At 47.6% G+C, this 71,403-nt stretch overlaps 2 protein-coding genes across 2 annotated transcripts; one reads left to right on the plus strand and one right to left on the minus strand.

The window, feature by feature from the left end:
* The first annotated feature begins 15,802 nt into the window (after positions 1–15,802).
* JSRP1 (junctional sarcoplasmic reticulum protein 1) lies at positions 15,803–31,975 on the plus strand. Its single transcript, XM_033136872.1, has 7 exons — positions 15,803–15,881; positions 21,106–21,229; positions 21,711–21,757; positions 24,647–25,019; positions 26,628–26,780; positions 30,040–30,119; positions 30,924–31,975. Exons 2-7 carry the CDS (start codon positions 21,127–21,129, stop codon positions 31,533–31,535), a joined length of 1,368 nt encoding a protein of 455 aa, XP_032992763.1. The 5' UTR covers positions 15,803–15,881; positions 21,106–21,126; the 3' UTR covers positions 31,536–31,975.
* A 3,592-nt stretch (positions 31,976–35,567) lies between these two features.
* On the minus strand, positions 35,568–43,935 carry AMH (anti-Mullerian hormone). Its single transcript, XM_033136873.1, is given in 8 exon segments — positions 35,568–36,123; positions 36,125–36,506; positions 36,886–37,031; positions 37,033–37,076; positions 38,830–38,953; positions 41,220–41,398; positions 42,606–42,634; positions 43,532–43,935. Coding segments are annotated over 8 exon segments (1,860 nt in total). The 3' UTR covers positions 35,568–35,571.
* Positions 43,936–71,403: the final 27,468 nt, after the last annotated feature.

Genomic DNA, 71,403 nt, shown 5'->3' on the forward strand with positions numbered 1-71,403 from the left:
ACAGCAGCAAAGGTGAACCGGCTTATACTTGAGTCAATAAACTTCCCCAAGTTTTTGTGAGAAAATTAGGTGCCTCGGCTTATATTCGGGTCGGCTTATACTCAAGTATATACGGTGTGTGTGTGTGTGTGTGTATATATATGTGTATGTATATATATATATGTGTGTGTGTGTGTGTGTGTGTGTGTAATGTATGTATGTGTGGTTGCTTTTGGTTCAGTATTTATTTGTAAGTTGTCTGTTTGCATGTGTTTCCAGGTGGACAGGAAGATTTCCCCTCCTGCAGATGGGAAGGGACCCCACAGCTGCCCTCCGCCGCCGCCACCAGTGGCCAGCGTGAGCAAGAAGCATACCCAGAGCACCAAGGATGCCCAGAGAAGGAGGAGGAGCTGTAGTACCAGCGCTCTCTGCTGCCCAGCCCAGTGGAGGAGGGAGCCCTCAATGTGTGTTGCGATATTAAGGAAGCCGCTGGAGAGGGGAAGCAGCTAGGGTGCGATGTGAATTTGGATTCTGGAAGGTGCCCAGCAGGGCTCATAGCACAATGGTAGTGGCTTTGAAGGGCAGGAGGTAAGCACAAATACAGTCTAGTGGTGATACAACTGAATGAGTGTTTGTTTGTTTTTTAAAAGGTATTTTTCTTAGATTGCTTTTGGTTCAGTATCTTGTAAGTTACCTGTTTGCATGTGTTTCCAGGTGAACAGGAGGAGTACCCCTCCTGAGGGCCGGGGACCCCACAGCAGCCCTCCCTCGCCTCTGCCAGTCTGGAAATGCAAAAAGATGAAGAAACATCTTCGATGCTCAGACCCCACGGCAGCCCTCCGCCACCACCAGTAGCGGCCAAGGTGAGCAAGAAGGGTACCCAGAAAAGGAAGCACCAAGGGTGCTCAGAGGAGGAGTAGCAGCAGGCCACAGCAGTGGAGCTGTAGTACCAGTGTGCCACCCAGCCCAGAGGAGGTGGTAGCCGCCCTCAATGTGTGCTGCAATATCAAGGAGGCCCTGCAGCAGGGAAGCAGGTAGGGTGTGATGTGAGTTCGGATTCTGGGAGGTGCCCAGCAGGGCTTGATGCGCAATGGCTTTGAAGCTCAGGAGGTCCCACGTTGGATCCCCGGGATCTCTAGTTAAAGGGATCAGGAAAGGACTCTCTTAACTTCAGACCCTGGGGAGCCACGGCCAATTAGAGTAGGAATAGCTGGTCTATGTGGACAATAGGTGTTGACCTAGAACAAGGCACCTATGTATGTACATATGTGTTGTAGCAGAGTGCTGGTCAGTAATCACACAGTTCAAAGACGGAATTAACTATTTATTAGCAAAAATACAATCTTCACAGGCCTAATGAGTAGAGCGGCTTATTCCTCCATCTTACTCCATGAAAATCAGCTTCCGAGGCTGAAAGTCCGCTGCCCCCCCAGGGCTTTTTCTCAAGCAATCGGAGACCGCACCTGCGTGCAGTCAACCTCTGCTCTGTGCTTTTCATGCCTCTTCTTATTCTGGGAGACAGGAGGGAGGCAACCTTGTAGCAGCATGAGGGGGGAGACAATCGAGACTCCTCTCCAGCTGGACTCATCTCTGCCTCTTTGGCCTCCCTCCTCCCACTCTCCTGCTGCAGCTTCTGCCTCTGATTGTGGATTTCTCTCTGCCACAGACTCTCCCAGTTCACTAAGCCCTGTTACCTCTCCAGCTTAAGACACCTCTTCTTCCCAGTCTTCTCCCTCTGACCACTGACTGTCGTCCCGCCCGCACTCCTGTGGGCTCTGATCTTTCTTCTCTTGGGCATTCCCCGGTTGGTTCCTCATCATGGCAGTTTCTCAGAATCTGGATGTGACTTGTTTGCTTTTCTTGCAGGTCAGGCTAGAGACGAAAAATGGAAAAAAGAGTCCCCAGTGGGGGTCATCTGCTTGGAGCTGCACCTCAGTCAAGGAGACTCCTGGCACCCCATCAGAGCCCCACACGACCCCATCTGAGAACTAATACAAGGTTGTTACTTATAAGGTCAAAAAAAGTGAATGATTCCACTTCTTGCTTCACAATTATGGTTTCCACCCATCCACAAATAAATGCAGAGATGCGGGTGTGCATTCCCCAATCTCCCAGGGTTCTTGATGTTTACACAGGTTCACTTTCCTTGGAATGAAGGTCAGTGGAGACTGTGGTGTCTTCAGGAGGCAGGAATTGATTTGCACAAGTACAACCTGAGCAGAGGATGGAGGGGCTCACAGCATCCATGCCCCAACAGATCTTGCTTCCCCATTAGTTGCAGCTATGGGTTTCATAGAATCAGAATTGTACAGTTGGAAAGGACCCCAAGGGTCATCCATAATATGGTGGTAAATTGTTTCATTTTCTCACAGGTCTGCCTAGAAACAGAAAAAAGAGTCCCCAGCAGGGGTCATCTGCTTGGAGCCGCACCTCAGTCGCACTCCCAGACCCACACGACCCCCTCATGCTTCGGTCTCTGTTTCCTCGTCTCCTGGGTCCGGCAGGACTTCAGGAAAGTGCTGCCAGCAGCACAACCCAGCACCAGTAGCGGGACGCAAGTGGGGAGCAGGCCCCTGGCCAGGTGGCTGAGACGATGGATTGGCCAGCACCACGATCACGTCCACCAACAGCCAATGTGTCTCCGGCATGTCGTGCTTCCAGGAGGAACTGGCTGGCCTGTATATCAAAAAAGGAGATATAAGCAGCAGCAGCATCACCACCCAGGAACCTGCAGAAAGAGGTTGTGACGCACGATCGGTCACACATGGGTTTTCATTGTTTAATGTTGAAATTATCATATTGGCCCAAATACAAGCCACACTTTCCCCAAAAATTCTGTCTGGGAAAAGTTGAAAGTGTGGCTTATATTTGCGACCTTACAGAAATTGGCCTTGCCTTCCAAGCCCAGAATGAAGAACGTCCTCCCATCCTGCCCAGGATGCCACCACAAGGGTCATCGGGGGTGCGGGACAATGGCGCCCCTCCCAACCGTGGCTCTCAAGCTGCCGAAAAGAAGCGGTAAGGATGCTGGCAAAGCGGCACAGCTCCCCCCCCCCCCCAGGAAGCAGTGCGGCGCAACAGTGCCCGTCCCATCCATGGCTCCCCAACAGCCAAAAAGACTATCCAATATACAATCAAATAATCTCCAAAATTATTTTGCTGACCAGAGGCACCCGCGGGGAGTGGCATCCCGACGAGCTGGGCAGAGGAGTAAATCCACACCCCATGATTTTTTCTTATCAATTGTTTAATATAGAAATTTCAGTTTTGATAACAAACGCCTTTTAAAAAAACAGTGGAGGAGCTGCATGCTTCGAAGACGGTGGGAATGTGCCCAGTTTAGGGTCCCACACTTTAAAGGAGGATAGGGACAAACTGGAAGGGGTGGGGAACAGTCTAGGTTGGAAGGGAGTGGACATATTTAGCCTGGCCGAGGTAAAGGATGCCCCGCTTGCGGGCATAAGTCCTCCGCCCAACCCACCCAAGGTTAACATAAGGCTGCCAGGGTGCCCAGTTCGTGGTGCTCCTTGGTGGCAGCTTCCTGTTTGTGAGCCACCCTCACTCACGAGGTGCATCCGTCTCCCTCACTATTAGTTTCCAGGAAAAAATTAAAAGCATCCTTGTTTAAACCCGGCATTTGGTAGTGCAAAGCCCTGTCCCTGGCACGACCCCCTCGCGCCTGGCCTGCTCCTGCTTCTTCTTCTGGAGACAGTTCCTGCTTACGTTGGCCACTGGTGCCATGGGGTCCCTGCCCATCTGCGGGAGGAATACTCTTCCTGTCCACCTGGAAACACATGCAAACAGATACCAGTAACTTACAAGATAAATACTGAACCAAAACCAACCTAAGAGAAATATCTTTTTGTTTTTAATGACCGGATAAACCACTCATTCAATTGTATCACCACTTGACTGTATTTGTGCTTCCCTCCTGCCTTTCAAGGCCGTTACCATTGCGCTATGAGCCCTGCTGGGCACCTCCCCAAATCCGAACTCTTTGTCCTGAAGGCACCCAGAGGGTTAGTGGCAGAGGAACTAGAGTCTCCAGCTAGAGCAAGTCGAGCCAGAAGAACTCTCCTGTACATCAAAGCTCATTGGATTTCATGCCTCGCGTTCTTTCCTGCCCCGTGAATGGCCTGTGCTCACCTGCCAGCTCCTTGACAGGTGTCTTGGCCTGGTCCAGAGGAGGAACCCCCAAGGAAAAGCAGACCAGAGACTGCAGCGCCACAAATTGCTCCAAGGGAGCAACTTGCTCCTGGAAGGACTGAGGCCCTTTCAGATTCTGCTTCTGGTCCACCCCACCTGGGCTCCACCCCTGCCTTTGTCGAACAGCTGGAGACTTGTAAGGAGTGGCCTTTGGAGATTTTTGTACACAACTCACAAGCCAAAAAGCTGATTGCTTTTAGGAAAGGAGAGGTTGGAACGTAATCTGGTTCTGAAACGGGCCTCCCAGTTCCTCCTGGAAACGGGACATGCCAGAGTCACGTTGGTGGCCGTCTTGGGTCACCACCAACTGGACACCCTGGCAGCCTTGTGTTAACCTTGTAGATGGGGGGTGGGGTGGAGGACTTCTGCCTGCAAGCAGGGCATCTTTTACCCCGGCCAAGCTAAACATGTCCTCTCCCTTCCAATGTTTCCTCATCGGACTGTTCCCCACCCCTTCCAGTTTGTCCCTATCCTTCTTTAAAGTGTGGGACCCTAAACTGGGCACATTCCCTCCGATGTTCAAGGAAATTACACCTGGCCTAACAGGCCTCTCATTCCAGGCACCGTCTTCCAAGGAAGCAGCACTTTCTCTTGTGTTTTTTAAAGGGCGCTTGTTACCAAAACTGAAATTTCTATATTAAACAATTGATAAGGAAAAATCCTGGGGTGTGGATTTACCCCTCTGCCCAGCTCGTCGGGGTGCCACTCCCCGCGGGTGCCTCTGGTCAGCAAAATAATTTTGGAGATATTTGATTCTATATTGGATAGTCAGAGGAATCAATACGGTACAAGGCATCCGCTTATTGCTACAATTTTATAGACTGCTTTTCTGAACCTCTTTGCTGTTGTGTAGGTATGGTGCCTGTGTCAATGGTCATTGTCCTGGCCTTAGTTTGAGGCTGTGGTGGGGACTTGGGATTTTGGGGGTGTTGTTTAACTCCCCCCCCCCCCATTCTTGGTTTTAACACCATGAAAACAAATGTGTGACAGATTGTTGTCCTGGGTGGTGATGCTGCTGCTGCTTATATCTAACCCTAACCCTAATTGCTTTTAGGAGTTGTTAACTGCTTTTAGAATAATTTAAATTTGGTGGCTTTTGTTTTGTTTTGAAGTTTCAATTATATTGTATATAGTGTTGTTGTTGTTGTTTTCTTCCTTTTCCTTTCCCCCTTTTTCCACATCATATTTTACCCTGTACACTTAAAATTATATACACATAGCTTTTTATCTTCAATAAAGAATATCTTGTAATGTTTATACACTCTGTTTCCGGTGGGTTTTTTCTTTTGGTATTGTATTTGGATGTTATTTTTTTCTTTTCTTGCCCCCTTTTTCACATCTTTTTTTTACTGTGTGCACTTACAATTACATACACATGATTTTCATCTTTCAATAAAGTATATAAAAGAAAAAAGAAATAAATTGATAAGAAATAAATAATGGCTTGTATCTCAACAGAGCCAGTTGCTCTCTCCAGGGAGAGGAGAGATCCAGCAATTTTTGCAAACTGATAAATCCAGCCATCTAAAACTATCCAAACAAGCCAATTGATCTGGTCAATAAATAACAAAATAGCAACCTGCTGTTTACATATTTATTCATATTTTTTTCGACCTGTAGGGTGGAGTTCATTTCGACATTTCTACTGGCTGCCTGGGTTTTCTTTGGGGGGATTATTATTATTATTTGCCTCGGTTGACAGCAGTTTTCCATTTCACCTCTCGATGTGGAGGCACACTTTGGCTCTACAAAACATCTGTTTAAAAAAACAAGAACGAGCAAACTTTCCTCTGGCCCGTTTTCTTTTTCTTTTGGACCTTTAAAGTTTCAAGACCGGGAGCCACACACAGGCAAGACACATTGCTGGGGGGATCTGCGGCTGGCAAGTTTTGCTGGCAGAGGGTTTCCATGCATCCCTCGCCTAGGGAAGCACAGTGACTGAAAGGCGCCCATCCAGATAATCAGGCATCCAGGAAAAGAAAGCTAACCTCTCCGGTTTCGATTGGAAATGGTGACTTAACATATTGCAAAGCAAAACAAAATAAAATTAAAAAATTCCTTCCAGTAGCACCTTAGAGACCAACTAAGTTTGTTCTTGGTATGAGCTTTCGTGTGCATGCACACACGGGAAACCTGAACCAGCCACCTGGGCGGCTGCTAAATCAGGAGGGCGAAAGCAAGACTTCTTTGTCAACGGAGCAGTAGGGTGGGGAAACTTGGGAGCAGAACGGGAGTGCTCCTGGCCTGAATAGGATGCAACCTTGTCTATGCACAATCCCTTAACCATAGCAGAGCAATGAAAACACTTGCAAAGTTCATCTTGCAGATGGTTAAAGATAACTCAGTTGTTTCCTTATTTATTAATCACAATGTAAATACAGTGCCACTTAATTGGTAAAAAAAACCACTGAGCTTTTTACAGTATACAGTATAAAAATATATAGGAAAAATACCAATGAAATCAAACTTTAAGAACTGGGCGTAAAATTTATCAGAACCTAGCTTGAAATTGACAGTTCCAAAGAGGACCACCAGGCTCCTTTTCTGGGAGCTGTTGCCCTTTTTGCTTTTCTGTGAAGGCCAGAAAAGGGTGGAATGGGAAGAAGCTGCATCTTCCAAATGCCCCATGCATGCTGGGAGTGCTGTGGCTAAGGCCCTCAGTTTCCCATGCTCATGCCTACAGCTCCCATCATGCACTGCTGATGAAAGCACCATGTGATTTCTCAAGTTTCTGCGGCTACTGCTGCTGCACCACACAGAATGCGTAGGTCTTCCGAGACATCCCCCCCCCCCAAAATGAGGAAGAGGCAGGTATAATTGCATACCCTCCAGCAATTCTTGGATGAAAACAGGGACATCCTATTCCATAATCAGTGCTATTTTTCAAGAAAAAGAGGTGCCGGAACTCGCCATGTACACCTCACTTGTCTTACGATGGCAATGGCGTCCACCTGAGAAGTGCAGGAACTGAAGCTGCCCAGGAACAATGGAGCAGCATAGATTTAGAGAATTGGTTTGCAGAGGTACATAGTTCGGCGAACAACAGCTGGGCAGAGCTGAGTGGGGAACAGCTAGGAGAAGCTAAACAGGAAGAGAGAGATAACTGACTCCTCTTCGCTTGATAGTGTCCAGCCTATCTCTCCAAAGTCAAGGAGAGCTGATAAAGTTGCTATGCAGAAGGCTCGGCGGTCAGGTTGCAAGAAGGGGAAGTGACAATGACCGGGGGTGGGGGTGGGGGGGTGGGGGTGGAGAAGGAAAACTTACCGGTAATTGGGAGCATGGCTTGCTGTGTTCTTTTGCTGTGATCATTAAACGCTCTTAAACTGCTAAGGGACTCTAATAATAGTAATAATAATAATAATAATAATAATAATAATAATAATTTTATTTATACCCCGCCCTTCCCAGCCAGAAAACCGGGCTCAGGGCGGCTAACATCAATTAAAATCACAGCAAGAAAACATAAAAACGATCAATTTAAATAACAGATTAAAATACAAATTTAAAAATTCAATTAAAACTGCAGGTCTCAATCTCAAAATATCCCACCAATAAAAGATGAAGCGCAAATATTAAACAGAAACCAACCCAAAGGCCAGGTGGAACAGCTCCGTCTTGCAGGCCCTGCGGAAAGATGCCAAATCCCGCAGGGCCCTGGTCTCTTGTGATAGGCTGTTCCACCAAGTCGGGGCCAATATTGAGAAGGCCCTGGCCCTAGTTGAGGCCAACCTAACGTCTTTGTTGCTCGGGACCTCCAAAAGGTTATTATTTGAGGACCTTAAGGTCCTACATGGGACATACCAGGAGAGGCGGTCCCTTAAATACGAGGGTCCTAAACCGCATAGGGCTTTAAAGGTCAAAACCAGCACCTTAAACCTGATCCTGTACTCCACCGGGAGCCAGTGCAGCTGGTAAAGCACTGGATGAATGTGGTCCCGCGGCAAAGACCCCGTGAGGAGCCTCGCTGCGGCATTCTGCACCCGCTCTTGATTGCTTTGTTCTGCTGATGAAGTGGGTGGGAAGATGGCGTCAGTAGTAGAAGCACGGCCGGAGCTCCGCATCTGTTTGTAGCATTTTCTTCACTGTTTATTACTGTCTCAATCGAAAAGGAAAAGAGATAGTGGAAGAAAACCAGCAGCGAACTTCTAGTGCAACTGAGTGAGTAGAAATAACGAGACCAAGATAAGCTTTTGGGATAAAAGACAAACTCCTGGCCGTCAAGGCCACAGCGGGGACATAGGGGGTTTCCGTCTTCGTCGGGCCCATTCCAAAACCTTAGAAAGTTATTGGAAGCAAGTCAAGTGCCCCCAGAAGTAACATAGATAACATAGGTTGGGCGACAACGATTTATAGCCCTGGGGTTTTTGAAACAAGGCCAAAACATCCCTCGGCAGTGGAAAGCTGACCTCATAAGAGAAACGCTGAGTCACCAAGTGCCTTAAGGTGCAAAGCTATATGTTACTCAGACTATTTCTTTTTCTTTTGTAAATCCGAATTATGGGATACGGGAAACGTCCTAGAGACCCCGAGGAGACACTGCCCCCTTCCCTCCCGAGATCTAAACAAACAAGGGCTGATTCATGCCACTTTAAAGAAGGGAGAAACTTGCTGGAATGTGCTTATGCAGTAGAAACTCGGAACCGCTTCAATCCTTTGATTGACTCCGTGCCAGCACTTAAAGATGAAGAGCAAATTATGTCTCAGATAACAAGCATCGTGACCAACAGTAACAGAGACGGCCCTCCTCAGAAGGAGGAATCGGACCTTGGTACGGCTAATCATATGACATTTGAACAGCTACATCTAATAATCAATACCCTGCACTGTATATTCAACAGAATTGAGGGCCTTTCCTCCCAGTTGCAAAGCTTACAACAAAAGCTAATTACTACTCCACTGTCGTCAACCTGTGTCAAGGTACCAGGTGAGAAAGGGGAGAAAATGTGGACGAGGTGTTTACCCTTAAATAACAAACATACTGACAAATTCAAATACAACCTTAACCTCCAAGTAGACCATCAATCCTTGATTCTCCAAACAAGGAAAGTTGGTCTAACTATTCAAAATGGGGACTCAAGATGGCGAACTTTAGGTGGAGCCAAGGAGCTCCTGAGGGCGCTCTTAAACATTGAGGTATCACAAATAGACCTCTGTGCAGTCCTCCCCCTTGCCCACCATCGCAGATCCCAGAGAGTGCTTCTTGCGTTTCAATCTTCAAAAATTCCCTCCATCATAATACGAAGGAAAATATTTCTATCACGTCATGGGATAACACCAACGAGAGTCTTTATAGACTCTACACTTAAACCTCTATTGTTGAAGGAAATATCTAAAGAGATCTCAAAACCATCCAATCCTGAAACACCAATGGATGACGAACCGGGTGTTCCGATACAGGAGCAGAGCTATGTGGCCTCCACCCCTCAAATAAAGAACAGTGATTCTGTGGAAACTGGCCTGACGCCACCAGAAGAAATTGAACTTATTGCCTCCTTTGCTGATTTACCAGAGACGGAACAAAAAGAGATTATTGACAGGCTGGACTCACTTAAACTCCAGCTTATCAGGAAGCTCAGCAGCAGACCGTCTTTAAAGAGCGAACATTATATCCCAGAGGAACCAGATCATATGGAACTTGAAATAACTAATCCCAGATGTACGTCGGCAATGGAGGATAAGGTACAACTCCAAGAAGTAACCACTGGCCCCTTCCTTCAAGTAGAACAACCCTCCTTACTTCTAATAGATCTACACGATCCGCCCGTGTACAACATATCTGAAGAAGGCGCTCATGACATATTACAGCTGGACAAATCCCCTTCCACCCATTCCTCGATGCCGGACCTGGAACTCTCATATAGCACCGATCAACCAAGAGAAGATAAAATTTTGCCAACTCTCCCAAATAGTCCACTCTCCCAGTCTTATTCTTCATTGCGGAGAAACACGGACTTAATAGCAAGACCAGAGATGGAACTGATTGAAGATCCAACAGGTCATATAAATCAAGTAGTCCAGAAGACTAGCAGCAGACCCCAGAGAGGACAAACATCTGCCATGGTAGTTGGGTTGCACAAGTCGGCCCACCAAACTTCTCTGGAAAAGGCGGCCTTTTACGCCCGAGGATCCACCCCTAACAGAATAAGTGGCCAGGATCAACAGCTAGATAATATTGGCAATCCTCCTACACAGTCTCGGGGGGGTTTTCATCAGAGGAAAATAACTGATTTCTTTGCTGCCCCGTTCCTTCCTGTATCAAATTTGAGCCAACCTTCCAAATGACAGTTAGAAAGAGCTGGGAATTTTCAGCCTTCAATATTAAGTTGGAACATTGCGGGGTGGAAAAGTAAAAAATCAGATCCAGAATTCCAAAAATATATAAATTCTTTTCCCATTATTTTATTGCAAGAAACCTGGGTGGAGGAGGAAGTTGTGATAAATGGTTTTGAGCCTATATCTCTACCTGCTAGCCCTTCATTGAAAGGTGGCCGCCCTAAGGGAGGTCTCATAATTGGCATATCTCTTAAACTACGGGCAAAACTCTCCCTTGTGCATGCCTTACCACCTTATGCCCTTACTGGGCTGATCTCTGGGGGAAAGTTTTCTTTACTGATTACAAATGTCTATCTTCCTCCAGGAGGCTTAATTGCCGAACTCACTTCTAGATGGGAATCCCTAGAAGATTTTTTACTATCTGGTTATCTCAAGTTTCCAAATGTTCCATCTATTATAGGAGGCGATTTCAATGCCCGGATAGCCTCAAATCGGGAGGCTCTTATAAAGTCCAAATGGTGGGTTGACCCCGGTTCTCAAAACTATGATTTAGACCATATCCCCCCCAGAATTTCTAAAGATGTAAAGGCTAATGAAGCAGGAGTGATACTTTATCAGATGGCCACTCGCCTAAATTTAATAATATTAAATGGCAGGTGTCCTCCTGATATACCGGGAGAATTCACCCACCTGGGACCAAAATCAAATAGTGTCCTAGATTATGTTTTGGTTTCTCGAGATCTATTTCTGAAGGTTGCCCTCTTCAAAATTGATAATGCTCAATTCAGTGACCATCTACCTCTGATAGTTAAGTTATGTGTTGACTGGCAGCTGACTGAGCGTTTCCATCCAATCTGGGTGAACGAGGAGCCGACTACCAAAATAAGGGCGACTAAATGGTCTCCCGCCCTTGCCCAAAGATATGCGGATTTTATCCAAAAAGAACTTCCTGAGGTCCAGCCGGACATAGGACTAGCCACATGTGACCCCATCAAGTGTTTGAATTTTTTCTCCTGCCTGACAGGAGTTTTAACTTGTTTTTTTAATTTATCTGTGTATAGTGGTAATAAGGATTTTAAACTTGGCGCCCCTTGGTTCAACTCCTCCTGCAAACAAGCCAGACTCCATCTACGTACTATATATAAGGACTATAAACTTTCTGGTGCTTCTACTTTACCTCCAGCTTACTCCCAGGCTAAAACGGCATACAAACAGGCCCAGAAAATGGCCAAACGGGAGTGGCAATTAAATCGCTGGCAGACGATAGTAGCGGCCTCAAAATCTCAAAATTCCCAGAAATTTTGGTCCTTAATAAATAGAAGAACGAGGAAATACCCCTTGGCGGTTATTCCGGCCCCTACTTGGGAACAGTTCCTGAGAAAGTACTTCTCCGTGGCAGAGACCTCAACCACTCACTTGGGTCCGTCTTTTAGTTCCCTTCCTGTTTGGCCAAATACCGACCCCACTGAAATTCTTGAACTGATAGCACAGCTGAAAATTGGTAAGGCCCCTGGGCCGGATCTGATTCCAGCTGAGGCTATAAAGCTTCATTCTGTATGGTGGGCAGGGATACTGGCTAAAGCTTTCGATGCAATTAATGCCACTGGCTCGATACCAGCAATATGGAAGGAGGCCATTATAATTCCTATCTATAAAAAAGGCCCCCCCGGTGACCCAGGGAACTACAGGAGCATTAGCCTGTTATCGATCATCGGGAAAATATACGCCCGTTTTCTGTTGGTAAGGTTGGCAAAGTGGTCTGACGAGGCTAATTTGATTGGCCACGAACAAGCCGGTTTTAGATTAAACCGATCCACAACAGATCAGGCTATTGTCCTACATCACTTAGCCCAGAAATATTCGACACCCCGACGGGGCCAGCTATGCGCTGCCTTCATAGATCTGAAGGCGGCGTTCGACAGTATCCCGAGAAAAATACTATGGGATAAACTTGCCCGTTGGGGAATTGACAGAAGACTTTTGTGGCTTATTTCCCAACTTCATGATGGGTCTGTGGCCAGGGTGAGACTAACACCTGCTGGCGATCTAACTAACCTTGTGCCAATAAATAGGGGAGTACGCCAGGGTTGCATTTTAGCACCATTTCTTTTTAACTTATTCATCAGTGACATGAGGAAGCCTCTAGCCGACTCACACAAATTCATTCACGCTCCCCGCATAGCAGATTATCGTTGCCCACTACTTCTCTACGCAGATGATGCGGTGTTACTCTCCTACTCTAGGGTGGGTTTAAGGAGGGCACTTAAGATTCTTGTGACCTACTGCCATACAAACCACTTGTCTATTAACCACTCCAAGTCCAAAGTATTGATATTTTCAAGGAGTCGGAAAATCTATTCGTGGAAACTGGAGGGTAGGAAAATTGAACAAGTGTATAGTTGTTGAACGACTGAACAACAACTATGACATGCAAAGCGAGATATGTCAAGCCTTTGCTTGTTATAATTGTGATGATTATGGCGTACAGCTGATGAAAACCCCAAAGTTGAGATTGTTAATTTGGGGTTCTCATCAGCTGTACGCCACAATCATCACAATTATAACAAACAAAGGTTTGACATACCTCGCTTTGCATGTCATGAGTCTATCTCATATGTTAGTTTCACCTTTTAAGTTGAATTACTGAAAGAAATGAACCTTTCCACGATATTCTAATTTTTCGAGTTTCACCTGTATAAGCAGCTCACAAAAAAGCAGACGTTAGATTAACTGTGCTGTGCAAAGAGGTCTTTCCTATTTAGTTTTTGTCTGTCCTGAATATTAATGATTGCTAAGCTTCTGAAGTGGGGGGGATGACCCCAATTCTGGTAATATGCAAATTGGGTAAGGTAAAGGTAAAGGGACCCCTGACCATCAGGTCCAGTCGTGTCCGACTCTGGGGTTGCGGCGCTCATCTCGCTTTATAGGCCAAGGGAGCCGGCGTTTGTCCGCAGACAGCTTCCAGGTCATGTGGCCAGCATGACAAAGCCGCTTCTGGCGAACCAGAGCAGCGCACGGAAACGCCGTTTACCTTCCCGCTGGAGCGGTCCCTATTTATCTACTTGCACTTTGATGTGCTTTCGAACTGCTAGGTGGGCAGGAGCTGGGACCGAGCAACGGGAGCTCACCCCGTGGCAGGGATTCGAACCGCCGACCTTCTGATCAGCAAGCCCTAGACTCTGTGGTTTAACCCACAGCGCCACCTGGGTCCCTATGCAAATTGGGTAGGCGTATGCAAAATAAGCAGATCTATCCGGATAATTTCCCTCCACTTCCATTGTGCATGACAAATGCTGTTCAATTGACAGAGCAGCAGTGATTTACTAAGAACATGAGAGTATCCAGTTCCAACACTAGAGGGTGCTGTCTGCCTATTTAATTGGAATCAAAGAACCACGGAGTTGTTGAGTCAGAAGGGACCATAAGGGTCATCTAGTCCAACCCCCTGCAACGCAGGAATCTTTGCAGAAGGACAGAGTTGTTTTTTTCACTTGATTTGCTTTTTTAATTCCGCCCCTGCCCCATTGCAATCCGAACAGGAACTTTGACATGAACAGAGAACCTTGATTCAGAAACTACCAGATGTATCTCTAATGTATTCAAATTCTGCAGAACTCTCCATCAAGGAAGATACTGCATGACCCAGCGGGTGGTGGAACAAAGGGGTAGGTGGGTAGAAAAATTAGAGTTGATTACTTAACCCTGTGATCAGCCTTTGGGAAGAGCTGCAGCTCATAGCATTGTAGAGTTGCAAAGGACCACAAGGGAATCAGCTGCAGAAAAGCTGCTTTGCACACAGAAGTGCCAATCCCCAACATCTCTAGGCATGACTGGGAACGTTCCCGGCCTGAGAACCTCTGCCTGTCAGTGAGCTAGATAACGGGCAGCTTCTCTTGTCCCTGTTTAAATCAGATCTTCATTCAGGATCATGAGGACTACAGCCTTGCTTTAGCTTTTTGACACCCTGCGGAGAGACTGGAAATTGAATTTTAATATAAGCAGCTGCGTCGACACTGGTTACGTTTTAAAGAACTGCTTTTAAATGTTGCATTTTAAATTGTTGTAACCTGCCCTTGGACCTTAGGGTGAAGGGCATATACCGATAATAAACTAAAACACGTAAGTAAATTTGAAGGCCGTCAATCACTCATGTGAATGTATATCCCATCTCGTGTGTCTCTTGTGTGTGTGAAGAGAGAGGTGTATGTTTTATCTAGTTTTTTCATTTTGCATTGTTAACGGATGGGGGAGAATTTTGTTTGTGTTTTCATGAGAAACTCTCCAGGGGGCACTTCTCAAACCCACCCGCCAACCAGGTTGTTCTCGGAGCAGACCATTGAAACGAATGGTTCACAGCTGCTTGTGCCAATTAAGTTCACTTAGCCTGCTCCGAGTATGACTAATGCTGCGCACAAGCCAAATATCATTTGACATTTGCAGTTCTCTTGATTTTCCTCTGTGGTTTTGCAACCAGGGTGTACAAAAATGTGTTTGTTTGGGGGAAAGTGGGTTGTAATCAATGTTATTCCTACTCAGGGTAGACCCATTGAACCTGGTGGATATTATAATGTGTGATATTTTAATGTATTTGATTTTTGTTGGAAGCTGCCCAGAGTGGCTGGGGAAATCCAGCCAGATGGGCGGGGTACAACAACAACAACAACAACAACAACTATTATTATTATTATTATTATTATTATTATTATTATTATTATTACAACCTTGGGTCCATTCATTTTGATGGATCAGCTCTGAGTACATATAGATATAGCTGCATTAGTGAAAGCTACATGCATTATCCTTGCTTGCAAAACTGTGCGCATCAGTCAAAATCTGTGTACTTCATGAGAAATTTCCACAAAATTTCCACGAGGATGCAGTTATTTTATTCTTATTTTTAAAGTAGGTTCGTACCCAGTGTCAGTCACACCTTGCTGTAGATCCACTTAAATTAATGGATCAAGAGTCTCTTCCAGCTTTTCCTTAGGACCTTCCAATTTTCATTGGAGAAATGTTGGAGGGTAGGAAGTTGAGTTATGTGGCCTCCAAGCCGAGGAGGTATGTAACTAGACAACCTTTAGAAGACATCTGAAGGCAGCCCTGTAGAAGGAAGATTTTTAATGTTTAATGTTTACAATATTATGTTTCAGAATATGCTGGAAGGCGCCCAGAGTGACTTCATCTTCTCCTTCTTCTCCTTCTTCTTCTTCTCTTCCCCCCCCCCCACCAGGGCAAAGCCCCTCGCCTTTCGAAAAACGAAACTGCGGCAAAGTCCCCGTCATTGGCTGGAGTTTTCCTGGGAAGGGAAGGACACCTGTTGCTGTATATTTCAGCTGTGCACACACACACACACACACACACACACGGCAGGATTGATCCAGGCGACAATCTGAAGGCCAGACGGCCGGATTTAAAGGACCTGGGTATGAACTGCATGCCATCTGTCTGTCTGTCTGTCTGCGTCTTTGCGCTCTCAGCTTCTGGTTTCTGAACCACGTCTGTCTGTCCGTGTGTCTGTTTGCAACAATCCCACGAGCTTTCGGCCAGCCTGCCTGGATCTCCCAGCCAGAGATTCATTTCCCCCCTTTCTTCGCTGGCTTGCAGTCAGCCGCTCCGTCCGGCTGGATTCCAGCTGGGCCGCCTTCCACGGGTCGCCCGGGATGGGGAGGAAGAAGGAGACTATTTTTGGGTGGCGCTTTGATGTCGAGTCAGCAGCCGTCGACGCAAAAGCCCCACTCCAGCAGCTCCCTGGGATCTGCGGCGAAGGCTGCTCCGCATCTCAGAAATCAAATGCAGGCATGAAGCTGGCAAGGTATATATATATTGCACGCTATTATTATTATTTCCAATTTTTTTGAAGCAAGACGAACCTCGACGTGTTCCCGGCCCAGTAACCATGGACGTCGGGAAGATCTAGGCAAAGAGGCTGCGTGCGTATTAGCTTCTGCCCGCTTCCGAACCAGTGGTTATTGATGAATGAAATGAATTTTGGTTAATCAACACAATCACCTTTTACCTATATGCCTTGAGGTGATTTGCAGCCGGGACGGTGACACCTGGCACCTTTGTGATACAGCTTTTGGCAAACGTTGAGGAATGCGCACCTCTCTCCAACCTATTTTTAGGACTGGACTCATTTCTGCAATGTTGAATTGTTTCCAATTGCTTTTAATGTTGTGTTCTAATGTTTAAAGTTGCGTTTTAATTGCTGTAACGCTCCTGGCACCTTAGGATGAAGGGTGAATAAATAATAATAATAATAATAATAATAATAATAATAATAATAATGGTCAGTGGAATTCTTCTAGAGAGAGGTGCCAGAACTCGCCCTTGTTCTCTTGTAATGGTAATGGCACCCACCTGAGAGGTGCCGGATTCAAGGTGAGGGAGTCAAGGTGTCTTACAACATTTAAAAGCTAGATCCTAAAAAACCATGTGATAATAGCAAATAGATTAAAAACATAAAGATTTGGAGGCAGTTTTTAGCTTGCGCAGACACCAAGAACATTTAAAGCACATGTGTGTGCGCGCACACTCAAACCCAGACCAAAGAATCTGGAGAACTCTGATTAGTTACCGTATTTTTCTGTGTATAAGACACCACCATGTATAAGACGCCCAAATTAAGGAAACACCCCCTCAGCACTACCTGTGTATAAGGCAAGACACAATTGTAAACATTTTTTTTTTTGTAAAAAGCAAACAAACAAACAACCTAATCTTATACACGGAAAAATACGGTAAGTTTGCTGGGAACCTAAGCACTTCTGTGAAGAATAAGCTACAGTTAACAGGATTATTGATGCAGGTAGGTAGCCGTGTTGGTCTGCCATAGTCAAAACAAAATAAAATAAAAAATTCCTTCCAGTAGCACCTTAGAGACCAACTAAGTTTGTTCTTGGTATGAGCTTTCTGAAGAAGTGTGCATGCACACGAAAGCTCATACCAAGAACAAACTTAGTTGGTCTCTAAGGTGCTACTGGAAGGAATTTCTTAGTATTATTGATGTGTGTGTAGAAATGTGCTTTACATATTCTAGCAAAAGTGTGTTGATGTGAACAGAACATTTCTCCAACGTTTCTCCTACGAAAATAGGGACATAAATTGCTTTGTTCACTGACTTCCCGCCCCCGCCTTCCATGGTTTCCATATTTACCCTTGAATGCTGCATATTTCACATACACTATTCTATACACCCATGCTAGCCAATAATTAATTCTGGTGCTCCTGTTTCAAATCCTGCTTGCGTTTTCGTCTCCACGTGGTACTGTAGTTCTTTAAATGCTCAGTAACAGCTCTCCAGTCCTCAAGGCAGTTGTCCTCATTTTGGTCTCTATTAATCTTGCCAGCTCCGCATAGGCCATCATTTTCAAAAGCCATTCTCCCTTTGTTGGAACATCCTCCTCTTCTTTCCATCTTTGGGCATGCAATATTCTTGCTGCTGTCGTTGTACACATAAATAAGGAAGTTTTTTTGTTTTGTTTTGTTTGATGTCTTGTGGTGTTTTTATGTTTTGCTGGAAGCCACCCAGAGTGGCTGGGGCAACCCAGTCAGATGGGTGTATAATAATAATAATAATAATAATAATAATAATAATAATAATAATAATAAATACAGAGTGGGCTCCACGGGCCATATTGGGCCCACGCAGCGCAGGAGCACAGTGAGATTCTCACCGTCTGCTCCTCAGCCGTGGAATCAACTGCAGCTGAAAGCCTGCCAAAAACCGAGATTGAGCGTATATGGGAATCGTATTCTGTTAAACAGGCATAGGTGATTTGTTCACATTTGGCACAGATCCAATTAAATCAATATTCAGTTTAAATAGGTAGCATAAGAATGTGGTTTGGTTGAGGACTGGAGTCTTGCACTGTTGTTTTTTAGAGGAAAGGCCATAACGTTGGGCACCTGCTTGGCATGCAGAAGGCGGCGGGTTCAGTCCCCGGCACCTCCCGGCAGAGCTGGCGATGGGTGCCCGCCTTGAAATCTCAGAGAGCCCCTGTAGGTGATGCTGAGCTAGACTGGAAGAGCGCTCTGACTTATAGAGTCATGTAATCATAGAGTTGGAAGGGACTCCCAAGGGTCATCCAGTCCAACCCTCTGTAATAATAATTTATTATTTGTACCCCGCCCATTGGGCTGGGTCTCCCCAGCCACTCTGGGCGGCTTCCACCAAACATTAAAATACATTTAAAATATCACAGTTTAAAAACTTCCCTAAACAGGGCTGCCCTAAGCAGGGATCTCTGCTAAAGCATCCAAGGCAGATGGCCATCCAACCTCTGCTTAAAAACTTCCAGGTAAGGAGAGTCCACCACCTTCCATCCCACGGTCGAGCAGCCCTTATTGTCAGAAAGTTTTTTTCCCTGATGTCGAGTCAGAATCTCATTTCTTCTAACTTTAAGACAAAGATTCAAGTCCCACCCTGCAGAACAGGAGAAAGCAAGTTTGCTCCTTCTTCCATGGGACTCTGCATAAGGCAGCTCAAAAATTATGTCCGTCCCACAAACTGAAAGCCTTCCCACCTCCGGTTTTCCTTATCTCTTTATTGCCCTTTTGCCAGGCTGCTCAAAGCAGCATGCAGAATCTTCATCCCCCCGTGTTTCATTCTCACACAACCACCCTGCGGAGTAGGCTAAGCTGGGAGAGACAACAGAGTGTCAGGCTAGGACATGGGAGGCCTGAGTTTGAATCCCCAAGCTTACCTCTGGGAGCCAGTCACTGCCCCATGTGCACCACCTTGAAATTCTTGGAGGAAAAGGTGGCATATAAATGCAATCATTAATAATAATAATAATAATAATAATATATAGATAATAAATCATTTGGATTGTTGGAATGGGTTGCTGGATTGTTTGGGAATTGCCCTTCTCCAAAAGATATCTCATAAACTCAAGGCATTTTTTTTGTAATATATGGCACAATTTTATGCCAGCAGTATATGCAAACATCTGGCTTATTTAAGATATTTATTATAACTGTTATTCTCAATAGCGATGAAGCTTTTGTCTTTCCGTGCTGTGGCACTTTAAGGTTTAAAACTTTAAAAAAATCTTTTGATTGCTAGTCTTTTTTTGCACGTTGTTGTTGTTGTTGTTAGTAAATCGGTTTATTAAAAAAAAGGAACAGCAGACACACCCAGTGAGCTTGTGGCCGAGACAGGGCCGGGATTCGAACCCGGGTCTCCCAGGTGCCTAATCCAACACACTCTTTCCCGCTGCACCTAGGGAGTAGGCTGGCAAGGCTCCTCTTGCGTCTCTGAACACCTGCTTGGGCTGCGAACGGGACGGGGAAATGGGGCTGCTGCTCGTTTTGCAGGTTGGACGGAGTCCAGCGTACTGAGTTTCAGGTCCCTATTCTTAGAAGGCTGCCATGGGGTTTTTGACGATGACTGCACAGCCAAGGCTCTGGTTTGACATATCCGAGTGTGAATGAAGCCTGTGGCATCCTCCAGGAGAGGTGGGGTGGAAACTGGACTGCCGTTTAAGGCCCTGGGGGTATTACTTACAGCACCCCGCCCACCCGCAGCCGCCCACCCCTCCAACAGTATTTTAAAAAAGGGAATCTCCTAGATTTAGAACCCATTCTCTACTTTTGGGACAGGAGTCTTAATAGTACATCATTTATTATTTGCCCCAGCCACTCTGCGTGCAAAACCATAATAAAACATTAAACATTAAAAAAACACCTTCCCTATCTAGGACTGCCTTCAGACATCTCCCGAAGGTTATACAGTTACTTATCTCCTTGGCTCGGGGGGGGGGGGTCGCATAACCCCATACCCTCCAACATTTCTCAGATGAAAATAGGGACCTTTAGGACTGTTGTTCTTTTTTTTTAATTTAAAAAATATCTTTATTTCTTTCAAATTTTACATAAACCACAAATAAACAAAAATTAATCATAACAAAAATACACATCACAAGAATTGCCGACTAATTACAACTTATTACAACTTATTCCAAATTCCATCTCTTCCCCCTCCTAGGACTGTTGTTCTATGGTCTCAGCGGCCGCTCCCAGTCACCAGTCTGGCTACCGCGTTCTGGATTAGTTGTTGTTTCCGAGTCACTTTCAAAGGTAGCCCCACGGAGAGCGCATTGCAGTAGTCCAAGCAGGAGAAAACCAGAGCGTGGACCGCTCTGGCGAGACAGGGAGCAGGACGGCAGGGTCTCGACCAGCATACCAGACAGCCGCCCTGGACACAAACTTGACTTGCGCCTCCGTGGACAGCCATGAGTCCAAAATGACTCCCAGGCTGCACACCTGGTCCTTCAGGGGCACAGCGACCCCATTCAGGACCAGGGAGTCCCCTACACTTGCCCGCCCCCTGCCCCCCAGAAACAGTAACCTCAGTCCATTAGCCACCATCCATCCTCCAACCGCCTCGAGACACTTACACAATAGATCTATAAAGGGCCCCTCTGCACTATGCATTGAAAGCAGCTTTGGACCATTTTAAAGAGCCATGTTTCAGCTCCCAATCCTGCAGTTTAAGGGTGCTGAGAGTCGTTCGGAAACAGCATGAGCAGAAGTTGCAGTCCAGCTGGGATTCGCACGGCTCTGGTCGCTTCTGCTTGTTTCGTGACTTAACCTGGTCCGGATGCTGCCAACAGATCTCTGCCTCGTTCTCCCTGTTGCGTTTAGCAAGGGTCCCTCGGTGACAAGATGGCGACGGGTCCCTGCGAGATCCTGGAGCGGAGCGAGGAGTCACCAGATTCTCTGAAAGAGCCTCCGGTCCAGAAGCCATTGAAGGAGGAGATAGAAGAAGGTATTTTAATTATAGAATTGTAGAGTTGGAAGGGACCCAGAGGGATATGAGCATGGCTTGGGGGACCTAAGCAACTTACGCCCTTTCAGAAGAACACGAGAACAGAAGGCGAGGCGGCTGGGTCAGGCCAAAGGCCCATCTTGTCCAGCATCGTGTTCTCACAGGGGCCAACCAAGTGCCCGTTATGGGAAACCCACAAGCAGTATCTGGGCACGAGAGCCTCTCCCCTCCTGCAGTTTCCAGCAACTGGTGTTTAGGAGCATTTTTGTATACAGGTATTAAAAAGATAAGTCAGCCCCCAGGCTCTTAATCTCATGGACACAAAAGGAAGGACAGAGGAGGAGGGAAGAGGAAAGCCGAAGTCAGGTCAGTCTCCTCACCTGGCCATGATAATCGTCTCCCCCATCATCTCAGCGCTGGTCCGTCTCCACAGCTCCCACCATTAAAAAGTGATGCTAATTGGTGTATGTTTCTTTAACAGATACCGCAATACCGATAGGTAAAGAAGAGATAAACAGCACCCCAAATGTAAGTACGGCCGCATTTGGCAATGCTTTAAGACCCTTGCTTCCTGAGTCCTTTCTTGGTCCACATTTAAAGCAGCATTTCTGCCGCTTTAACAGTTGCGACTTCCCCCCCCCCAAAGGATCCTGGGAACTGTAGTCTGTTAAGGGTGCTGAGAGTTGTTAGGAGGGCCTGCTATTCCCTTCAGAGAGCTACAGTTCCCAGAGAGGTTTAACAATCAATCTCTCTTCCCAGGGAATTCTGGGAATTGTAGCCATTTGTGGGGAATATAGGAGTCTCCTAACAACTGTTAGTTGTCTCCTAACAACTCTCAGCACCCTTATCAAACTACAGTTCCCAGGATTCTTTGGACGACATCACAACTGTTAAAAGCAGCAGAATAATGGCGTGTGTGGTGCAGATACGGCTTTTGGGTCTTGGGCCTGGGGCCTGGTTTCCCTGGGACAGAACTTAGTCCCAACTGAGTTCTACTCAGAGAAGACCCCTTGAAATTAATTTTTAAAAACCTTCAGGGTTTTTTTAAAAAACGTAACCAGGCAGAGGGCCTTCTCGGTAGTGGCACCCGCCCTGTGGAACGCCCTCCCACCAGATGTCAAAGAGAACAACAACTACCAGACTTTTAGAAGGCGTCTGAAGGCAGCCCTGTTTAGGGAAGCTTTTAATGTTTGATGGATTACTGTATTTTAGTATTTTGTTGGAAGCCGCCCAGAGTGGCTGGGGAAGCCCAGCCAGATGGGTGGGGGTATAAATAAATAATAATAATAATAATAATAATAATAATTATGAAATGTTTCTAATATTGAGCAGCAATAGTGAAACATCAGGCAGTGGGGCAGGAAGTCAACTTTTAAATTTGCATTAATTAATTTGGTGTTAATTAATTTGCATTAATTTGCATTAATTTGCATTAATTAATTTGGTGTTAAAAAAATAAACAAACATGATCTCTTCTCCCAGGGGACGGCAGGGATTCTTTTTCTCGTTATCATCATCGTTTCATTTATTAATTGCTTCCTACGAACCCCCTCAAAGAGTTTCCCAGCACCAACTTCATAGGAAGCAATTAATAGATGAAATAATGATGATAATAATGAGAAAAAGAATCCCTCCCGTCCCTTGAGAGGAGAGACTGACGCTTGGCAGCCTGTCCCAACATTGTTCCTGTGTGAGCTCACCAGTCTCTGCCTAAGGACAAGCTGTCCTGCCGAAAAGCTCAGGCAGCCTGTTTGTGGCTGAGCTGATTTTTGAACCTCGTCCTCAACTCCCTCCCTCCCTCCTTGCAGCTGTCCCTGGGATAGAGTAAGATTCTAGTCCTCAAGGAACTTTGTGCCATTCCCAATTAGCTGCAGCCCTTTTTCCCAAACTCCCAATAGCTCAGTTGAGAGAGCATGAAACTCTCAGGGTTGTGGGTTCAAGTCCCATATGAGGCAAAAGATTCCTGCATTGCAGGGGGTTGGGCTAGATGACCCTCAGGGTCCCTTCCAACTCAATGAGTCTGTGGTATCATTAGTCAACCCTGTATAACGCACACAGAAGCCTGCTGGATCAGGCCCCTTGACCCCTCTAGTCTAGTCAGAAGCCCCGATGGGAAGCCCAAAAGCAAGAATCGAACAGAAGACCGTTCTCCCGTGTGTGTGTGTGTGTGTGTTAAGACAACAAAATTACCTTTTCCCAAGTGGCACAACCCACAATGCAGAGCATCTTATCTGAGGCAGCCAAGGACCCTGAAATTCCAGTCACACGGACACAAGCACACAAAGGCTGCTATTGTATAATTTGCTATACAGAGCCGTGAACCATCACAACAGCCTCCTTGAAATTTAAAGGAGCTTCCTCTTGATCTTCTCTCCAATCTCCCTCTGCCTTTTAGCAGCACGAGGCATCGGCAAACACTTCAAAGTGCCAGAAATTGTTGTCCCCGTATTGAGAGGCAGTGTTTGGTTTAGAGATGGGGAGCCCAGGATTCAAATCCCACCACCCCATGCTCATCCATTTGCTTGTGGGCCTTGGGACACTTATCTTAACCTACCTTGCAGGGCCGTTGTGAGGATAAAATGGGGGGGGGGGAGAGAGAACCATGTGGGAGTCAGGAAACAGCAACACCTGGAGGGAGACAGGTTTCCCCATCCCTGATGGAAGAAGATGAATTCCCCTCTCTGGAGAGAAGGCCTCTTTAGAATAGAGGCATCGTTCTGTTTCTTCCACGCAGCAGAGAAATGCTACTTCCTAGATCAGGAATGGGGGGCTCCTGTGTCCCCCCCCAGTTGTCTAACATGGGATGCAACTATTGAAACTAATGAACAGTTATACACATTGATTTCTGGGGAAGAAATCAGCTTACTACTGTGTCCAGTTCTGGGCACCACAATTTAAAGAAGATGTTGACGAAGCCGAAAGGTGTGCAGAGGAGGGCAACCAAGATGATTAAGGAAACCAAAGCTTGTGAGGAACGGTTGAAGGAGCTGGGTGTGTTTAGCCTGGAAAAGAGGAGACTGAGAGGAGATAGGATAGCCATCTTCCAATATCTCAAGGGCTGTCACATGGAGGATGGAGCAAACTTGTTTTCTCCTGCTCTGGAGGGTAGGACTCGAACCCATGGCTTCAAGTTACAAGAAAGGAGATTCCGACTAAACAGGGGGGGATTCTGACGGTAAGAGCTGTTTGACACTGAAAAGGAGGTGGTAGACTATCTTTCCTTGGAGGTTTGTAAGCAGAAGTTGGATGGCCATGTGCCGTGGATGGTTTAGCTGAGATCCCTGCATTACAGGGGGTTGGAATAGATGACCCTTGGGGTCCCTTCCAACTCTACGATTCCATGATTCTATGAGCCCATAGCATGTATTATTTTAGAAAACTGCTTAGAGGACGTCTTCAGCGTTCAGATGAATTAAGCAACTGGAATTCCTCCCACTTCAGGGCATTGAGAGGAAGGATGTAGACAGGCTTCACGTGGTCGAGCAAGATCTTGATGAGTTCGTGGACAGCATCGGAGAAACAGCTTCCTCCACGCTTCCCGAGCCGCCGCTGGAAGCGGAGGAGCCCCCGGCTCCCAGACAGGTCCCCGCAAAACAGCCCCGAGCCGAACAAGTGGCGGAAAAAGTCCTGCGGGCTGAAAGGGTGGTTGAGAGGGCGCCCCGGGCAGAAAAAACCTCAGGGATGGAGAAGGTGGCTGAGAAGGTGCCCAGAGCAGAAAAGGCGCCCCGGGTTGAGAAGGTGGCACGGGCAGAGAAGCCGGCGGAGAAAGCGCGGCCTGCAGCTCCAGCAGGTATGCGCTTTCCTTGGGGCCAGATGCACACGCGACGACAGCATTGCTTCCTACTTGTAAAGGCAGAAATTGCAGGGGCTTGGGGGCTGGATTTGGATCAAGGCCAAGGGGCAGGAGGGTGGGTTTCCAACCTTCACCTTAGCAGCACAGGAAGGTTCCTTAGACCGAGTCGGACCATTGTTCCGTTGTAGCTCAGGGCTGTCTACACTGACGGGCAGCAGCTCTCCAGGGTTTCAGACATGGGAATCTTCCCGAGCCCAACGAGGAGAAGCTGGGGATTGATTGTGGGACTTTCTGCATGAGATTGTGGTCCTTTCCTTCATGGTCCTGAGCTGATTTAAACTAGGAAGCCTCTCTCCAGGATATCAGCCCTACTGGGAGACGCTGAGGATTGAACCCAGGATCTACTCCTGCCTTGTGGCCTTTTCCTTAAAACTACAGTAAGAGGCTAGTCCTCAAGGTAGCATGTGTGTGTGTGCCTGTCCAGACAGCTTTCTTGGTTTGGAGGGCGGGGAACAACTAAGAGAGCAGGGGAACAAGGGAGGTGAGCGACAGGGAACACAAACAAGGGGGCCCTTGTGCTCATTAGGGCTGGGTCAATATATCAATATATCATCCAAAACTGGTTTAAAGTCCATAGCCTGATATCGGCTTCATAATTTTTTTGGCCTGGAAAAATAATCCCAAATCATGATATGTGTTAAGGCTGGGCAATAGATTGTCCGAAACTGGTTTCAAGTCCACATCACGATACTGGTTTCGTAGTTTGTGACCTGGCAATATATCGCGAATCATGTTGTGTGTGTGATATGCAAAAATCATGATGAAGGGGAAACTGTGAAGCCGGCCAATGTCTCTACATAGTTCCTTCTTCGTTTCAGACATCGTGATATATCAGTATTTCATGATGTTTTAGCTGGCGATATATCACAATTTTGATATAAGAAGAAGAAGAAGAAGAGTTTGGATTTGATATCCCGCTTTTCACTACCCGAAGGAGTCTCAAAGCGGCTAACATTCTCCTTTCCCTTCCTCCCCCACAACAAACACTCTGTGGGGTGAGTGGGGCTGAGAGACTTCAGAGAAGTGTGACTAGCCCAAGGTCACCCAGCAGCTGCATGTGGAGGAGCGGAGACACGAACCCGGTTCCCCAGATAACGAGTCTACCGCTCTTAACCACTACACCACACTGGCTCTCATATATGCCCAGCCCTCCTGTTTGCCTCTATACAGTTCCACCCTTATTCCAGACATTGTGATATATTGGTGTATTGCGATGTTTAGCTGGTGATATATCGCAATTTTGAAGACCAGATACCGTCCAGCCCTAGTTCTTTTGCTCACCTGTGCATTCCCCCGGAGGTGTCCGAGTGACCACCAAGAGGACCGGATGCTGGCTCCCTTTCGCCTGGTCCAGCATTGCTCTTCTGAACATCCTGGTGACCCTCCCCCCCCACTTTTGGGGCCTCTGGCCCCTCCCACCGCCACCATGTGACCCTCGGAGTGTCCCCCCGCCCGTGATGCACCCACCAGAAACGGCCTTTGGGTCGCAGCAGTTTGGTCAAGTGTGCCCAACTCTCTCTCCCTCTCTCTGTTCTCTCCTGGAAGCCACAAAGACCATCCCAGCTAAGAGGAAAGCGGAAGCCCGCGCTGCAGGGCCAACAAAGGACACGCTCCCTTGGGAGGGCCTGACCCTGAACAAATGCCTCGTCGTCGCCTCCTGCCTCGCCCTCCTCAGCATCAGCTGCCAGGTGGTTCAAGGTAAGGGAGAATAGTGGTTTCAGGATGTGACCAGCTGCCTACTGGAACGTAGAATCATTGAATTGTAGAGTTAGAAGGCACCATGAGGATCATCTAGTCCCAGGGGTGGCCAACTTCCAAGAGACTGTGATCTACTCATAGAGTTAAAAACTGACAGTGATCCACCCCCTTTTGGGGGGTTCAGGTCAAAGTTGTTAAGTTTTTGTTTTTTTTAGGAAGGTAAACCCTGTTTTTGATGGTTCAGGTCATTTTAGGGGTGCAGGGCAAAGATGTTGAGCTTTTTTTAGGGGAGTTTTTTAGCTTCTTTGGGGGGGCAATGATCTACTGGTCATCTACCACAGACATCCAGTGATCTACCGGTAGATCGTGATCTACCTGTTGGACAAACCTGATCTAGTCCATGGGTAGGCAAACTAAGCCCCGGGGGCTGGATTCGGCCCAATCGCCTTTTCAATCCGGCCCGCGGACGGTCCGGGAATCAGCGTGTTTTTACATGAGTAGAACGTGTCCTTTTATTTAAAATGCATCACTGGGTTATTTGTGGGGCATAGGAATTCGTTCATTCCCCCCCCCCCCATAATAGTCCGCCCCCCCCAAGGTCTGAGGGACAGTGGACCAGCCCCCTGCTGAAAAAGTTTGCTGACCCCTAAATTCTAGTCCAACCCCCTGCAAGGCAGGAATAGGCAGCTGTCCCATGCAGGGATCGAACCCACAGCCTTGGAGTTATCTGCACCACGCTCCAACCAGCTGAGCTATCCACTTGGCTCCTGTTCAGGGACCCCCTTTTGCAATTAGGAAAACCCCACATTTGTTGAGTGGGACGCAGGAGTAAAAGGGCTCGGGGACCTATCCAAGTTGCAGCCAAGCCACAAGTTTCTAGTCCTCATGGTTTAAAAAAAAAAAATAAGCGCTGCACAAATTCTGCCTTGTACCTGATGTTAGTCATATTCAAAGTACGATTAGAGCGTGGTGCTGATAACGCCAAAGGTTGCGGGTTCGATCCCTGCAAGGGACAGCTGCATATTCCTGCATTGCAGGGGGTTGGACTAGATGATCCTCAGGAATCTCTTCCAACTCTATGATTCTATTCTACCTAAGATCAGTGGTTCCCAGAGTGGGTGGTACTGCCCCCTGGGTGGGGGAAGTTGGGATTACCCAGGTGGGAGCTTAGAAGCAATCGGGCATCAAGGGGGTCACTGGATAGCATTGCCATATTTCAGAAAGCGAAAATCTGGCCACAAATCCATTCTGAATAATACTTTCATAGGGTAGCAGGCTCTGGGGGTTAATTTTTTTCGAGGCAAGGAAGTGGTTTGGGAACCACTGTCTCAGATCTATTAATTGGGGGGGGGAGGGTTGCTGCTACTCTGAGTAGAACTTGTTCCCGGTGTCTGCCTTGCTTGGCCAGTTAAGGCTCATCTCTCCAGAGGATTCCCTCCAGGGAGTGTTCGAAATTAGCCAGGCGCCAGGCGCATTTTGCACCCGGATACCAGCCACTTGCGAGCAAGTGAAGATAGCTGGGTGCCAGGACAGTGCCTGACATCTCCACCATCTGGAGGTGCATGCTGCGGAGGGATCCTTGGACCTGGTCTGTTTTCACACACTAATACTATAGAATCCAATCCATTATATTTTATCCGCACAATCAGAATGAATTTCTGGAACCAAAATGCTTTTTCTGTGCAGCCTGAGCAGGAGCAGTGAAGAGCGTTATAGTGAATTGTTGTCATTTGTCTTCAGTTCCCCCACTGCCCTGGTCAGAGTTGGGAAGAATATTCCTACCTTATGAATGGTCCGTGTCACCATTAAGAAAAAGAGGTCGGAATAGGCCAGTAGATATGTGAACTGTGTAAAGTGACTTTACTTCTTTAAGTTCTCAAAGTTATTAACCTGGCTCAAGGTTGTCCTTTGAACTACCCAGATGTTTTAACTGAGAATCAATCACAGTCAGTCCATCATTTGGAAAATAAGACTTTAGAGCCGTCTTTCCCAAAAAGCGCAACTAGGCATTCCGTTTTGGCGACTGTAACCCTGGTTTCAAGGAGCCATTTGGCACCTAGCTTATATATATATATGTTTCTTTTCTTTTCTTTTAGTATAATTTGTTATTATTTATACTATAACTACTACAGAAAATAAAATATACATTCACATTCATTTATCAACATTGGCAATCATAACCATGACTTCCCTCAGACCTTCCATATGGCGTTCAGATTTATATCTTAATAATATACTTCTTTAATCTATCATTGCTTATAATGTCATATACCTCTTAATCACTTTAACTATCATAATTACAATAATATTTCTACACATGAACTACAAAGCTTCTTGAAGTCCTATTAACGTATTCAATTGCAAGTCATTATTAGTCAAATAGTTCGTAAACTTTAACCAGTCTTTGATGAATTTCTGGTCCCGCTGTTCCCGGATTCTTCCCGTCATTTTACCCAGTTCTGCATATTCCATTAATTTTACTGTCCAATCTTCCTTTGTCGGTATTCTTCTTGTTTCCAAGTTTGTGCTAGCAAAATCCTAGCCGCAGTCACTGCATATTGAAAAAGTTTAACATCTTGCTTTTTAATGTCTGTACCTATAATACCCAGTAAAAAGGCTTCCGGTTTTTAAACAAAAGTATATTTCAACATTTTTCTCAGTTCATGATATATCATATCCCAGTAAGCCCTTACCTTCTTACACTCCCACCACATATGATAAAAGGTACCGTATATATCTGTGTTTCTAACACTGCCTCTGGGTCCAGGAAGGTTGGAGCATGGAGCTTGGTGAGAGATGTTGCTTCAGCAAGGAAGCAACTCAGAGTAGGATCTGCAAGCTCTTAGCCTGGCCCTGATCCAAACAGGCCTGATCTACACCCTTCTCCGAGTAGCTTCCCACAGGCACATGGATAGCAGCTCTCAAACTCTCATCCAGTTCCACCTGCCAATCAGAATCAGTGGGTTCTGCCTGCTGTTGTCTCTGGCGCCACCTGCTGTCGGGCTCCCTGCCTTCCCTCCAACCAGTCCCACCAATCACCACTGGCCAGGATCAATCCCCATTTCCCCCTAATTCAGGAAGGCTGGTGCCTAGGGCTAAAAGGGAGATGTTGCGCCAGCTGTGAAGCAGCTCGGACAAGGATCTCAGAGATGGAGGATGTGGCTGATTCCCAGATTTGCAACATCCGCAAAAAAAAAAAAGAAGTGCGTCCACTTTTTGGTATTGGAGCACATCAAAGGTTGCCTCTCATTTCCCACAGACATTGTTGATTATGGCGGGGAAATCCTCGAGGCCGAGCTGAGTGCTTGGACATCTCAAGACGGCAGCGTTGGGGAAGCGGTGAGTTGAGATGACAAATGGGAGGGGTGGAAAGCAGGGAAATGCTGTATGCCCAATTCCAGCAAAGCAGGTTGTGTCCCTCCACCTTGGAGGATGCTGAATTGGGGCCCCACCCACTGCAATCTGCCCTCAGCCAGCCCCCACCTTGCTGCTTCTAAGGGGAATGCTTCATCCTGGAGTAGGGGTGGGGGGGGCTGGTGCCCTCCAGATTTAAGTTTATTTTGTTGCTGCTACTGTTGTTTTGATGTTTTCTTGTGCTTTTAATTCTGTTGGGAGCTGCCCAAAGTGGCTGGGGAAACCCAGCCAGATTGCTGGCATCCAGGGGTGGTCAAACTGCTGTGTGAGCAGCACTGAAGGGCGCAATCCTGGACAGTGTGTCTGGGGGGTCCTGGGCTGCCCAGACGGCGAGACCCGGCTCTCGGCCTCGCTGAGGGGATCCAAAGGAGAGCAGTGGAAGACCTTTGGCACCAGCTTGGCTTGCAGGAGTTGCTGAAAGGAGACGCACAAGGCATCGCCCAACTGCCTTAGGGACTCCGCTCCAGATTTGTGGAGGGTACACTCCTGAGCCTTTCATTCTCCCAAAGATGTCCCGCAAGGCATTTGTGCATTTCTTTCTTTAACAAATGTATTTATTTAACAAATGTATAGACTACTTTGTGGCCTCAAGCCGTTAACGCAGTATTCGAGGCAGAACAACAGCTTTTTCTTAGACTTGTCTTCCTCCAAATGTTGCTGGATGCCCACCAGTGATGGGAGTCCGTTTTTGGTGACCCCCGCTGTGTGTGTGTTTTCTTCCCATTGCAGGAAGAACTCTGGTTTTACGAGAGGTGGCTGAACTGGTCGGACATGGACGAACCACCCGACATCGAGGAGGAGGAGGAGGAGGAAGAGGAGGAAGAGGAAGCCATAGAAGTCGAAGAGGAGGAGCCCACTGAAGAGGAAGGGGAGGAGCCAGAGGAAGAGGAGGAGCCAGAGGAAGAGGAGGAGGAGCTAGAGGAGGGAGCGGGAGGAGCTAAAGTCAAGCAGAGGAAAAGGCCGGAGAAAGCGACCCGGAGAGAGAGGGTATCCAAGGAGAAGTCCCAGAAAGGTCGCAAGGACCCCGAGGAAGAGGAAGAGGAAGAGGAAGAAGAGGCGCCTGTTCGCAGCAAGCGGCCTCCGCGGGAAGGGAAGGGGAAAGAGCAGCGGCCTCAGCGCGAGGGGAGGAGGAGCCGAGCACCCAAACCTGAAGCCAAGGCCCACAAGCAGGAGGAAGGGAAGGGGCGCCCCAAGGACGGGCGCGAGCGCGGGAAAGAGCACTCCCTCGCCAAGCCCGAGCGGGACCACAAGGCCCAACCCCACGAGCAGAGAGGCCGGAAGCCCTGGCAGGTGCAACGCCCGCTCTTCCCTCTGCACAAGCCTGCAAGGCGGCACGACTGAGACCCCCTCCGCCGCGGGAAGCAGTGCCCCAAAACGCCTCCTGCACCCTCAGACAGGCGGGCGCAGGGGCACGGGCGACTCTGAAGCAGCGCGAGACCAGCTTGCTTGCATCTCACAAACTTCCCCTTGGTCCCACTTCCCAGACGGGTAATACTGAGGACCTCCCACCTGCAGAGGTATCTTGGGCCACGGTCGAGGACTTGTCTGCCCAGCCCAGGAGATCCCTCTGCACTCTGACCTCAAGAAAGCCTCTCCCACCTCCCCATTTTCTTCTCTCTTTTTTGGGGTGTTTATGCCTTCGTGCGCGCCCCCCCCAATAACGGGGAAAGGGGAGGCACCCCGCAACGGCAAAGAGAAGTTGCAGTGTTTGCTAAACCGGCTTGTGACGGACGATGAGGCCTTTGTGCTAGACTCTGCTGCTTTCGTAGACCCCACCCACCCACCCATCCAGCTCAAAACTTGAGATCTCACCCCATAAGCAGTGGGGTTGACTCACACACATCCACACCCCATACATCAGTGCCTGAAAAAAAAAAAGGCAGATTGAACCATCCATTCCTCCTCTGTCACAAAGCAGTTTTCAGAGGTGGTGGAAATCCTGATTCCTCTCCATTCATCGCGTTCTCAGTCTTAAATTCAGCTCCCCACCTTTGATTCTTCAGCCAATTTTCTCGATTTTCCCCCTTAAAAGAACTCTTCTCTTTTCTTCCCTCCCCCCACCCCTTTGGCTTAAATCTGTTTATAATACATCTGTTAAATAAAAGTTTCAGACATGTAGGATAGACTCTTCCATTTCTTCCACGCAGTAACGATTCCCTGAAGATCCCTGACCATTGGGCAATTCTGCCTTCTGGGGCTGCTGGGAGGTGGAACTTAAGGGCACCTGGAGGGGCGCAGATTTCCCGAACGCTGCTCTGTTTGGAAGAGGCATTTCCTGCTACCAAATACACCAGCATGTCCAAACTTTTTTCAAAGAGATTTCTCCCCAGAGTTCCGGACCTTTTTAAAGAATTAGTCACAGAATACTTTTCATATACCTTTTGGCTCGGATCGCAGGCAGCACGGAACGGAGGGAGAGGTGAACAGCGGGCGGCAGTGACATAACCACCCAATGGAAGTGCCGGCAGCACGCCCAGGAAAGAAACTGCCGGTGGGGCTGGATTAAACTGACCAGCGGGCCGCATTTGGCCCCTGGGCCGGACTTTGGACATGCCTGAAATAGAGGAATCCAGTATCTGGAGGCATACAGGTTTCATCTCATCCCTGATTTGAGAAGAGGGGTTCCCCACTCTCAGAGTGGAATGCCTCTTATAAACAGAGGCACCCTCTCAATTCTTCCTTGCTGCCTCTTGGAACAGGGGTGGGGAACATATGTTGTTGTTGTCGTTCAGTCGTGTCCGCCTCTTCGTGACCCCGTGGACCAGAGCACGCCAGGCACGCCTATCCTTCACTGCCTCTCACAGTTTGGCCAAACTCATGTTAGTCGCTTTGAGAACACCGTCCAACCATCTCATCCTCTGTCGTCCCCTTCTCCTTGTGCCCTCCATCTTTCCCAACATCAGGGTCTTTTCCAGGGAGTCTTCTCTTCTCATGAGGTGGCCAAAGTACTGGAGCCTCAACTTCAGGATCTGTCCTTCTAGTGAGCACTCGGGGCTGATTTCTTTAAGAATGGATAGGTTTGTTACACATTATGGCAGATCCTTTACAATGTTTTTCTCTCCAGTGATATGACCGAGTAATAGAAAAATACCATAGATATACAACTAAAAAAAAACAAGGTGACTGTTAACCCATCTGGCAGAATAGTATAGGAAGACTGATGTAACAAAATGCAGAAGGTTGCATTTGGCTGGCATTTAAAAAAAAATAGAAATAGGCTTCCAGTATAAATCTCCCTCTGACACAGTGTTGGCAACTCTGATAAATAAGCTAGGTGCCAAATGGCTCCTGAAACCAAAACGCAATGCCTAGTTACCCCTTTGGGGGGCAAGACGGCTCTAAAGTCTTATTTTCCAAATGACGGACTGACTGTGGTTGGTGATCAGTTAAGCATCTGGCTAGTTCAGAAGACAACCTCGAGCCTGGTTAAGAGCTTTGAGAATTTAAAGAAGAAAAGTCACTTGATCACTGCCAAATCTTGCTGGAATCCAGCTCCCATAATTCCTGTCCAGAGCTGATAGGGGTTCGAGTCCAGCAATAACGGGAGGGATCCAAAAAGAGGCATGGGTTGCACTCAAAAGGGGATGCCTTTTCTAAGCATTCTTACGCAGCAGGCAATGCTGTCTCTTAGAAGCGGCTTGTGGTGGCAGCACGGGAAAGGGGAACCACTTTGCACATGCTCAGAGGCATGGCGTTGGTCACATTTTTTAGGGTCCAGAAGAGTCCTGCTGGACTAGACTCTGGTCTATCCCATCCAGCATCCTTTTATCAAAGGCAACGCAACCAGATGCCTCTGGGAAACCTGCAAGCAGGGCGTTGGAAATAACAGCACTCTCCTTCATTGCAGGGGTTGGGCTAGACCACCCTTGGGGGATCCCTTCCAACTCTGTAATTCTTTGATTACTCTGCAAAGAAACTACATCAATTTAAAGAACGGAGCAAAACCAAGCACAGCCCGCTTCTGGAAAAGAAATGCCACACACTGTCAATTTTTTTTAAAAAAAAACACAATATCCAACAGATTTAATAATCCCAGCACCATCAGATATATATGCAAATACAGAATAAATTATGCAAAGCAAGAGAAACTGGAGGTAGGCTGACTACGCATGAGGGGGTGTCATCGGTGTGGGGCCAGAATTATTAGCTTGGTCTAAGGAACAAGAGGAGATACAGCAGTCCTGGTCAGCGGTGGGAGCAGGGTGATGTCAGCGGTGGGAGGAGGGTGAAGTCAATGGTGAGCGAAGGAGGGTGATGTCAGCGGTGGGAGGAGGATGAAGTCAATGGTGAGCGAAGGAGGGTGATGTCAGACGTGGGAGGAGGGTGAAGTCAAATGGTGAGCGAAGGAGGTTGATGTCAGCGGTGGGAGGAGGGTGAAGGCAATGGTGATCGAAGGAGGGTGATGTCAGCGGGTGGGAGGAGGGTGAAGTCAATGGTGAGCGAAGGAGGGTGATGTCAGTGGTGGGAGCAGGGTGATGTCAGCGGTGGGAGGAGGGTGAAGTCAATGGTGAGCGAAGGAGGGTGATGTCAGTGGTGGGAGCAGGGTGATGTCAGCGGTGGGAGGAGGGTGAAGTCAATGGTGAGCGAAGGAGGGTGATGTCAGCGGTGGGAGGAGGATGAAGTCAATGGTGAGCGAAGGAGGGTGATGTCAGAGGTGGGAGGAGGGTGAAGTCAATGGTGAGCGAAGGAGGGTGATGTCAGCGGTGGGAGGAGGGTGAAGGCAATGGTGATCGAAGGAGGGTGATGTCAGCGGTGGGAGGAGGGTGAAGTCAATGGTGAGCGAAGGAGGGTGATGTCAGAGGTGGGAGGAGGATGAAGTCAATGGTGAGCGAAGGAGGGTGATGTCAGCGGTGGGAGGAGGGTGAAGTCAATGGTGAGCGAAGGAGGGTGATGTCAGCGGTGGGAGGAGGGTGAAGTCAATGGTGAGCGAAGGAGGGTGATGTCAGTGGTGGGAGGAGGGTGAAGTCAATGGTGAGCGAAGGAGGGTGATGTCAGTGGTGGGAGGAGGGTGAAGTCAATGGTGAGCGAAGGAGGGTGATGTCAGAGGTGGGAGGAGGGTGAAGGCAATGGTGAGCGAAGGAGGGTGATGTCAGTGGTGGGAGGAGGGTGAAGTCAATGGTGAGCGAAGGAGGGTGATGTCAGTGGTGGGAGGAGGGTGAAGTCAATGGTGAGCGAAGGAGGGTGATGTCAGAGGTGGGAGGAGGGTGAAGGCAATGGTGAGCGAAGGAGGGTGATGTCAGCGGTGGGAGGAGGGTGAAGTAATGATGGGGAAGGAGAACAGGGAACAACCCGGGCAAGGAGAGGCGAGCTCAACGGCGGGAGGAGGCAAAGCTTGCTCCGGCCTGGTACCCTAGCCGCTGCCACTGAGCCTGCCTCTCTACCGACAGCCACACTCCTCGGCCACCATGTCAGGGTAGGCCTTCACCTTCATGCCTTGGTCGTTGGTGAAGGTGACGATGATGCTCCTCGAGTACCTGACAGGGATGCAGCAGGGGGCTCTCTCGAGGGGCAGCCCCTGCTCCTGGACCCGCAGCAGGAAGAGCGTGTGCGAGTAGTAGTCAGGGACGCGGGACGACAGCGGGAAGCGGCAGGGCCCGGCGCAGTTGTTGGCGTCGTACCATTCGGGGAAGATGATATACCCTGTGGACACCAGCTCGATCCTCAGCTTGCGCAGTCGGCAGTAGTCGTCGCGCTCCTGGGTGCTGCGGTTGGCGCGGGGGGCCGCCTTCCGGGACCCCCGCCAGCGGGCGCGCAGGGCCTGCAAGGCTTTGAGAAGGAGCAGGCTGTGGATCTTCCGCCGCCCACGAGAGCCGTCTGCGGACTCCTCGGGATCGCCGCCACCGGGGACCCCGGGAGGGTAGTAGCAGAAGGCCAGGAGGCCGTGGAAGAGGGTCTCATGATCCCGGAAAGACGGGGAGGCCGCCAGCTCACCGAATCACTTCCCGCATTTTCTGCAGCAGTTGACGGAGCAGTTTCCCTTCCAGCGCCCAGTGCGCCAAGTGGCTCTCCATCAAGGCCTGGCTGTTTTCAGGGAACAAGACCACCAGGGGGTCTTCGGACTGGACCAGCCGCTCCAACGCCACCTTCTCGGAGAGGTTGAGCACCCGGTGAGGGAGGGCTTCCATGGTGTCAAAGTTCAGCCGCAGCTGCGGCCCGGGGGCCGGCGGTGGCTCTCCGGAAGGGCTCAGGACCCTGTTGACGAACTGGGAGAGAGCGGCGAGGAAACGGCCGGTGCTCGAGGGTGCTGGGTGGGCGGAGGTGGCGTTCGCCTGGGCGGGCTGCACATCGGCCGTGGCCAACGTCGGGGATCCACTGCGGAGACAAGAACGTCAGAAGGGCATCTGCATCAGGCCAATGGCCTCACAGTGGCCAAATATGTCATAGAACCTAGGGATCCAGATAGACTGCCTCTGGACCTGGAGGTTCCATAAGGACAATTCTGCTGGATCAGGCCAAGCTGGATCGGCAGTGGCCAAAGCAGGTGCCCCAAAAGGAAACCAGCCAACCTGAGCAACTCCTGCCGTTCCCATGCACTTGAATGTGTATCATGTGCGCAGCCAGAGAAAGGAGGGAGAGAAATGCTGGTTTTCAAGGGAAGGAGATCAGCCAAGGTCTCCTGAGCATGGACAGAGTGCCCTCCCTTTTGAGCAAACCAAGCACAGCCCTCAGCTGGGAGGAAAGGGGTCCTCACCTGTGGTTCAGGTAAGTGACCATGTCCAACTTGCCGTCGTCGGCGAGGGAAAGATGAGGAGGGAAGAATGATTGAGCGACTCGTGGTCTCAGCCTGGCCAGGAGCAACACAGCCGGAGTCATGCGGGTGAAGCATTTTGGGTCGAACACCAAACAGGGAGGTTTGGGTTTCGTGTTGGGAGAGGCCGGTGCCTGCAAGGAGGCAAAGAGGAGGAGGAGGAGGAAAAGGTTTGCTTCCTGCAGAGTAGAGCAAATGGAAGGTCTCTCTCGGGTGTAGCTAATAAGACCCCTCCCACAATTCCTGAAAAGACAGCTGCTGCTGCTATTATTGTTGTTGTTTTGTGCGCTATTATTTAATATTATCAAATGAGAGGCAGTGTGGTGTAGTGGTTAGCAGCACAAGACTTGGAAGACCAGGTTCGAATCCCCCCCTCAGCCACATGCAGCTCAGTGGGAGGGACCTGGGGGGGCAGCCACTGCCTCTCTGCTTCTCCTACCTCACAGGGTTGTTGTGGTGGGGAGGATTAAATCGTAGAATTGTAGAATTGGGACCCCCAGAGCTGGGCAGGGCCAGAGGCAAAAGTGGACTGAGCATAAATGCAACTTCCACCTTTGTAGAATCAAAAACTGTAGGTTGGAAGGGACCCCAGAGGGTCATCTAGTCCAACCCCCCGCAATGCAGGAATCTCGGCTAAAGCATCCGTGACGGAGGGCCACCCAACCTCTGCTTAAAAACCTCCAAGGAAGGACAGAGTAGACCAATTCTATTATTCTTTGAAAATAAACAATGTCAAATAAAGTAATAGGAAATAATCCGTTAGAATATAATAAAGGTAAAGGGACCACTGACCGTTAGGTCCAGTCGTGTCCGACTCTGGGGTTGCGGCGCTCATCTCGCTTTATTGGCCGAGGGAGCCAATGTACAGCTTCCGGGCCATGTAGCCAACATGACTAAGCCGCTTCTGGCGAACCAGAGCAGCGCACGGAAACGCCGTTTACCTTCCCGCCAGAGCGGTACCTATTTATCTACTTGCACTTTGACGTGCTTTTGAACCTGCTAGGTTGGCAGGAGCAGGGACCGAACAATGGGAGCTCACCCCATTGCAGGGATTCGAACCGCTGACCTTCTGATCGGCAAGCCCTAGGCTCTGTGGTTTAGACCACAGCGCCACCCGCATCCCTTAGAATATAACAGTACACAGTAAAATCAAACATCGGCAAAAAATAATTAAACAGAACTTCACCCTTAAGGATCACATTAAAACAATTTCCGAACTATAATAAAATCAACAGCGAGTCACGGTGCACAGAATAGTGCAATGCAAACTGGGAAGCAAAGGCATGAAACTTATCAAGTTATTTTTTTAAAAAAGCATATCCCTGAACTCCTCTTCTTGTAAGGTCAAGAGGCTTTACTCCCGTGTAAGGATTGCAACGTGGTGAGGATTGGGATTGGGCCCTTGTGATCTTAGATACAGATGATGTCAAAGCATGTTATGCTTTTTAAAGGATTTATTTCGATGAACTTTTTATACAAGAATGGAGGCCTCTTTTTTTGGACTATTTGGAAAAGCACTAAAAGCAAGCGAAACCGCAGGAGATCCGAGAGAGGAGCAGCGGAAGGAAAATGATAAAGTAATTGCATTACAGGGATTTTTGTAACAGATGAGAGTTGGATGTGTAATGCAAAACAAAAAACATTGTGGAGCTGGAAGTGAAAAGCCAATACATTAATTGCATTTGAAGTTAATTTGGAAAAATTTGGAAATTCAATAAATATATATATATATATATATTGGGAAGGGAATTCATTTTGTATTACTTGCATGCTATGGAAGGTGCAATTCTGAGCTCAGGATGAAAGCCCCCCCCCACCCCACCCCAAATATTTGGCTTGCATGTAAAATGTTTGTTTCTATTTTAATTTATGCAATAGGGGTCATACCATTGCTGCTCTGGCGCCTGATTGCCAAGGAAACCTCAAAGCTGAGCTGCCCCAGTGAATGTCTGCCTGACATCGCCGACCCCTGAAGGACAAGGTACCGGGTTCTTCTGGAGAGACAGACGACCTGTGGGGCGGAAATGAGACAGCATCCAATATTTCTCTGTAAAAAAGCTTTACAGAGAATAATTAAAATTGCCCAGAATGTTATTGGGCTCCAACTACCAACCCTGGACGAGATCTTCACGTCTCGCTGTTTGAAGAAGTCACACAACATCCTGAGAGATCCCACCCATCCTGCTCACAACCTTTTTGAACTGTTGCCTTCGGGCAGAAGATACAGGATAATGAAAACTCGAACCACACGCCTTCTGAATAGTTTCTATCCAAGAGCTTTGATTGCACTTAATAATGATCTCAGGGTCAGTAGTAGGTAATAGTAAGCAGTGAGTAGTAAGGAATGAGACAGGCTTTTAGGTTATGCTATGCTTTTAATAGGTTATGTTATACTCTGGATTATGTTATGTTTTAATAGATGATGTTTTAATAAGGATGAGAGTGTTGGAGATATGTGCAAATGTGTATGGTAAATCCGGTCTTTGGGAGTTTGATTTTCGTTGTTGTGTATACTGTGTATATACGGACAATGACAATAAATAAATCTATCTATTTGCAAAAATGGCTGAAGGCAGCAGCACCCCAGGCACTTAGCATCACCTCCGCTAGGCAGAAGTTCAGTGGGTGACGTCTCTCTGCCAATGGCTTCCTCTAGAATTCCGGGTTGCCCAAACTTGGGTCTCCAGCTGTATTGGGACTACAACTCCCATCATCCCTAGCTAGCAGGACCAGCAGTCAGGGATGATGGGACTTGTAGTCTCAATACAGCTGGAGACCTGAGTTTGGGCAACGCTGCGGATGACAGGGAAAGGCCTTACCAGTTGGATTTCCGCAGGGCTGTGCTTGCAGAGCGACTAAGTAACAACAATAATAACTGAAAGTCATGCCCTCATTTATGTTTCTTAAAAGTATCAGTTTAAGAAAAACAGGGCCCAGGAATCTATTTAGGTCAGCTGGATGGCCTGCACTCCAGCACCTTATGCTCACTGGTAGCGTGGTCCTGGACATGGAGGCTCTATTTCATTCACTCACTCAGCTTTTATTGGCACAATTCAGACAATAAAATCGTAAGCGAGAGAGAGAGAGAGAAACCATGCATAAAACATTGGTGATCAAGATCTATTAAACACGTGAAACGTAAAAAAGAATCGGTAGCCACCATTAAGTAGTTTCAAATTTCACTTTAAAAATCACGGCTAAATATTTTGAAACAATCTTAGTTGATCTGGGTATACCATCCCTCATCAGATATCGGATTCCAAATTATTTGCAAGTACTGTAGATACTTGAAGCTTCAAAAGAGTTGCCAGTAGGTCTCTCCTAAGGGTGTCGAAAAGAGGGAAGTCAAAAATCATTGTTGTTGTCGTTCAGTCGTGTCCGACTCTTCGTGACCCCATCGACCACAGCATGCCAGGCACGCCTATCCTTCACTGCCTCTTGCAGTTTGGCCAAACATACAGTATATCATATCTGGCATAGTCAAAACAAAATCGAAAATTCTTTCTAGTAGCACCTTAGAGACCAACTGAGTTTGTTCCTGGTATGAGCTTTCGTGTGCATGCACACTTCTTCAGATATCTGAAGAAGTGTGCATGCACACGAAAGCTCATACCAGGAACAAACTCAGTTGGTCTCCAAGGTGCTACTAGAAAGAATTTTCGATTTTGTTTTGACTATGGCAGACCAACACGGCTACCCACCTATATCTGGCATATTCATTCCACAAGAATCATAGAATCCTAGAGTTGGAAGAGACCCCAAGGGCCATCCAGTCCAACCCCCTGCCAAGCAGGAAACACCATCAAAGCATTCCTGACAGATGGCTGTCAAGCCTCCGCTTCAAGACCTCCAAAGAAGGAGACTCAAAGCAAAGTCTATTCTGGAAGGGGATTTTCTGAAACCTTCCAGGCAGTACAAAGGAGGGGAATGCATTTGAACAGGCTAGCGTAATAACTGCGATGCAAAGGGGGTATCTAAATTAAAAAATAGTTGGGTTCTATTTCCCTGAAACGGCAGCTGGCGGACGATCTCTCTCCATGAAATGGGCATGTCGCTTTAGGACTGGGAAGACCCCCGGGTTCAAATCCCATCGATGCTCACCTGGTGACCTTGGGCCTTGCCTACCTCACAGGGTTGTTGTGCTGCGAGGATAAAGTCCGAGGGGAGCTCTATACGTCTCACCCAGAGCTCTCCAAAGGAAAAGAGGGGCATCCAGAGCCAGGAATGAAATAATCGTCCCTCCAACAATTCCCCCCCCCCAATCCACGTTTGCATACCTGTTTAGGATGGAGACCATCCCCTGCCACCAGGAATTTCTCTGGGGTCCCAACACCCCCCGATTCCTTTACGCCTTGGTAAAATATCAGCAGGGCCAGCTGCAGGGACCTCAGAAAGCCCCCGGCATGCTCCTGGAAGGTCAGCTGGAAGAGGAGTTTCGTTTCAGCCTCCCATTTCACTGCAGGAAGGAAACCGGAGAATCAGGCAGAGGCCTTTTTCATCCTGGGACAAGGGAGACCCCCCCCCCCAAACTCCAGCTTAAATAGTAAACGCAGCTCCGGGTGGAGGGGGGGGACACACCCAAAAATCTTACACTGCGCACTTGGTATCACTCGCTCTGCATTATGAGAAAACCATGCATCCTTTGAGATCTCAATGAGGACTAGCACCTCCAGAAACTAACGGTTCTCTCCACTTCATATAATTATAAAATGAAATAATAAAAACCTTGCCTGCCTGCCTGCATTTTTAAAAAGCAACAGGCAATCCAATTCACACTGCCTTGGCAGTACACCCACCCACCCAACACCCATGTCAAACCCTGGTGCCATCCCAAGACTAAGCTCCGGCCGAGAAGTACCGCACATCCAAAGAACCAGCCAGCATGTGTTGTAGAGGGGACTTATTCGGCTCTTTGCATTATGGCAAGTTGTGTGTTTTTCTGGCGAAATTGCCATTGTTGGTATTGAACAGAGGCGACCGGGGGCGGGGCGGGGAGATACCGTGAGTACTGCAATAAAAGGTTGCAGTGCATGCAGCACTTTCTGCCCAGTATCCTCTGTTCTTCAATATATTCTGTTCTTTTCAGGGAACTGAATAGATTCTATTCTTCTCCCGTCAAATTCCCACCGCTGGCCCTGAACTGAGGCATACAGAGAGAAGGAGATAGCATGAGACCTGTAGCATGAGACCTTGCCGGGGGGGGCAGGATTCCTGGGGCACTTTAAATTTGAAGGGTTTCTGCAATATTTGGGGTTCATCCCAAGCCCGTCAACACTTTCCCCCTTGTGCATTGGGGGGGGTTCTGTTTTGGCTGCATAGATCACTATTTCCTCTTTGCATATACTAGAAATCAGAAAATCTCATAACTAGATCCCACCATTGCAGAAACCAGCTGGGAGGAGGGGTGTGTGGGGGGGGGTGAGACTAGAATAATCTAGCGCAGCCTCTCATTGGCTCTTTGGGGTCGCTGCTTCCTGCCTCGCCAGTCCCCAATGGGCACCAGCCAGCAGTGGCGCTGGCCTTGCCTGAGTGACTCATGTCCTAGTTGAACCCGAGCTAGACTACTGCAACACACTCGGGAATGGGGCTGCCCTTGGACACGGCCTGGAAACTTTGCATAGGGACAGAGCACTGGCAGGGATCAGAGATGGTGCCACCAATACCGTAATAAAGGGACAAGGCGCTTGCAAAGCTGTGAGAAAGGGAAGAGGGATCTTAAACTGGGAGACTAAATCCGGAAGTTATCTTGATGCCTGGGTGTCAAGAGCTCCTGCTTATAATCCACACCGACGGGGCCAAATAAGAACATCAGAAGAGCACAGCGGCAGGATCAGGGCAATGGCCCACCTAGTCCAGCATCCTGTTCTCACAGCAGCCAAATACCCTTAAGAACCCAGGGATCTCGATAGACTGCCTCTGGACTGGGAGGTTCCATAGAAACACAAGAGCCTGGCTGCTGGTTCAGCATCCTGTCCAGCCCGATGCCTCTTCTGGGAAACTGGATTCATGCATCAGAGCAACACTCTCCCCTCCTGTTGTTTGCAGCAACTGATATTCCTGCATTGCAGGGGGTTGGACTAGATGACCCTTGGGCCCCTTCCAACGATTCTATGATATTCAGAAACTGCCTCCAGTCATAGAGAAAATCTATAACACTCCAAACTTGTCCGAATCCTTCTCAAAGCCATCTGAGCCAACTAGGAAACCTGTCCTGGACCTTCCAACCTTCAGTTTCACTGGGATTCCCGTAGTTCTAGTGTTCGGGAGGGAAACTTTTCAACATCCCACTTTTCCGAGGTCATGGATCATTTTATCTATCATGTTGCCTCTTCCTCTAAACAAAAAAGCCCCAAACGCGGATCCTAGGAAACTTGCTACATCCCCTTGACCATTTGGGCTGCCCTCTTTTGAACCTTTTCCAACTCCATTTTGAGGCAAGGCACCCAGAACCATTCACCGCGTTCCAAAGGTGGCCGCACAGTCAATTTGCAGAACGGCACCATGACCCTGGCAGTTTTATTTTCAATCCCTTTCCCAATGATCTGAAGTGTGGAAACAAATTGGCGCTCACAAATTTAAGAGCTCTCACGCAAAGGGACACCTACCTTCTTCCAGGTGCAGCCACAGAAGCCTGTTTTCGCCCGGGTCATCCAGGTGAGCGCCGACCCGCTGCAGAGAGGCCAGGAGACCCCGGGGCACATCTGTGGGGCAGACCCCAAACGCCTCCAAATCCTCCTCGCTCCAGATTGACCCGCTCAGCGCCTTCAGGAACCTGCTGTCGTAGCTGGTGAGGAGACCCACAACCTCCAGAGGACGGCGGCTCCATTCCCCATCCCGGTGCACCTTCACCCTACAAAACGGCCCCTCGGGGTCTCCGCGGGGCCTCGACCGAAAGCGAGCCCTGTGGGGCCACAGACCTAAGGGCCCGTCCCATTCTGCATCCGTCGGAGATAGTGCCTGCACCGTCATCCTGGGGTCTCCAAAGTCCGACATGCCCAGGACTTCTCCTCTTCTGGAGGATTGGGCCCCACAGATTCCCTGGAGCTTGGAAGCTCAGGCCCTTCTCCTGCTAGAATCTCCTTCCCAGGTGCAGGGATAGACTTGATCATCAGCAGGAGGCTCAGGACGACTCCTCTGAGAAAGGGGTGCATGGTTTGTCTCGAGGTGCTTCTAGGAAAGCCGTCGGAGACCAGCAGCGAATGGAGACATCCTTTGAAAGAGGGGGTGGGGGAAGCGTCCAGAGAGAGACAGAAAGAAACGGCAGGCGAAGAGGTGTCTCGAATTCTCTCCTTTCAACCCGGCTGTCCTTGAATCAACAATGCACAGTGTTCTTCCCTGGAGAGATTCTTGGAGGAGGAGGAGGAGGAGGAGAAGGTTGGCTCAAAGAAATCCTTCTCTGTTCTATTTTCAGCTGCTGGTTATCTCCAAAGTCCGGACGCTTTCACAGAGAACTCAAGCCACCCAGATGGTTGCAACCTTGACTTAGCAATCTTCTTTATCCCTGCAGCCCCAAACCGGAGGAAAACAAGCAAGACGGGTTTTCCCCCCCCTCCCACCCCGAGAAACGGTCCCAAGATGGACATGTCTGTCTAAGGACGTCCGGAGGGCCCAAAAGGCTGGACCAACCAGGGGAAATTAGAAGAATAAGTTCCCCAGCCACTCTGGGCTGCTTCCAACAGAATATTTAAAACACAATAAAACATCAAAATTTTAAAACTTCCCGATACAGGGCTGCTTTCAGATGTCTTCTAAAAATCAGATAGTGTTTATCTCCTTGACATCTGACGGGAGGGGGTTCCACAGGGCGGGTGCCACTACCGAGAAGGCCCTCTGCCTGGTTCCCTGTATCCTCGCATCTCACAGTGAGGGAACAGCCAGAAGGCCCTCGGAGCTGGATCTCATGTTATGATCTCCAACATAATATCACGATGGGCAGTGGTACCTGCTCACCGATAAACCTTGGCTTAACACCATCACTGAAACTACCATCTTACTTAACTACTCTATCCGTTGCGACATACAGGTATGCCTTCATAAAGGCCAGATTCAATGCTTTCCCGTCAAACGTCATGGGTAACAGACTCTCCAACGGCCAGATTTCACTTCTATGCGACTGTGATAGTGGTTCTACAGAATCCTTGAATCATATAATCTTTTGTTGTCCATTACATCAGGCTGCTCGGACCAGGTTTCTGTCTCCATTTTTATTGCGAACTGCGGGTGAAACTAAGGAAGCCCAATTAATATACTTACTGAACGATGAAGAGTCAAGCAGATCCCTTACGGTCTGAATGTTTTATTTCAAAAGAAGAGAAATGGATCACTTTATGATTTTGATAGCTCAGCTAAACCAAATAACCATTAATGGGAACCAGAACTTAGCTGTAAAATTATATTTTATTTGATAGAGTCTAAATTAAGTTTTAGATGGACGAATGAATTTTATTGAATACAACTGTCTTATCCAACTGGAAATTTTGTATATATATAGAGGCTGTTTTAAATTGGAAAACTGTTTAAATTGTATCGGTTCAAATTTTACATGATGTTGTTGTTATCGTTGTTTTGATATGGACCAATGTTGTAATAAAATTACTACTCACAGTGAGGGAACCACCAGAAGGCCCTCAGAGCTGGACCTCAAGTGTCTGTGCTGAACAATGTGAGCGGAGATGCTCCTTCAGGTATACAGGACCAAGGCTGTTTAGGGCTTTCAAGCTCAGCACCAAGACTTTGAATTGTGCTTGGAAACATACTGGGAGCCAGTGTAAATCCTTTAGGACCGGTGTTATATGGTCTCGGCAGCCACTCCCCGTCACCAGTCTAGCTGCCTCATTCTGAATTAATTGTACGGTAGTTTCTGAGTCACCTTCCAGGGTAGCCCCACGTAGAGCGCATTGCAGTAGTCCAAGCGGGAGATAACCAGAGCATGGACCACTCTGGCGCGACAGGGAGGGTCTCAGATGGAGCTGCCAGACAGCCACCCTGGATGCAGCATTGACCTGCACCTCCATGGACAGCGCTGAGTCCAAAATGACCTGCACACCTGGTCCTTCAGGGACACAATTACCCCACTCAGGACCAGGGAGTCCCCCAAACCCACCCACTCCTTGTCCCCCAGGAAAAGCACTTGTGTCTTGTCGGGATTCAACGTCAATCTGTTAGCTGCTATCCACCTAATGGGCGATGCCACGATGTAATTATTTTTTTTTGCCAATTATATTTATTAAGTTTTCTGATTATAACAATCACAGCAAATATTCCAATTTTACATATGAATATTGAATAATCCAATAAGTCCAAATAAAGTGCCAAATTATTAATTTTTATACGACTTCCCATGCTTCAAACTTTCAGGAGTCTTAATCAACGTCGAATTTCCGTTGCCTTCCATAGTCCTCCAATGTGGTGTAGTGGTTAAGAGCGGTGGACTTGTAATCTGGTGAACCGGGTTCGCGTCTCCGCTCCTCCACATGCAGCTGCTGGGTGACCTTGGGCTAGTCACACTTCTCTGAAGTCTCTCAAGCCCACTCACCTCACAGAGTGTTTGTACAGTGTTTACCAGCTGGCTCCTCTGTGGGGCGGATCCGTGGAACTCACTGGCTCTGCTTGCTGGCTCCTACGTCACACTTGTGTTTTACACGAGGACTTTTGCTAGCACTGTTGAAGGACTTCTTTTTGCCTTGCTGCTTCTCCTAGTGTCTTCAAAAGCAGCCAGAAGGAGACAGTAACATTTCCACATCTGACGATGGAAGACCCACCCCAAATGTCCTTTCTCCTTAGCGAAAAGTGGAGAAGCCAGTTAGGACTGTATATCCTGTACCTGGAGAGAAATAAAAAGAGCATCTAGCATCAAGGTGAGCTAAGCAAAGAAGCTAAAGAACATCTGGCGCACAAGCATGCAGTCCACAACAACCCTAGTTATTCTCAGCCCTTATATACCAGGTGCATTTTGTAACTCCCATTTGCTGGTAGAAATCTCACAATACCCCTTGCCCACCAAACACTGTGTCACAGTCCTGTGTCACCCAAGCAACCCATTTCCTTTTCTTCAACTTCCGAGTGCCCCAAATGCCATCCATCCCAGTTCCCACTTCTCAATTTCCAGCATCTTCTGTTCTATTCCAGCCAAAAATATAGCCACCTTGTCTCATAGCTGTGTCCTGGGGCCTCCATCTGCCTCTGCCTTCTAAGCACCCCAGTACGCCACTGACCCCAGGCACTTTGGCCATATGTGTGACTTTTCTCTGAAATGCTAGCAGGTCCATGTACAGGGCCGGCTAGAAAGGCACATCTGTGGAGCTTCAATGCATGGATGAGACATGGGTGTGGAGAGGAAAGGTTTGGATTAACTCTAGGCACCAGGGAACATTTTGGGTCAAGTGGGATGGGCTTCACTCGAACCAGTGTGGAACCAGACTGCTGGCACTTAAAATTAAAAGGTGGCAGAGCAATTTTTTGCAGGGAAAGCCAAAAGAAACTAAGGAGGATCTGGTTCGGAACATATCTCCCATTCTCCCGTAATAAAGATGAAGGTGAGAAAAGATCCATGATGATTTAAATAGGGGAGGGGTAATGAGGCATCGAGAGTGCAGGGGCACTGATAGCAATTCAGAGAGGCCAAAGCTCCTTGGGCTAAAATGCTCGCACCCAAAGCATTTGGAGACGGACATGGAAATATGTGTTTATATGCTATGTGAGAAACCTCCAAGCCAAGATGGGCCAGCTGACATGTTTACAGGCAGCCTGGAGGAAACAGCCTGGTGTAATGAGAACCAGCTAGACCTGGTGGACTGCTCTAGAATTAGCATCGAGGCAAAAACTGCTACCAAGATGAGCACCAAGATCCCACCAACACACACACTGTTTCTGGGCACCATTCAAGATACAGATTTTGTTTGGGGCTTTAAAAGTCTGAAGTGTATCAGAGGATCTTGAAGGGCTGCCCTCCCCTAGGAAGCTGCCAGTTCATTGAGATCTGTTGCCACTTGAACCCGATGCCTCTACCAGAGCCAATTGAGTGGGGGGCACCCGGGGACAAGGCCTTTCCTGGAGAGAAAGCGGACTGTGGGACACTCTCGTCAGGAATATTTGCCTGGCACCTGTTCTTCTGACCTTAGGGACCTGATAAAGACTGTGTTTCATGAGCATCATCATTTTCAAAAGCACCTCAATCTGTCATTATTGTTCCAGTTACAGGTAGGTAGCCGTGTTGGTCTGCCATAGTCAAAACAAAATAAAAAATAAAAAATTCCTTCCAGTAGCACCTTAGAGACCATCTAGTTGGTCTCTAAGGCGCTACGGGAAGGAATTTTTTTATTTTTTATTTTGTTTTGTTGTTGTGGTTTGCTTGTTTCTTCTGAAGAAAGTGTTTTATAGTGTTGTTTATAAGAATGCGTTCTAAATTGATTCTAAGCTGCCTTGAGAAATCTTTGTGCAAAGACAGGAGAATAATTATAAATAATAATAATAAAAATTAAGCTCAGTTTAAGAAAACTTTGGCCAGGGCACTTGTGGCAACTGCCTTTGAAAGGTGCTCTTTGCGTTTGTAAGCCAGAGAGTTTGCTTTATGCACCGCAATTGCCACTGCCAAACTCCTCCTTTGTTAGTAAGGGACCAAAGGGCACATGATTGCATCAGTATTGATGGCATGGAACATTATTTGCCAGAAAATGAAAATGTCCAAAATCAAGATGTGCCTAAGACTGTACTGGGGTGGGGAGCTGCTATTGAGCACCCTCAAATCCTCCAGATGAAATGCCATGGGTCAGTATCTAATCGTAAAAGAAGTTGGAGTTCTTATTGCCAAATACACTAAAAAGAATCCAAATAAGAACTCTGGCCAAAAGTTTTAACCAAACAACATACGTTTACTCGTAAGTAAATCCAAATGTAATATCAATTCTGTAAAGAATTACAGAATTGATATTACATTTGGATTTACTTATGGGTCAGTCTCTGCCACAGCAACCCTCATGGCTTCCTTCTGGAGCAACACTGCCACTCCCCTGGCAACAATGCCCAAACACTTCTGGCATCCTTTCTACCCACAACCCAGATGGCAATGTGGATTCTCCACTAGGAGACACAGAAATTGGCTGCCTCGGCTGGCAGAAGCCGCAAGGGCAGCAAATCCAGCCTCCAAGGAATGCATTGCCCGCTGCTGCTGCTGCTGCTGTGCTGGCATTGATCTGCCCCCCCCCCCAGCAAGCGCTTCTGGTCTCCTTCCACCCTTGTCCCTGATGTAAAGCTCCGCCACCGCCTTCTTCCCAGGTGTGGGGGAATTTTATGGTTTGCCTCAGGTGACAAAATGTCTTGGGCCAGCCCTGGCAGTAGCTTTCACTTGGTTCCTGGGCATAATTTTAAATGCTGGTTCTGACCATTGCAAAGGTTTGAGCCCCCCTGGTGCAGTGGTGTAAGCCTCCCCTGGTCCTAAGCCCTTCATAAGTAAGCGGTCCTCTGAGGTTAGATTAGATACAAGTGTTTGTTCCCCTGTTGTGGAATCTGTATTGGGAATTTTGATAGCTGTGTATATCTGTGTATTGCAAGGGGTTGGATTAGATCATCCTTGGGGGCCCTCTTATAGATTCATAGATTTGTAGAGCTGGACATGACCTCAAAGGGTCATCTATACATCCCCCTGCAATTCAGGAATTGCATCTGAAGATTCCCTGACAAATGGCCATCCAGCCTGTTTACAAACCTCCAACCAAGGAGAGTCCACCGCCTTTGAAGTGGGTTCATTCTATGGGGAAACATCTTTGACTGTCAGAAAATCCTTCCTAATGCTTAGCTAGAATCTCTATTTGTGTAATTTGAATCCATCAGTTTCCGATAAGTGGCATTTTCTTTTTAATTCCTTGGGGAAATTAATCAGCATTGTAGTGTGAATTTCCACTACAATGTTCCACTAATATATGCATTTCAGGCTACCAATCAAAACAACAAGATCAACAATATTGTCAATCTCTCACAGCAAACTCTCAGCCCAGCTGAGGAATCAATCCTTTCACTTGGACTATCCTTCTGCCCTGCCAAATCCCCACACATGATTCAATTCTATGGGGACTTCGCCGTTTACGCCTGAAGGAGTACTTCCAACACACACAAGAACAAGACAAAGAACAAACATCTTCACAACACAACATCTCTCAACCTACTGCGGAACATCCACCACCCTCCAAACACATTAATGAACAGAACATTGACCACCAACCACCACCGAAAAAATGTTACACTAAAAGCGACTCCACATGGACCCCTCCTGATGGACGCAATACCATGCTAGATCTGTACATTGATTGCTTCCGCCGCAGAATCCAAACGGATGTGACCAGAAAACACCACCGCTTACAACAAAATCTAAACCATGCTGAAAGGAGAGCCATAGATAATCTCAATTTTGAAGGACGGCTGTGCTCTACTTTGCGTTTTGTTTCCAAGACTGTGGATGGGGCAGGTTCTCCTTTAAATGTGAATTTCTCCCCATTTCTGTGTCTAGTGTATATTTGCAGGAACTTGTCTGTGCTTTATACAGCATAAAGTTCTATCACTTCTGCAGCCAGCAAATCCAGCTTAAAAACATAGCAATAAAATTTACAGAAGTCCACCAGGGGGCAGTGTGGTATCAAACAGCAAGCACTTTCTCTGAAGCGCTGGAAATATGGTTACCTGGTAAAGACCACCTTGCCTATCATGGGCATTCAATTTCGGAAGATTTGTTCCTTCTTTGCATAGTGTTTGCATTGCTAATTCTGGAGTTCTGGATTGCTCTTGCTCCTTATTACTTAGCCTCCTTCTTAATTCCCTCTGCCTCCCCCCCCCCCCCGCTCAAACATTTATCACAGATTTTTTGATGGACATAAACACTTCAAAAGCTGCATGTTGCTTTCTAGCTGAAAAAAGAATGTTTACTATGCACAGAGAAAAATAAAAATGCTAGCCAAATGCTAGGGAGCAAAAGTCCAGACCTTTGACCCCTCAAGGTTCTCAGCCGTGCCTCCAGAAGCATGAGCAATGCCCAAGACTTCCTCTCCAGCCTTCAGTGTGATATTAGGGGAAGATGGATCTCCTTGACAGCTGCCATCCAGAGGATGAACAGGCGGTTCCACACTGACACACATTTGGGGAGGAAGATGCTAGAAATTGCCCAGAGAGACTCCTCCATCTTCCTGGCCCAGCTGAGTCTCTGTGCTGTCCAGCTGGAAGAGGATGCAGAATCCGTGGGGTCGGGTCCCTCTTTGAATCAGAAATCCCCCCCCGGATCCTTGGCAAGGCCCTGAATCCTTCAGGAATGCCTGCAGCATTGCACCCGCTTCCTCTAGGGATGCACTAGGCAGTCGGTTTTTCTGCCCCGCTTGAACTGTGTAGGAAGGTGATGGGCTGCATATCCATCCATGGAGAATGTGGTTCTGCTCAATTCTTTAGGGGAACACGGTTGGCAAAGGCCGAAAGCTGAGGCTCCAAAGAGATGCTTTGCTTGTCTTATTTTGCTTCCTAAGCTGCCTCGAGTCCCCGTCAGGGAGATAAATATATAATAATTCTAAGAATAATTTCAAGCCGGGCATTTTTGTTTCCGATATACAATGCTGGCAAGAGAGGAAGGCCCCCCCCCAATAACCTACGAGTGCGGAGGTGAAACAAGCAAATGATCATCGGATGAAGGGTATCCTAGAAATTTGATGAATTTATTTACTCTAATAAATGAAATAATAAATATTGCCTTGACCTGCATCCCCAATTACACAAAACAAGATTCAGGTTCAATTTATTGACCCCTCCTGCTTCCAAGCCACAGATCCATGAAGGAGAGTAGTTGGATACAGTGCACTTTTTAAATCAAGTTTAAAAAATGTCAATATACAAAAGGAACTATTACAAAGTAACAAAAATATTATCAAAGATGTATGATGTACTCTTAGAATGGGAGCTTAAAGACAAGACTGTCAAAGAAGTCATGATAAAGTGGGCTCAGATCTGGGCTACAATTTAATGCTAGAGCAGTGGGAACAATTGTGGAAAATCGATATTAAATTAACCGTGTGTTACACGATAAGAGAGAATCTAATGAAGGTGATATATTGTTGGTATTTAATGCCTGAAAAACTGGCTAAAATTTATAAACAAAATTCTATCATGTGCTGGAGGTGTAACACAGTGGTAGGATCAATGTATCATATTTGGTGGAGGTGCAAAGGAATAAGACCTTTCTGGAATGAGGTCCATGAAGAAATAAAAAAGATTTATAAAAATTCATTTAGTAAAAAGCGAGAAGCATATTTGCTGGGATTAGTTACAAATGAGATCCCCACAAATAAGAGAACGATATTTCTATACGCATCTGCTGCAGCAAGAGTGCTCATAGCGAGGAATTGGAAAGGAAATAAAATACCAACAGTAACTGAGTGGCAAAATAAGTTTATTGAATATATGGAAATAGCAAAGTTGACAGCACTTATTAGAGGACAATCAAAACAAAGTCAAGAATTGGGAATGTGTGAAGGAATATACAAGGAAACATTGTTCAGAGACAGAAATCATGGTGTGGGGGAGAATAAAACAATATATATATAATATATATTATAAAATAAAGTATAACAACACAACAAAAACAACATATGTAAAATCAAAGTCTAGCATAGATGGAAGGAAGTCGCATTTTAGTTTAATATATGTTAAATTAGATTATTTTATGATAAGGTGGTCAGTGGGATGGAGGGTAGGGTTGGTGTGATACCTTTTTATGTAATTTTTTTGTATTTGTATATGTATTTACTGAGGTTTATTTGTACTTATGTGTAATTTTTCTTTTGGTATCTGTAATAAATTTAATAAAAAGGAAAAAGGGGGGGGAAACAAATCTGTATTTTCTAATTTGATCCAAGTAACCCAAACTGCTTCATAATAAAGTTTAAAATCTGGAAGGGAGAATCCTCCTCTGTCTTTATGTCTGTATTTTATATTTTCTCCTTGGTTTCTTCCCTTTCCAGATGAATTTGGAAATATCTTTTTTTCCATTTTTGAAAGCATATTGTGCTTTCAACTGGAATTGTCTGGAATAGAAACAAGGTTTTTGGCAATGCGTTCATCTTGATTGCCGCAATTCTTCCAAATAATGATAAAACCATCCTACTCCATATTTCCTTTTTATTCCATTCTAGTTTTTTTTCATCATTATCTTTATTTTGTTTCCTATCTTGCAGGATGGCATACTTTTTCAAAAAAAGAAAAAGGAATAAGATCTACCCCACAGAAGAGGGGCAGGAGGAGGCGCAGCTGCCGAAGCTGGTGAAGCCCTCCCAGGCAGAGGCAAAGAGACCACAGGCCCCGCCGGTTGCCTTGCCACGATTGGTAGAGCGCCAGGCCAGCACCACCAGGCAAGAGGCAAGGAGACAACAGGCCCCGCCGGTCAGGGCCGTCTTAAGCCTATCCGGCGCCCTGGTTCAAAGATCCCTCTGGCGCCCCCCCGCGCCCCTGCCGCCTCTCCTCCCGCCTCCCTCCCGCGCTGGCCGCCCCTCCTTTTAGAGAAGGCAGTGTCCTGAGGAAAACAACCACCTTGTCCCAGGATTCAGCTGCCTCCAGATACGATAAGGTAAGTCCTGAGTATCGTAGATTACACTGGGGATGGGGTGGGGGGTGGGAGCATACAATCTGAGGAAAGAAGAGAGAAGTTTGACTTTCTTTGATTATTTCTCTCCCGCAGCACGCAGCAGCTCCCTAATTAAATACATCTCTGAGCATTTGGATTTTGATGTGAGTGGCAATAGCGCCCACCTGAGAGGTGCTACAGCAGCGGCTTTGGGACTCTTTGCAGCCCAAAAAGGCTCCCAAAGCCCCCCCCGGCACCCCCGGGGGCGGGCCATCGCGGCGTGTGCGTCATGGCGCACACACACACGGCGACGCCCCGCCCCCAGGGGATGCCGGGCAGGGGCTTTAGGAGCCTCTGCAGCCCGCGAAAAGCCGCTGGAAAGCGGGGGCTATTTTCGGCGCTGCCTGGGCAGAGCCACAGGGGGGGCCAGCGAGGGAGGTGACACCCCGACTCGCTGGCGGCCCCTGCGGCTCCACCCCGGCAGTGCCGAAAATAGCCTAAAAATTAAAATTAAAAAAAGTATTAAAAAGCCCAGTGGGCGGGGCGGCCCTCCGATGTGTCAGCCCCAGCAGGGGCGCTGCCCAGGGCCCCCCACCCCCTCCGCCCCCCTGCGACGCCCCAAAGAGATTGCTTTGCAAAAGGGGGGGGGAGGCCTGACTTTTTTTAAGAATGGAGGAGCCTTCTTGAAGATCCGTATGCCAGAGGCCAGATGATAAAACCGCTGAGCCAACGGATTCGGCAGAAAGGACCAACATTGATAGCGGTACAAAACCATTCAGTTTCTGTGTTGCGTCCTGCATAGAGAGTTGGGATCTTCCTCTGACGATGACCTCTGCTGAATGCCGTTCTCCTGTCCTTGTCCCTCCAGGCCACAAATGCGTTATATGTCATCTTAACGCTGCCGGAGGCTTCAGACGCGCTGAACAACAACTGTTGCTGGCCCTCACCTGCCAGATCTGTTTCCTGAATGAGGCGGGCAGAAGAGGATCAAGGTTAGAAAGTCTCACCCCAGAGCCCGCTTCATACCTCACACCACTGGCGTAAGGGATTACGAATGCATTTGGGGTGGCCCCCCCTTCTCTCTCTGGGCGCTTGCCTGGTGCCTTCCTTATATACCTTTAGATGCCAGGCAAAAATGTTCCTCTTCAATCAAGCCATTGGCAGATTAACATCCTATGCCCTTTCAACTGTGTTTGTGAGAGGAGAGAGTTATTGGTTGGGTTTGTTCATGTTTTTATTATTTATTTTGTGCTTTTTGTGTTTATTTGAGTATTTTTAATGTTTTTTTTGTTTTTGTGTTTTTTATCTTGTATTTTTATGTTGTGAACTGCCCTGAGATCTACGGGTGAAGGGCATTTTTAAAATGGAAAAAATAAATATAATATTCTTATTACCTTCACTTGACTCAGGACCTGTGCAGGCCTTGAAGGAGCTGGTATGGCGTGCCGGGTGGGCCGATCCTTTGGACCTTCATGGATGCTGGGACTTGATGTCCAGTCAAGAAACCTTTTTCAAAGGCACCCGTCTCTTGGCAAGGTAAGAAGGTGAGAAGAAGGACTGGCAGGTGAGGTATGCACTCTCAAGCATCCCTTCCTTGACAGAGAGAGCTAGAGGAGAAAAGCAGAAGCAGTTAAACAATCCCAATGGCAGTGAAAAAAGAGTTAAGTAGTAGGTAGGTTGGAAGAGGGGTAGTAGCATTGCATGGATATTTAAAGAAGCATTTATACTACAGTACTAAATCGGGCAATTCTGCCCTATACTGATGAGCAGTATTCACTAGTCCAGGCATAGGGAACCTTCGGCTCTCCAGATGTTTTGGACTACAATTCCCATCATCCCTGACCACTGGTCCTGTTAGCTAGGGATCATGGGAGTTGTAGGCCAAAACATCTGGAGAGCCGAAGGTTCCCTATGCCTGCACTAGTCTAACATTTATAATGGTTTCTTCATCCCTCGCAATTTAACTATCAAACGTTCTTTAGCATTGACACATTTTTATTTAATTCTACCACTTCAGCTGCATTCACAGCTGTCATGTATAATATATACTGTATGGACTATATTTTTTAATGAAGATGAATGTATACATAATAAAGATGCACTTACAGTGGCTTTGCTCCAACAGGGATTCTCCAACTCCGATTCCAATTCAGAGACATCCCAAGAAATCCCGAACGTATGGCAAGCCTAAGCTGGTGTATGTCTGGGAAATTCCGAACGCAGTGCATCAAAAGATACATGGAGAGCCAAGCACCCAAGAACAAAACAATATGCACATTTCTCAGAGCCCAATCAAAGCTCAGGAGGAATAGACTACATCTGGGCGACCAAGTGAGTGATGGTCACTCAACTCAACTGCCTAACTTCCAACCTCTAACTGCCTTTTCTAACCTCTCTAACTGTCACCCCCCACACTCTGATTGCCTGGAGAGCTCCCATTGGTCAATCTCCTCCCTGCCAAGTTAACCCTTGGAGAACCTTTAGAAGTTTGTGGGTAGCTGTTTTTTTAGTCAGCTTGCTGAAGCTTTTTGGACAAACGGGTTTACTTAGTGAAAGTAGGCTAAAAAAGCTCCAATTGCTTATTGCTCTTAGCAGTCTCCCTTGCTGTCAGTCCATCTTCGGTCTGTATTTATTTATCAGTTCCCACTTCAAGCAACCTGAAGACTACTTTTTTATGTCTTTGACGCGGTGGCCACGTTAATGCTGTGTAACCACGTTCATCTTGGGCATTTATTTGTGTTGCATGAGCAGCAGGTACCCATCTTCCCACCACACAATCCCTAGTGTAGGACAGTGTTTTTCAACCTTTTTTGGGCAAAGGCACACTTGTTTCATGAAAAAACCACGGGGCACACCACCATTAGAAAATGTTAAAAAAATTAACTCTGTGCCTATCTTGACTATATAAAGTAATTTTTCAATTTTTCCCACGGCACACCAGGCAACATCTCGCGGCACACTAGTGTGCCGCGGAACAGTGGTTGAAAAACACTGGTGTAGGAAACACTTTCACTTTCATAGAAAGTTGATGGGACACCATGGCAACTATAACTTTCAGTATGTTTTTCTTTCTATATTTCCAACTGATGAATCCTTTATCATAACTTTGAATAGTTGTTCTAACTGATCTCACAGATAGGTCTCCTTTTAAAACAACTCTGACTCCTCTTGAATGGGCGTAACCCATAAGCTCAGGGTCGTATTTTCCAGAAATCACCACTGTGGTAATGCTACCCGTCATAAACTTTCCAGGCCTGCCCCCCAATGTCAAATATAAAGACCTTGTATCCTAAATAGGGGGCTTCCTGTTCCTCATCCCACAGGATCCCGGAAATAAAACTGTTTACTAGATCCATGTTTACTTTATATGGGCGCTGACGTCCTGCCACGTCACTGCATGGAGCCCCTCGGAAAGGAACTTTTGCAATTGAACAAATACGAGCCTTAATTGAGCCTAGACATGTATAATCATAGCCGTACCATGGAACACCCATCACAATCTTCTTTGAATTAATGCCCATATGAATGTATTTTTCATATTCCCTTATGGTGTGGTTATATGGAGCATTGGCTCTGGCTATGCATTGCGACCACACCTGACTCTGTTCATCGTACGGCATAACAAATATGAAAGCACAAGGCTCTGCAATCCCGGTGTCAGTGTGATGGACTACCCCTTTTGCTAGTCCTGGAGTATTACTGAAAATCGTTTTAAATTTTTGTAGGATGTTTCCTATTTCTTCCTGCTGTGAATGAGTTAATGTAGGGGCTAGCTTAACTTCTTTTATATTACATTCTTGCTCCCCTCCCTTCCCAGCATGGTATTTCCGCTTCTTCTGGGTCCTTTCAGTTTTCTGGTAAGGCTTAATCATGTATACGTGAACTACCTTGCGCCCCTCATCCCCCTGCTGGATAAGGTAATTTACATTGCTTATTTTGGATATGATTTGGGAGGGTCCCTCCCAGGCTAGTTGCATTTCATTCCCTGGTGTGGAGATTACAGGTAAAGGACACAGTTTTGCCTTGGTTTTGTCCTGACCTGATCCCCGCCTCTGGCAAATGTCACAGGCTTGGCAATACATTTTAATTTGCTTCCCCATGCCTGGCCAATAGAAATTTTGCGCCACTCTTCGTTTGGTCCGAGTTATCCCCATATGTGCCCCAAAAATACTATTATGGGCTTGCTTTCTGATTTTTTCTCTGTACATGTGAGGAACCACTAGTTGTCTGCGGTTTCCTCCTTCCCCTTTATAAGGTGTGCTGAGGGCTTCACGATATAACAGCCCCTCCTCTAGGCAGAACAGTAGATTTTGCTGCCTCAAACAGCCGTTTAGTCCCATGTCCTTCTTTTGTTCCTGAGAGAAACTAGTCTTTTGAGTATTTTAAAAGGTATTAGGAAGCCTGGCTCACTCAAAGTTTCGACTGGAGGACTTTGAGTCCTGCCCTCATAGGCAACTGTTTCGCTTCCCTCAGTATCAGTTGACAGTTGGCCCCCCTTGGAGCGGGTAATCACAAACGCACTCTGCACATGCTCCAGGAGATCCCAACCGATAAGCACCGCAGTGGGGATTTCCTCTGAAATGGCCACTTGCCACTTCCCATTCCAGTCATGTAACTTAACGTTTACCTCAGCCATTTGGAGTCTAACTGGCTCTTTGGCGATTCCTTTTAATTCTGTGGTTTTTCCTGGAATTACTCTATCGGGACTGATTGATTACCTCAGGATGAACAATTGTGATTTGGGAACCGGTATCTTTTAACCCTAGATATTTTTTGTTTTCAATCCAAATATTTCTCCTGACTTTCTCAAGAGCAAATCATTCTGTTTAATCAAGTATTACTGAGGCCTCAGGAATCTTGTCTGTCTCAGGCCTAGCTGAAGCTTCGGTTTCCGTGACAACCTGCTTAGGCCTCACCCTGCCCTACTGAGTGGAGACAATAAGAGTGGTTTTGAGTGTTTGTGCTCCCAGATTTAACTTCTCCACCAGTCTTACATTCAAAGCTTCTGTGGCCAGATTCACCACAGGACCCGATACATTGATGGTAGGATCAATGTATCATATTTGGTGGAGGTGCAAAGAAATAAGACCTTTCTGGAATGAGGTCCATGAAGAAATAAAAAGATTTATAAAAATTCATTTAGTAAAAAGCGAGAAGCATATTTGCTGGGATTAGTTACAAATGAGATCCCCACAAATAAGAGAATGATATTTTTTTCGCATCTGCTGCAGCAAGAGTGCTCATAGCGAGGAATTGGAAAGGAAATAAAATACCAACAGTAACTGAGTGGCAAAATAAGTTTATTGAATATATGGAAATAGCAAAGTTGACAGCACTTATTAGAGGACAATCAAAACAAAGTCAAGAATTGGGAATGTGTGAAGGAATATACAAGGAAACATTGTTCAGAGACAGAAATCATGGTGTGTGGGGGAGAATAAAACAATATATATATAAAATATATTATAAAATAAAGTATAACAACACAACAAAAAAGACAACATATGTAAAATCAAAGTCTAGCATAGATGGAAGGAAGTCGCATTTTAGTTTAATATATGTTAAATTAGATTATTAGTTTATGATAAGGTGGTCGGTGGGATGGGGGGTAGGGTTGGTGTGATACCTTTTTATGTAATTTTTTTGTATTTGTATATGTATTTACTGAGGTTTATTTGTACTTATGTGTAATTTTTCTTTTCGTATCTGTAATAAATTTAATAAAAAGGAAAAAGGGGGGGGGAACAAATCTGTATTTTCTAATTTTATCCAAGTAACCCAAACTGCTTCATAATAAAGTTTAAAATCTGGAAGGGAGAATCCTCCTCTGTCTTTATGTCTGTATTTTATATTTTCTCCTTGGTTTCTTCCCTTTCCAGATGAATTTGGAAATATCTTTTTTTCCATTTTGAAAGCATATTGTGCTTTCAACTGGAATTGTCTGGAATAGAAACAAGGTTTTTGGCAATGCGTTCATCTTGATTGCCGCAATTCTTCCAAATAATGATAAAATCATCCTACTCCATATTTCTAGATTCCTTTTTATCCACTCTAGACTTTTTTCATCATTATCTTTATTTTGTTTCCTATCTTGCAGGATGGCATACTTTTTCAAAAAAAGGAAAAGGAATAAGATCTACCCCACAGAAGAGGGGCAGGAGGAGGCGCAGCTGCCGAAGCTGGTGAAGCCCTCCCAGGCAGAGGCAAAGAGACCACAGGCCCCGCCGGTTGCCTTGCCAGCATTGCCTGGTGAGTAGGCAGAACCAGATCCCTTTCGGGTTCCCCTTGGTTTCCATTATCTCTGGGTGCAACATGGAGCAGGGACCTCTGGATGGCTGCCCCTGTTCTGCATTGCTGGGGGTTGGACTAGGTGACCCCGCAGGTCCCTTCAGATGCTACAGTTCTATGATCCCTGCTCAGATCCTCTCATTGCAAGTCGAGAAGCCCCCTGACAAAGAACTTGCCCTCTTTTTGGTGTATAAGACGAGGTTTCTTACCCCCCCAAATCATATGTCAAATGGGGGCTCCTCTTCTACATGGGTAGTGCTGGGGGGGGGGCGGTTGGTGTAGCCGCCAGGAGGAGATTTCCAGCGGTGATTTGTCTGGTGTTTCTTTGCTGTGGAAAGGGATGTTGTCGATGGGCTGCTGCTGTGGCAATGGGGCAGACGATAGGTGAGTTGGTGGGTGGGTGCGATTGGTTTGTGGGCAAGCAATTAATGGCTACCCCCCCGCCACCCCCGAAAAAGCTCTGGGCAATTCCCCCCACCAAAAAGCTTAACAAGTCTTGGCAATCTCCCCCATTTTCTAAAATTTGATAACCCAAAAATAGGGGGCGTCTTATACATGGGGCATGTTATACACGGAAAAATACAGTACGTCCGCTCATTTACTCACCTCTCTCTCTCTCTCTCTCTCTCTCTCTCTCTCTCTCTCTCTCTCTCTCAGATGAAAATTGAGGATGGGAGGAAGAACTTCAGAGACCACCCTTAAAGACCTCCAGCTACCTCCCCAGGTGTGTAAGATGCAAAGTGGATTTGATTGGCTTTTTTCGGCGGGGGGGCCGACCAGCGAGGAGGGGGTGTCACGCTTGTCACCCCCTCCTAGCTGGCCACCCCCCGCCGGAGAAAAGCCTCGGAAAGGGGGAAATCCCCCTTTCTGCATACACGTGCATCGTGACGTCATGATGACGTCACGACGCACGCATCGTGCCTCTCCCCCAGGGGGGTGCCTCTGTGCTGCCGCCGCCCCCAGCAGCGCAGAGGCTAGCTACGCCACTGCTGTTGAGCTCACGTCTTTCTTGCGGGTTTCCCCCTGGGTCATTGGTTGGCCACTGTGGAAAGGGGATGCTGGACTCGAAGGCTCCAGAGCACATGGGATTTCCATGGGGGTCTTCAGCTTTTAACTGCTTTTGCTTCTCTCCTTTCAGGACTTTTACCAGCAGATGGTCAACAGCTGGCTGAACATCCTATCAGAAGCCCCCTCCCTGGAGACGCTGGAGGGGATATTAGTGGTAAGGGAGCCGCCAAGACATCAGAGCAGGGGGAAGCAGCAGCTCCCATCTGTTTTGCATGCTCAAGGTCCCAGGTTCAATCCTCGGCATCCATGTGATTATGATTATTTCTCTCCCGCAGCACGCAATTGACTGGATGGACTCAGCAAATATGAATGAGCGGCAAATAGCTGTCAAGTGCACCAGCTCCCTAATTAAATACATCTCTGAGCATTTGGATTTTGATGTGAGTGGCCAAGGCTTAACGCTGCAATTTCAAATCGTATGCTTTGGAAAGTTCAGGTGTGAACTAGATGAAAGCTGTGTGGCATGGCCATCCCAGGGGAAGGTGCCAGCCTCCCTTGTTCTCTTATCATGGCAATAGCGCCCACCTGAGAGGTGCCAGAATTGAGTTCCAGTGAGTTCTGGCTGGAAAAAAAGCCCTGGGGAAGCCTTGGGTGGGCCACCTAAGCACAGGTCTCTTGTCCTGCACCCCTCTGCCACTTTTGCCGACTGAAAGCATGCCAGACGGTTTTCTCTTGCTGGGCTCTGTGGGACGAAGGCTGACTGTGCACCCTCCCTCTCTTTACCTCCTAATATCCCAGGATTTCCCCCTTCTTGGACAGCTGGTGGCGCTGTTGTCCCTTCACCTGGCAGAGAAAGGGAAGGAAATCGGCCTGCGGTCAGTGGAGGCCTTGTACCACCTCCATTACATCTTGATAGCCAAAATGGGTGAGGGGGATGCTGGGAAAGGGTGTGTTTCTTGTAAGCCGCAGGGTGGGAGACCTGTAGCCTGACAGAGGCTGCTCCAACTCCCCTCATCCCTGAGTGTTGCCCATGCTGGCTGCTGCTGGGGTTGTTGGGAGTGCAGGAGGGCCAGAATTCGTGCCAGCGTTGGCCTAAGTCAAACACTTCATTGGCCAGAGACGAGAGAGCAGTCTGAGGGGAGGGATTCACTGTTTAAGAACATAAGAAAAGCCTTCTGGACCAGACCAGTGGCCCACCCCAGGCCAGCATCCTGTTCCCACAGGGGTTGACCAGATGCCCATGGGAAACCAGCAAGCATAATTCGAACTCAAGAGCTCTTTCTTCTCCTGCGCTTTGCTGCCTCTGACCATGGAGGCAGAGCATAGCCACCATGGCTAATAGCCATGGGTAGCCTTCTCTTCCATGAATTTGCCTCATCTCCTTTGAAAGCCATCTTGCTCTGTGGCCATCAACGCCTCCTGTGGCAGGGAGTTCCAAACTTTAGCTGTGCACTGCAAGAATTCTCTCTCTCCACTTTCCCCTTGCCATACATTGTGTCTCCTCTTCCTCGCCGTTTTTCTCAATGGAAAGCCCCCCAAATGCTGCGACCATAGAGCTCCGCAACCACCCCAGTCTTTTTGGTTGCCCCTTCTGAACCTTTTCTCCAGTTCTGAATTAGAATTTTTGAGGTGAAATCAATATATTTGTTGGTCCCAGTGGGGAAATGGGAGGTTTTGAGCAGGGAGCACTGATGCTGTGTTCTTTTGCATCCATATTCCAAAACCTGACCCTTCTTAGCTAAGAAAGTACAGATGAGGGAGCAAAAGAGGAAGGGCAAAGTGGTCAAATGGGCCCGAGAAGACTTCTTCATCCCTGGGCCCTCCCTCTTCTACGAAGTCTCAAAAGTGGCCAAGGTAGGTGTGGCTTTTGTACTGTTTATTGCTAAGATTGCAGCCAGCTACCAGATAGCAGAGGTTCGTCTCTTCGGGCAAATGGGGCGCCTTCTAGGGATGAGGCAGAGATTCAGAGCCGTTCACATTTCAAGCTAAGTCTATCAAATCCAGGCTTTTTCTGAAACAATAGGAGAACGGAAATTCAACTCGCCTTTGAAATTCACCGTTCCATTCACATTCACAGTGGTGCAGTGGTTAGAGAGTTTGACCAGGTGCTGGGAGACCTAGGGTTCGAATCCCCACTCAACCATGAAACTCACGGGGTCAGTCACAGTCTCTCGGTCTAAACTACCTCCTGAGGATAAAATGGGCAGGAGAGAGAACCATGCCTTGCCACCTCGGGCAGAAAAAGAGTATGAAAAGTTGACTCATTCGGTGCCCATTTCATGAGGTACTGCCAAGCCTATGGACTATGCCAACATTGTGGTGGATGTTTTTGACGTATATAAAGAAATAAACACACAGCCTGCAGGTTCCCACCAAATCTGACTTCCTTTGGCATTGATTATATATATATAACTGATATCCACTATTACTTGCCCTCTCTATTTCTGCAAGAACAACGATCTTATTTTCTAGTCTGACTTTAGATTGTACCTTTTCATGTTCCAGTGTCACAACCAATTTTAGATGGGGATTGAAAATAGCAAGGCGTCACCTGACTCTTAGTTTTGTTTCTATTTGTATGTTTATTTAAGTAATTGAAAATCTTTCAATTGTCTGTGTTTGTCAGGTTGTCAATCGCCTTCAACACGACTTCGTTGATCTGGCTGTAAAGCGAGATGAGCACCGCAACCCCAGAGTTGGACTGAATTGTCAGGCGTCCCTTTACTTTTACCTTTAAAGAGGTGTAACATGACTTGGGAATTCAGAAGATGTGGTTAAATTAATATAATTTAGTTTTGCGTGGTAAGTAAACTACCGGTATGTGTAAAATTGCATACAAATCATTAAAAGAATTGTCTAGTACCACCTGACATTTTCAGAAGGTAAAATTGGAATTCTTTGGTTTTTGACAAGCAGTTTACGTAACTAAATTTATTTAACTAAAACAATAACATTATAGCATATGTATCCATGTTTGTTATCTGATGTGGTTAAACAATTTTAAAAAACAACAGACTGAGTTTTCGCACACATGAAAAACTTAAAACAAATCCTTATTTCCTGATGAATAGCAATTGGCTGGATGGACTCGCGAAATATGTATGAGCGGCAAATAGCTGTGAAATGCACCAGCTCCCTAATAAAATATGTGTCTGAGCATTTGGATTTTGATGTGAGTGGCCAAGGCTTAACGCTGCAATTTCAAATCGTATTGCTTTGGAAAGTTCAGGTGTGAACTAGATGAAAGCTGTGTGGCATGGCCATCCCAGGGGAAGGTGCCAGCCAGTGCTATTTTTTCTAGAAAAAGAGGTGCCAGGACTCACCATGAACTCGCCTCCCTTGTTCTCTTATCATGGCAATAGCGCCCACCTGAGAGGTGCTACAGCAGCGGCTTTGGGACTCTTTGCACCCCAAAAAGCCTCCCAAAGCCCCAACCCGGCACCCCCGGGGCGGGGCATCGTGGCGTGTGCATCATGGCGCACGCATACACGGCGACGCCCCGCCCCCAGGGGATGCCGGGCGGGGGCTTTTGGAGCCTCTGCAGCCCGCGAAAAGCCGCTGGAGGGCGGGGGCTATTTTAGGCGCTGCCGGGGCAGAGCCGCAGGGGCGGCCAGCGAGGGGGGTTCCACAATTTACCACTCTTCTCTATATCCGTTTGCATTCATCAGTGTTTCATAAGAACAGGGCAGAGCAGATAATGCCTGCAGGGAGGGTGGAATGAAATCCACAAGAGCAAATCTGGATTCTGGGGTTGGCTAAAAAGAAAGAAAGGCAAATGAAGCACCCTTGTTTTGCACAATTTATATCTGGGTTGTTTCCTGCCAGCTCAGAGTTATGCAGGAGCACTGGAAATCGTATTCAGCAAACTCTGCTGGCTTTGGAGATTTATTTGCAAGATACTGCCCTGCACTCTCAAGCATCCCTTCCTTGACAGAGAGAGCTAGAGAGGACTTGGGTGAAATTGGAGAGGAGCAGAGGGTAGTGACTGGGGCAACCCAATCAGGTGGGCGGGCTGCAAGTAATGTTGTTGTTGTTGTGCAGGAACACTTAGCGGTTCTTCCTGCCAGCTTCAGGTGTGCATCCTTTGTCTCTTATTTTGATGTTTCAGGACCTTGGCTGCATGCTCCAGAGAGAAATACAAATCCATCTTCAAAGAGTCCCAGGCATACTTGCGTCGCCCGGACGCAAAAGAAAAGGCGATAGGCATGGCGTTTTACTTTGCGGTGAGTGTCGGATACAGGGAATCAGGCGCTCCTGCTTTGAAACAACTGTGCCCAGGCAGGCAAGGAAAGCAGAGGGTGTAAGAAGGTCCTGGGGGGGGGCAGCATTTAGGGCTGGCAGGCCTGCACTCTGCCTGAGGCAGCAATTTCTACAGGCCTTAGATATGCACTGAGGGCAGTATGCATTAACTAAGGGCCATCCTCAGAGCAAATCCACCGAAATCATGGCACCAAAGATCGTCATGCCAGTTAGCTGCAACTTCTCTGTCTTGATGCTTATCTTGAAGCCAGGGGCACTCAAACTGTCCAACATTCCTCAGGTGAAAATAGGAACATTTTCTGTAGCCAGTTCTGCAGACAATCAGTAGCCAAGGTTTGTTCTTAGTTTACTGAGTGTGGTCCCATGAACCAGGAGTAGTGAAACAGGCACAATTCGCTTGCACACAGTAAGTGTGGTTTATGTCAGTGATGAATCTGTAGCCCTCCAGATGTTACTAGACTCCCGATCCCATCACCATTGGCTATTGAACATGGGATTTGGAGTCTAAAAACATCCCTATTCTAAGACATACACACGGAGCTAGTATTCCTCATAACTGCTTTTTAGTGTTTCACACAAGAAACAAAAGAGAAAAGCAGAAGCAGTTAAACAATCCCAATGGCAGTGAAAAAGAGTTAAATAGTAGGTAGGTTGGAAGAGGGGGTAGTAGCATTGCAGGGATATTTAAAGAAGCATTTATACTACAGTACTAAATCGGGCAATTCTGCCCTATACTGATGAGCAGTATTCACTAGTCTAACTTTTATAATGGTTTCTTTATCCCTCGCAATTTAACTATCAAACGTTCTTTAGCATTGACACATTTTTTATTAATTCTACCACTTCAGCTGCATTCACAGCTGTCATGTATAATATATACTGTATGGACTATATTTTTTTTATACTCAACTCAACTGCCTAACTTCCAACCTCTAACTGCCTTTTCTAACCTCTCTAACTGTCATCCCTCCACACTCTGATTGCCTGGAGAGCTCCCATTGGTCAATCTCCTCCCTGCCAAGTTAACCCTTGGAGAACCTTTAGAAGTTTGGGGATAGCTGTTTTTTTAGTCAGCTTTGCATTCACAGCTGTCATGTAGAATATATACTGTATGGACTATATTTCTTTTAATGAAGATGAATGTATACATAATAAAAGATGCACTTACAGTGGCTTTGCTCCAACAGGGATTGTCCAACTCTGATTCCAATTCAGAAACGTCCCAAGAAATCCCGAACGTATGGCAAGCCTAAGCTGGTGTATGTCTGGGAAATTCCGAACGCAGTGCATCAAAACATACATGGGAGCCAAGCACCCAAGAACAAAACAATATACACATTTCTCAGAGCCCAATCAAAGCTCAGGAAGAATAGACTACATCTGGGTAACCAAGGGAGTAATATCAAGAGTTAACCAAGGGCGTCGCTGGGGAGGGGCGGTAGGGGCGGTACGCCCCCAGTGACAGCGTGACAAGCGGCGGGTGGGGGTGACAAGCGGCGGCCCCTCCCGCCACTCCCATGCGCCGCCGCTCCCTCCGTCACCCCGGGGTGACCGGTGGTGCGTGGGGAGTGGTGGGAGGGGCCGCCGCATGTCACTCCCACGCACCGCCGCTCGAGCAGCACACGGACGGGGTGCTTTCCATCGCTTTTTTTCGACGGGGGGGTCAACCAGCGAGGGTGGTGTCATGCTTGTCACCCCCTCCTCGCTGGCCACCCCCCCCAGAAAAAAACCGCTGGGGGCGGTGAAAGGAAGCATTCATGCCACTTTTTTCGGCGGGGGGGTCGACCAGTGAGGGGGTGTCACGCTTGTCACCCCCTCCTCGCTGGCCACCACCCCCCACCGAAAAAAAGCCTCGGAAAGGGGGAAATCCCCCCTTTCTGCATACACGTGCATCGTGACGTCATGATGATGTCACGACGCACGCATCGTGCCCCTCCCCCAGGGGGGTGCCTCTGTGCTGCCGCCGCCCCCAGCAGCGCAGAGGCTAGCTACGCCACTGCTGTTGAGCTCACGTCTTTCTTGCGGGTTTCCCCCTGGGTCATTGGTTGGCCACTGTGGAAAGGGGATGCTGGACTCGAAGGCTCCAGAGCACATGGGATTTCCATGGGGGTCTTCAGCTTTTAACTGCTTTTGCTTCTCTCCTTTCAGGACTTTTACCAGCAGATGGTCAACAGCTGGCTGAACATCCTATCAGAAGCCCCCTCCCTGGAGACGCTGGAGGGGATATTAGTGGTAAGGGAGCTGCCAAGACATCAGAGCAGGGGGAAGCAGCAGCTCCCATCTGTTTTGCATGCTCAAGGTCCCAGGTTCAATCCTCGGCATCCATGTGATTATGATTATTTCTCTCCCAGCACGCAATTGGCTGGATGGACTCAGCAAATATTTATGAGCGGCAAATAGCTGTGAAGTGCACCAGCTCCCTAATTAAATACATCTCTGAGCATTTGGATTTTGATGTGAGTGGCCAAGGCTTAACGCTGCAATTTCAAATCGTATTGCTTTGGAAAGTTCAGGTGTGAACTAGATGAAAGCTGTGTGGCATGGCCATCCCAGGGGAAGGTGCCAGCCAGTGCTATTTTTTCTAGAAAAAGAGGTGCCAGGACTCACCATGAACTCGCCTCCCTTGTTCTCTTATCATGGCAATAGCGCCCACCTGAGAGGTGCTACAGCAGCGGCTTTGGGACTCTTTGCAGCCCAAAAAGGCTCCCAAAGCCCCAACCCGGCACCCCCGGGGGCAGGGCATCTCGGCGTGTGCGTCATGGCGCACGCACACACGGCGACGCCCCGCCCCCAGGGGATGCCGGGCGGGGGCTTTTGGAGCCTCTGCAGCCCGCGAAAAGCCGCTGGAGGGCGGGGGCTATTTTAGGCGCTGCCGGGGCAGAGCCGCAGGGGCGCGAGCCGGCCGCCCTCGCCTCCCATCCCGGAAGCGCTGGAAGGGCGCGCAGAGCCCCGCGCCGCTCCAGCACCACGCCCCTCATCCCCCGCTCGCCCCCCCCTCCCAAGGGGCGGCAAGCGTGGGAGGGAGGCGGCGGAGAGGCGGCATGGCGGGGGCGCCGGAGGGATAGCCGCGCCAGGGCGGCAGATCCCCTTGAGACGGCTCTGGCTTTTGGAGCCGCTGCAGCCCGCGAAAAGCCGCTGGAAGGCGGGGGCTATTTTCGGCGCTGCCGGGGCAGAGCCGCAGGAGCGGCCAGCGAGGGGGGTGACACCCCGACTCGCTGGCGGCCCCTGCGGCTCCACCCCGGCAGTGCCAAAAATACCCTAAAAATAAAAATTAAAAAAAAAGTAGAAAAAAGCCCAGTGGGCGGGGCGCCCCCCGATGTGGCAACCCCAGCAGGGGCGCTGCCCAGCCCCCCCGCCCCCTCCACCCCCCCTGCAACGCCCCAAAGAGATTGCTTTGCAAAGGGGGGGGGCTGACTTTTTTTTTTAAAGGGAAAAAAAGAAAATTTCTCTTTTGAAAAATTGCAGAACAGCCACAGATGTCTGGAGGAGCCTTCTTGAAAATCCGTATGCCAGAGGCCAGATGATAAAACCGCTGAGCCGACGGATTCGGCAGAAAGGACCAACTTCAATAGCGGTACAAAACCATTCAGTTTCTGTGTTGCGTCCTGCATAGAGAGTTGGGAGATCTTGCTCTGACGATGACCTCTGCTGAATGCCGTTCTCCTGTCCTTATCCCTCCAGGCCACAAATGCGTTATATGTGATCTTAACGCTGCCGGAGGCTTCAGACGCGCTGAAGAACAACCACGTGCGTCTGTTGCTGGCCCTCACCTGCCAGATCTGTTTCCTGAATGAGGCGGGCAGAAGAGGATCAAGGTTAAAAAGTCTCACCCCAGAGCCCGCTTCATACCTCACACCACTGGCGTAAGGGATTACTAATGCATTTGGGGTGGCCCTCCCTTCTCTCTCTGGGTGCTTGCCTGGTGCCTTCCTTATATACCTTTAGATGCCAGGCAAAAATGTTCCTCTTCAATCAAGCCATTGGCAGATTAACATCCTATGCCCTTTCAACTGTGTTTGTGAGAGGGAGAGGAGTTATTGGTTGGGTTTGTTCATGTTTTTATTATTTATTTTGTGCTTTTTATCTTGTATTTTTATGTTGTGAACTGCCCTGAGATCTACGGGTGAAGGGCATTTTTAAAATGGAAAAAATAAATATAATATTCTTATTTCCTTCACTTGACTCAGGACCTCTGTGCAGGCCTTGAAGGAGCTGGTATGGTGTGCTGGGCGGGCCGATCCTTTTGACCTTCATGGATGCGGGGACTTGATGTCCAGTCAAGAAACCTTTTTCAAAGGCATCCGGCTGTTAGCAAGGTAAGAAGGTAAAAAGGACTGGCAGGTGAGGTATGAAGAGCAGCCCCCCAAGGCCTGCTTTCTGGGAAATGGGGATAAGCTTATTATTTATTTCAGAAAATGTATGTGCTGTTGGTTGTAATAAAACAAACAAACTTCAAAGTGGTTGAAAAGAAAAGATAAGAAAATCGATTAGAAAAACTAACAACAATAATTTGAGACTTTTGAAAAATTAAAATAACAATAGACCAAAACCAGATTAAAATTTGCACCAGCTTTCTAAACATCTGGGTAGACTTGTCTAAACAAGAATGTTCTTAGCAGGTGCCCAAAAGAGTACAGTGGTACCTCGGGTTAAGAACTTAATTCATTCTGGAGGTCAGTTCTTAACCTGAAACTGTTCTTAACCTGAGGTACCACTTTAGCTAATGGGGCCCCACGCTGCCACCGCACGATTTCTGTTCTCATCCTGAAGCGAAGTTCTTAACTCGAGGTGCTATTTCTGGGTTAGCGGAGTCTCTAACCTGAAGCGTCTGTAACCCGAGGTACCACTGTACAGTAAGGCGCCTGTTTGATATCAATAGGCAGGGAGTTCCAAAGTTTAGGTGCTGACACACTAAATGTTCTTACAAATGCAGAGCAAGTATTTTGTGGTGCCTGAACTAGTGCCAATTCCACCCATCAAAGAGGTTGAGTGGGTGCAGATGGGGCAATGGTAATATTATTACAATTCAATTGATTAGTTGCACTTCTCCAACAGGTCCTGGGGTAAATTAATATAAAGCCGGGGGGGGGGAGGTGGCCCTCATAAGGCCTCCAGCTGCCTTCCATTCTGCAGTTGATATGCCCCCCACCCCTTCTGCCAACTTCCTCCACTGAGCTTCAACTGATGGCTATGCTTCTCTCTTTGTGTCAATCAAAAATGTAAGACAAGGGGAAATACCCGCCATCTCTGACCCTCCAGACCATGTCAAGTACCCCCCATTTGTCTTTCCCAGCATTCCAATACACTGTTTCCTGGATGGGTTTGTGTCTGACCCTCCAAAGTCAGGGTGAAGGGGCTTAACCCTTATGCAATAGGGCAGGTGGGGACGTGACCATATGCTTGAGAGCCAGTGTGGTGTAGTGGTTCAGAGCGGTAAACTTGTAATCTGGGGAACCGGGTTCGCGTCTCCGCTCCTCCACATGCAGCTGCTGGGTGACCTTGGGCTAGTCACACTTCTCTGAAGTCGCTCAGCCCCACTCACCTCACAGGGAGGAAGGGAAAGGAGAATGTGAGCCGCTTTGAGACTCCTTAAGGGGAGTGAAAGGCGGGATATCAAGTCCAAACTCCACCTCCTCCTCTTCTTCTTCTTCTTCAGAGATTATGGCAATGCCAGGCTCAGCCCCAAGCCCCTCCTCGGATGACCATGTTTTCCCTGAATAAGGCAACCTTGGAAGTATAAAAAAACCCGTCACTGGAATGATTTATCAGGAATTTCTAAAGATTCCTACTAAATCTAGGATCGATCCAATGCAGCCCGTTAGTGTCCATGGCTTCTTCGCACTTCCGCTCTTGCCCAGCGGGGGTTCCCTGCAAACCTGAGCTGAGCTGCTTTGCAGAGGCAAGCTTGGGCAGCTGCAGTACCAGCGCAGTCGTCGCTAGAGGGCGCTGTTTTGCAACCTCTCCTGATCCCGCGCTTCTGGTTGCCAAAGGAAATAGGGCGCTGTCAGGAACGGCGCTTGTTGATTGGTCAAGCACTTTATGAATGGGGAAAAGGAGGAAACGGAGGGGATCTCTGTACGCTATGTTGCACGGCCTTGATGTACAGACAAATCATTAACTCCTTTATAACAATAAAAATACTTGTGCATGCACACGAAAGCTCACACCAAGGACAAACTTTGTTGGTCTCTAAGGTGCTACTGGAAAGAATTTTTTTATTTTGTTTTGACCATGGCAGACCAACACGGCTACCCACCTGTAACTCTGATACTTTTACCTGCTTGTTTTTAAACGGGGGGGGGGGGGTTTCCAACTCA

Source organism: Lacerta agilis, chromosome 18 (genome assembly GCF_009819535.1).
Source record: "Lacerta agilis isolate rLacAgi1 chromosome 18, rLacAgi1.pri, whole genome shotgun sequence".
NCBI lineage: Eukaryota > Metazoa > Chordata > Lepidosauria > Squamata > Lacertidae > Lacerta > Lacerta agilis.

What these genes read in the sequence shown, in the direction of transcription:
- JSRP1 (XM_033136872.1), top strand. Translation starts at nt 21,127, where the DNA reads ATGGCGACGGGTCCCTGCGAGATCCTGGAGCGGAGCGAGGAGTCACCA. An exon ending in AGATAAACAGCACCCCAAAT is followed by an intron (nt 21,758 to 24,646) that starts GTAAGTACGGCC and finishes AGATGAATTAAG; the next exon opens with CAACTGGAATTCCTCCCACT. An exon ending in GCGGCCTGCAGCTCCAGCAG is followed by an intron (nt 25,020 to 26,627) that starts GTATGCGCTTTC and finishes CTCTCCTGGAAG; the next exon opens with CCACAAAGACCATCCCAGCT.